General features: G+C 41.8%; 1 protein-coding gene across 1 annotated transcript; it reads left to right on the forward strand.

Moving 5' to 3' along the window:
* Window positions 1-7,821: 7,821 nt before the first annotated feature.
* Window positions 7,822-59,224, forward strand: trabd2a (TraB domain containing 2A). The gene is made up of 7 exons (XM_070850935.1): window positions 7,822-7,926; window positions 9,062-9,622; window positions 32,696-32,842; window positions 33,318-33,492; window positions 52,010-52,100; window positions 54,910-55,182; window positions 59,029-59,224. The coding sequence occupies exons 1-7, from the start codon at window positions 7,822-7,824 to the stop codon at window positions 59,222-59,224; spliced, it is 1,548 nt and encodes a 515-aa protein (XP_070707036.1).
* The last annotated feature ends 12,865 nt before the right edge of the window (window positions 59,225-72,089 follow it).

The following is a 72,089-nucleotide window of genomic DNA, read 5'->3' on the forward strand; positions in this document are numbered from 1 at the left end:
ATATATGATAAATCTTTAATTAATATCCTATAAATCTGCCCCGACTCTTAATGAGTGTCTGCTGCTATAATCCTGAGATGAACTACTCAGACCTTTCACTAGTAGCCCTGTGTCTGGTCATTTTTGGAGGTCTTTTTGTTTTAATAAATCATTGATACAATAAAAGCAAGTCAAGCCTGGAAACACACATTCAGCTTTAGAGGTCGGAGTCAAGATCAATATCAGAGCAGTCGACTCTGACTTCTATTTGGACTTTTTGTTTTTGGAGAGTGGAAAGAAAGCCTCTGGCACTGACAGATAACCGACACATCAGTTTAAGCATGCCTTCATGAAAGCTAATGGCCTGAATACTCAGGCACACATGCACATCAGAGAGAGGCAGCGTCTCCTTGGAAAGGGCTGGAAGTTGGAGCGATGATAGTCGGAAAGATAATATTAATTTTCTTTACCTAACTCTGGCTGGAGGCAATAAACAGCTCAATCAGCATTTGATCTCAGCTGGAGACAATCCTTGGAAAAAGGCAGTGAGACTGATTTCACATTTATTCACGTTTGCTTTTGTTCACAAATGAACAAAACTGAACATATTTCAGGTAATTGTTTAGGGCTGTTTGTGATTCATACCAATAAACCAGGAAATATAACCCTCCCTGGAACATACAGGCAAGCTGCAACAACATTAACATGTCAGTGTTCACTAATCTACAGACTGGGAACCTCAGACATGTCTTCGACGTTCCTTTACTGACTGTTCTTCGTACTTATCGGCCGTCACGTGGGCTGATACTAATGTACCTGTGATAAGCTAATGCTGACTGATTTATTGGGCTATAATCATCATGCATACAGCTCTCCCTCTAAATAAGGCCAATTAATAAACCTCAGGTCTCTTTCTTACCTACGTGGGTCGATTCCTCACGCTCCTACACCTCAGTACAATCACTTAAACTGCCAGGTTTTAAAGTCCTAATCTGCTTGGTTTTCTCACGAGAGCTTTGGAAGAAGATGAGAAATATAATATTATATCATCCTCATTCTATTTGTCTTTTTTTTTCTCGCCTCTCTATTTTTTAACTTTGACAAAATGACTTGAGACCTATTCTTCATCACTGTCACTGTCATTAATGGTGCTTGCGTTCAACAAATATATCACAACAAAGTGCTTTGCAACACGAAATGACGCCTACTGACAGAAAAAGACATCACTCTGTTCAATATATTTATTTAAAACAAAACTTTCCTCACTTAAGGTGCAATACTTTTTACATTGTCCCTATGTTTACACTCCATCTTGTGTAAAGTGAGCATACTTTTATGTGTGTATCTCTGTCCACTAGTTTATTATCTATTATTTTAGTAAAGTAACACTGTGGATTTCCCCGCCGTGGGACTAAAAACGGAATATCTTAATTTTGAATTAAGATTTTTTGTTTCCTACTGAGCAGAAGGGAAAGCGGAGAGCGGTGGTGGGGGGGCCGGTGATTAAGGACATGAGCTGGGAGCAGACCTTTGGATCCAGTGGACGTGGTATGTGTGTCTACCCGCAGCGCCGCCAGGACACCCTGGATTCCAGTAAATGCTTTTTACCATGAACACCATTTGTGCTTTGATGCTGTGACTAACGGCTCACTCACACAACCACTTCCATCACAACTAACCGTGCAGTCATGCCTTTTTCTGGTCTGCGTGTCATCTGCTGTTAACATCATGTTTGTTTTTGAAATGTGAAACTATAGATGTTTACAAGAAGCAGATAATTGAATGTGTTGTGGATATCAAAAACAGCAATCATGTGGTTTGTATCCCCGCTAAAGCTAGAAGGTCAGTGTGTACAACTTTCTGAAGTTATCTGGAGGGTTTGTTTGCTTGTGTTGGGAATTCAGAAATTAGAAGTGATGGGATTACTGTAAACGGCACAGAAACACCATTTAGATCACTGGTGTAGTCCGGTCAGATTATCATTTCACTCGAATAAAGTCAATCTGGTTTACATTTTTTCTGAAATCCAGACGACATCAAAAAGACAAAGGTCTTTCTTTAGATTATTATTTTGTTAATGAAGGGCTCTAGTAGTGATGCTATTAAAACAACCCCACTCAGAGAGAGGAGATTTAATGGAGTCACCGTGTACTGAGATGACATAGATCAAGATTTGTCTGTATAACACATTCCAGACAAGGAAGCTCGTGACAATAAACTGTCTGAGTCGCTGCTCTGGCTGTGAGAGATGATCAAAACTTATGGTTTTGTTTCTGTATTTCTCTGCTTTGTCCTGAGCACCTTTTTGTCAGTGAGCTTTTTGTCTGTCCTCTTGTACAATGCTGGAGTTAACAGACACTGTCATGCAGCCACTGTCTGGAGAGGCGACAGGCACCATCTCAGTACGATGACGTTCAGCCTCCACTGCTCGTCTCATGTGCTACCTGGGAGCGTACAAAGAGCCGGTCGTCCTCCAGCCTGTTTTCTGCTCAGGTGGGTCGATGTATGTGACCTCTGACCTGATGAAAGTCTGGTCAAAGTTAATATTTTGCTTTTAGTTTAAAAGTCTTCTACAGTCATGTTGTGTGATTGAGTCCATGACCAACAGCACAGCTGCAGAGGAAAAGACTGGAAAATGTAGTACATAAACATTTTAAAGGTCTTGATTGCAAGATGTTTTATATGAATTATAGATGAAATGACACTTTCTAAATTAAAGCTGCTGTGTGTAAAGTTCTGGCGCTATGAATTACTGCAGGACTGAAACACCCCGGAAATAAGATTCGCTTTGCAATTAGCATTTCTATTTCCCTTTTCTGGAAGTTGGTGAGTTCTTTCTATGTGGTTTTGGTTAGAAGCCTGAAATAAGGTCTGAGTAACACAAGCTGGAGAGATTTTCATGTTTTGTTCACCACAGAAGTACCGCTCGCTTGAGTTTTGTTTTTCATTGGTGAAGATTATCTTGCTGACCAAAACATGTAACTATTATTAACTTTCTTCAGGGTTGATTTTCTACAATAATCAGAAATCCAGAGGAAAAAGCCCACTGGTTGTTTGTCGAGGGAAGCTGGGTGACATAAATATGACAACCCTGCGTCTTTCTGTATGTCTGAATGCAACATAGTCTGCATCATGTTAAATATGAAGCTACAGCTTAGTTAGCATAAGGAGTGGGAGCAGGAAACAGGAAACAGCTAGCCTGCTATGTCCAGATATACATTTAAACAAAACAGCCTACCAGCACCTCTAAAGTTTACTAATGAACCTGTTTTATATCGTTGGTTTAGTAGAGCCACGCAAAGACTTATACACAAATACTGATGACGTCATAACTGATGTGATAATAATAAAAGAATTGATATAATTAAACACATAAATGTCTGACAGTTTGGTCAATTCACATTTGCAATCGGCCTCATGTGGGGGAGATATCAGTGCTCACCTTGACCTGACCTCCTCCACACACACACACACACACACACACACACACACACACACACACACACACACACACACACACACACACACACACACACATATGTATTAGTGCCAGGGCTTTTCAATCAGAGTTTAATGTGCTGTGAAGGAAGTGGACCATAGTCAGTATGACTGACCATCTGTAAATGGACTGAGTCATGTGAGCTGTTACTGGAAGGTTTACACTGTTCTTCTCTTCTCTTCTCTTCTCTTCTCATGTGTAAAACGAATGGATTCATCTGTCCTGCTTACTGAAAGTCTGTTTCCAGGATTATAAAAACATGAGGAATGTGTAAACTGAGTGTGCATGCGGACCTACAAATACTGTAAACTACAGATAGAAATCTGGAAGCACTCGCAGGTCTGTTTACACACACGGAGGCAATTTTTTGTTTCTTGCTATTCATCTTTTTTCAACTTGACTTTAGGTTCAGTCAATCAGAAATCAGTCCTGTGTAAAAACTGATTTTAAAGTATTACAAATAATCAGAAGATTCTGTTTAACAGGATCATTTCATCACTATTGTCTAATTTCGCTGTTCCAAAAGAGACAGACAGAGTCGCACGGGTCATCTGACGGGATCAAATACATCCACCTCCCGGTCTTTATAAAACGAAACATATGTGGTCATTTCCATATTGTGAAACCCTTTTGAAGATTTCTCTAAAGAGGCAGAATCACATGTTTGCTCGGGAACCCTCAGAAGAGCCCAGTCCTGTTTGATCTCCACAAGCAGAGCCACTTTAAAGTGGAAATGTACAGATGTGCTGCATCGACGGGAGTCACTGAAGTCCAAACCTGGCTTCAAACAGATTCCCTTTCATAGAATAATAATAATAATCATAACAATAATGATAATAACTGCATTGTTGGATGGGTTACAGGTCGCTCTCAATCTCAATTGATGATTTTATATGTTTTGAGTTTCATGTGTACGTGACAGGTCAGTCAAACACAGCATCAGTCAGAACAGACAAATAAGGAAATGAATAATAAAACATGACAAGCGAGGAGCTACTTTTTACAGCAGCAGCCTGTTTTAACCATCTGAAACTGAATGTCCAGCATTTATACAATATGCAGTAAAACCCCGGACTGCCGGTTTAAAGTTTGCCTCCTCTTTAAAACTGAAGAACTATCAGCCAAAATAATCTTTACATAACCTTCACTGTAAGAGGGTTTCCAGTCAGCTGACACACTGAGAAAGTTAGAACGATACCAAACCCACTGTACTAAGATAAGAGCGCTTGTTTTACTCCTCTCCCTCGTCGTGCTGCATGGATTTAACCTGTGAACATGTTACTCACCATAAACGATGGAAAAGGAGCCGCAGTGAACAAGTCTCACATCTGACATGTGCAGCGCTGCACAGAGCTGGAGACGATGATGTATGCTGGATGGGTATTTATATAAAATAGCCTCTATGGGCTAAGTGGGAGATAATGGAAATTAAGAACAGGTGTGTGTGTGTGTGTGTGTGTGTGTGTGTGTGTGTGTGTGTGTGTGTGTGTGTGTGTGTGTGTGTGTGTGTGTGTGTGCCTCTCTACAAATCAAACACTTCTCAACCTTTTAGACATTAAAGAGGAAGCAGCTGCAGGTGTTGGTCTTCTTGCCTTTATACAGATGCACAGCACAAAGACAAACACACACACACACACACACACACACACACACACACACACACACACACACACACACACACACACTAAATGTATTCTAACACAGCTGTCTCATTATTTTTGCCTCTTTCATTGTGATCTGGCAACAACTTGGATAATTTATCTGGAGACAGAAGTAATTTTAAGTTGGCTGATGATGATGATGATGATGATGATGACGATGATGATGACGATGATAGTTTTTTATAGAACTGATAGCTACCTTAACTTCCACTGCTTGCTATGGTACATATTCAGATTTAAAATCTAAACAGTGAGGCAGATCCGTCAGATCCTGAAGTCCTCTGATCTGTGTTTGGTCCATCCTCACTTTAATCTTCCTCTTTCAGTGTTGGGAAGCTTAAAATGGCTCTGAATGGCACCACTGAGCCTGGTGGAGAAGTTGGTTTGTAAGAATAACTTTGTCCACTAGGAGGCGCTTTAACAGAATCAGAATCAGAATCAGAATTCTTTTATTGTCATTGTGCACGAAGAAGCACAACGACATTGAAATAAAAGCAGCAGCTCTCATGGACAGTGCAAAAACAACGAAAAGCTGCAAAAAGACAGAATGTGCAAAGATGAAATATATCTATAAATAGTTATTTATAGAGGAATAAAGAAATATATGTATAAATATAGGTGAAAGTCAAAGTAAACATTCCAGTGTCACAGTTTTGGTTGTGTTTTTTGTGTTGATGTACTGTTCAGGGTTTGGCTGTGTTGTTATTGTTCAGGTCAATGACAGCTCTTGGGTAGAAACTGTTCTTTAGTCTTTATAGACTTTATTGCCCTGAAACGAGGAGTTCAAACAGGGACACGTGGACAGAGACGCTCAGTTAAAGAGAGTATATACATATATATTTCAATGTCTACACTTTAAATGTGCCTTTGTCTAATTCTTCTGTCCCATTTCCTCCTCCATGGTATCTGCTCATCAACAGAAACACCATAAAACTGATTACACATGAACATTATTGGGACATGACAGAAGTCTGTCCTGTCAGCCTGCTCTCTGGCTGCAGGCCCACACATCCACCAGCAGTGACCAGTGGTGTCCGAGCTGGACAAGGTCTGCTTTTATACTCACATGCATCCGAAATGATCTGAATTCTTGTGCCAGATACATAGGTTCATAACACATCATCTAATAATAATAATTATAATAATAATAATACACCGAACATAACATAATTAAATAATACAGCTCCTCACTCTGAGTGTACATGTTGTTATATATTATTATTATTAGTAGTAGTATTATTTGTATCATTACTTTATTCTTATTCTTTTTGGAGCTGTGTGTAACAAAAAGCAATTTCCCCCTGGGGATTATTAAAGGAATTCTGACTCTGATAGGTTCATCACACATCATCTAATAATAATAATAATAATAATAATAATAATAATACACCGAACATAACATATTAGTGTGCATGAAATATAAGAATGTAACCTTTATGGACCCTAAATATGAAGGCTTTTTATTGCCATGGCAGATCATTATGAGGGGATAAAGTGACACCTTCACCAGGTGAAGCCTGCTGGTCCCCGCAGGAAGGTGGAGCTCGGTGGAAGCTCGGATGTGACGCAGAGTAACGCGCTGTTATTGCGGGTTTTCTCATGTTAATGCCTCCAGTTTGTGAGGCTTTAACTAGCAGGTCACGATAATCTATCCACGGGGTCTCCACTGGGACCCCGGACCGCCTGCAGGCCTCCTGTGGGAGGGAGGGAGGGAGGGAGGGGGGCAGCAAGAGAGGCCATCAGCCCGAAAGGGAAAATAACAAAAAAAATGGTTCTGAGAAAAAGAAACTGTGACTTAAAATCAGAGAGTATGAACCAGTAGAAACATCTGGGGACATCCTGGCTTTTATTCTCCCAGTCGGTGCAGATGTTAATGGTCCTAATGGTCCGCAGGCTTCCACACCTTGTTTATTGACATGGATGATGTGAATGGAGACTTTACGTGTCGGGAGGGCGGGGTGATGTTTAACCAGATTACTGTGTGTGTGTGTGTGTGTGTGTGTGTGTGTGAGTGTGTGTGTGTGTGTGTGTGTGAGAGAGAGAGCGAGAGAGAGAGAGCGATGGAGGGAGGGAGGGGTATGCAGGCAACCCAGGGGGTAGGTAGAGTGGAGCTGCCTGAGATGCTCACACACACACACACACACACACACTTACACACACACACACACACACACACACACACATGTCGGAGGGAGAGGGCAGTGCGCAGAGAAGTTTTGCTTTAAAGACTTGAGCTGTGAGAGGCTGCAGCACCCAGACAGCTGGGGAAGCCATCCGGTCTGCTCCTCCGGTCTGGCTCCAGGTGCGCTGACGCGGACCTGTTGGCTCGTTTCGGCCTGAAACCTTCAAACTTTTCGGATAAACTTTGCAGGAGGCCATGCAGAGACGGAGGAGGAGAGGATGATGTGACCCTGCGTAGACTCCGATGACCACCTCTCTCTCTCTCTCTCTCTCTCTCTCTCTCCCAAACACACGTGAAGCGGCCGCAGCGCGTCCACGTCCAGGCTGGAGCCAGCATGACTCTGTCCGGCGCTTTGTCGGATACTTGTCAGCTCATTTCAGGCGAGCGCACGGAGCCGGAGCCGTGGAAGTAGGACTGCATCCAAGCTGTCCGGGGAACTGTTGCTGCAACGCGCTGTGAGGCAAACGCAAACTACCGTGCACGCTGTGGAGAGAGCTACGATGCGGGGCACTTTGGGCGCATTCATCCAGTCCTGCGTGATTCTCCTGGTCCGAGCAGACCAGTGGAGGCTGAAGGACTCCGCCAGCTGCGAGCTCAACAAGAAAGTAAGTCACTATGAGGCAAAGATAGAAGAGAAATACTCTGTTAAAGTGGCGCAGAAGTAGCAATAATACTTCTGTGGTTTCTGATCTTGGCCTCTTAAAACGCTCACATTATCTTTTATTCTGCAGTAAAGTGTCAGCAGAGGAGCCATGAAGTGCAAACTGTCTGACACACAGTTCACCTTCTCTGCATCAGTGTTCACTTGCTCCTCTTTGTGCGTTCACTATTGGTTAATATGCTTTTTCAGCTAATCAATGAACTCATTAGTCAGTTTGAAATGTCCACCACAACTTAAACTTACTTTCTGACCAAAACTGATGATATTAAAAACCGGCACCAGCTGTTTTAAACATATATGATATTTTTTTTCTGTTTTTCTGCACATATGATTTCTCAAAATTCTCAAAATCATTGATTATCTGCTTTGTGTCAGTCCTGATCCATGCAGGTCTTTACACTCTGTCCACACGTGTGTAGGTATTCAGGAAAATGCCACCAAGTCAAGACTTTTTGTCCTTTTCTACTGTATCTTACAGATGCATGCCGCCCTCTCATTGATTTCCTCTCAGTCGCTCTGCTTCTATCTCGTCACTCACTCATCTCAGGTCTGATCCGGCACAGACAGGAAGGAGAAACATTCAGTCTGACAATCTCTGACATGTGTATTGTTTGTTTTGCACTTGGGTCCTAAGTGGCCTGTTAATAAGTCATTATCAGTCTGTTAGGAGTCTGCCTAATAAACAGCCTCTCACTGACAAACTGCTGCCTTCGCTGGGGGGTGTCAGACAGGCCCAGAGCGCAGGAGGGAGACAGGAAGCAGCTTTTCATTGAAAACTAAGTTTGTGAATTCTCCACCCTTCTATCTTTCTTGACTTCTCTTCCCAGTGTATCATTAACTCTAACTTGCTAATATTTATTGCCGAAATGTTTAATCAATTAACAGAAGAGTAAGCAACAGCAACATCACTGGCTCCAGATTCTCACATTGTTTTATATCACTGTGAATAAAATGTTTTGGGATCTGAAACTGTTGGTAACAAAATTGGGCCTGGGAAATTGCATTTTTTACTTTTTTCTGTCAACTGATGAATCAATCGTTAGTTGCAGCCCTACTAATCTTATCATTTTCACCTGCAGCAAACTGACCTAAACTCCTTCCTGTGGACAATCAAACGGGACCCTCCCTCATATTTCTATGGTACAATCCATGTTCCCTACACGCGTGTGTGGGACTTCATCCCTGAGAACTCCAAGCAGGCCTTCCAGGAGAGCAACATCGTCTACTTTGAGCTGGACCTCACGGACCCGTACACCATCTCCGCCCTGACCAGCTGCCAGCTGCTCCCCCAGGGCGAGAACCTGCAGGACGTCCTGCCCAGAGACATCTACCGGAGACTCAAGCGACACCTCGAGTATGTCAAACTCATGATGCCCTCATGGATGACCCCGGATCAGAGGGGGAAGGGACTCTACGCCGACTACCTCTTCAACGCCATCGCCGGGAACTGGGAGAGGAAGCGTCCTGTTTGGGTGATGCTGATGGTGAACTCGTTAACTGAGGCAGATATTAAGACCCGAGGGGTGCCGGTGCTGGACTTGTACCTGGCCCAGGAGGCGGAGAGGATGAGGAAGAGGACGGGGGCTGTGGAGAAGGTGGAGGAACAGTGCCATCCGCTCAATGGGCTCAACTTCTCTCAGGTGAGTTCTTCTTCTTAGCAGGGTTCGTCCCTGTGTTTTATTTGCAGAGGAGTTATCAGATTAGGATTGTTTCTGTCATTTAATTGGCTTTTAACAACGGTGTAAGTGTGCTGTGTATTATGGCTGACTGACAGCCGTGAGGGGAACAACACTGCTGCTCTGAAGGCCACTGATTTCTTCAGTGACACTGATGTTGGAGTGTAGTCGATCCAAGATGAAGATCAGTTCGCACATTTACTGATCACCTCCAGTAAAGCTACTGCCTCCCATACGTACCACTTCCACGTGCTTCACAGTAAATGCATTTAATGTGAGCTCAGTGTCAGGCCTTTACCGTGAAACCAGAAGTTCTAACACTGATGTTAGCGAGTGTTAACTATTTCTCAAACCACATTCAGACATTTTCTGCGCTTTTCACAAAAGGTCATTTTGAAACGTTGCATAGACAAACTACATTTTAATACATGTTTGAACAAAGCTTGAAGAGATGATAAAGGAGACTGGCGCTGAAGCTAAAACGCTGTCAGGACCTACGTTTTTTTAGCAGGATGGTTTTGGTTTGTGAGAAAAAATAAAGTATTTTGGTGAAAAAACCCAGAAGCATTTAATTATGTCCAGGTGAAGTCTATTCTATGCATTTTATGCTGCAGGTGTCAGATGATTTTGTGTCATGCAGCTGGGGAGTTCAGACATTTTGCGTTTGTTTCAATAAACTCTACGTCAAATCTGCTCAGCTGAGGAGGCCTCACATCTCCCACAATACGCCGGCTCAGACTAAGACGTGTAAAACAAGTGACAAAGAACAGATGCAGGGATTCAGATTCATTATTTTTTTTTCATACTAGAGGTCTGTAGTTTCATCTTTTCCTCTTTTCCCTATAGCTCAGTGGAGCGGGGAGAGGCTGGGTGTTAATAATCAGCTGTACAAACATCCAGCCGTGCTCCACCACGCTCTTTGTTATTAAAGAAAAATGGATCTTAATGACTCGAGTCTGAAATCAGCAGAAAAAAAGGAACCTTGTTCCTAAAACCAGCACACTTAAGTCCCCTTGTCTGCCTGTCCGTCTGTCTGTCTGTGCCCCCCCGTGACCCTTTCAGCATTACAAACATCTCTCAAAGGCAGCAGTCATTATGAAATCATGTTGCGTATTATTGAGGAATTTCTGGTAATGCTGGTCAGGAGCTAAAGGGATTACACTCGACCATTTACCCTAACACCCAGAAGCTTAAAGTGTTGTTATTTTAAAGCAGGCCTAGTTGGCCCCTCAGACTCGGAGGCTCTGGCCAAACCACCCAGCAGCACTTTTATTAGCATTCTTTAGAGTCGTAGTGGAGGAATGGAGGATGTCGATTGTCACACGACACATAGAATCACTGAAAGGTAAAATTAATGAGGGGTTTCTACCACTTGTTTACTTGCTTCAACTTCCCACGACAGCGTTTATGTCTTAAACACACGGATAAACACACAGGATATGAGTGAGAGTTAACAAGTTTTCTCTAATGGAGATAAGATGATTACATTTAGGTTGTGTTGTCAGCACCTCTAATGACGAAGCATTTTCACTCAATCAACAGTGAAGTTATTGTTTCTCAGATCCTCACTCAAGCCTCATTTTTGGCAGATCAGACGTAGCCGTTCCTGATGTTATTTCAAATCAATGTAAGTGTTTTGCAGAAAACTGTCGTCGCTGGAAAGGCTTCGACCTTTTTCTGACAGTCATCCTCTTATTTGGTCGTGCAAATAATGACGGCTCTTTCTTAGAGGCAAAGACAGGTGATGTTGTTATACTGCTGATTGGATATAATAAAGTGTCTGACTTTGAGATTTGAGACCAGAGCTGGCATCAAGTTTGCTCCGCTGGTTGGATTCATGCCTGACACAAAGGTTGACAGGAGACCCGATAGCGGTGCCTATGGCAGAAGTTTTAATTTGTAGGTCAGCATCAGATTCCACCCATTGATATATTCCCCACAGTGATGGTGTCACTTCTTTTTGTCATATAGAGTGACGGCAGGCTGCACATGTGCTTAAACAACTTAAGTTACATGCAGCTTCAGTCACTGTGACACAGAGCGGATCGCATTAAGCTGTAGAAAAGTAGAAAGTAGATATCTGAAAAGGAGAAAACTGCTTCTTCCTTCCTCCAGTTCCTCACTATTGTCATCAACAGTCTCCACTAGCACAGATCTTGTGCCTGACCCAGACGGATCCAGCAAAGGAAGCCTGACCGTGACCATCATCTCTTTCAAATCTTAACCGAGGAATTTATTAACCTAAAGGAGGAGGCAGAAGATCGTGAATCATATCTTGTTCTCACTGATTATCAGGGAAAGAAACTGGGTTGCCGAATTTGGGTTTGTCAACAAGGCTGAGAGAGAAAACCTCCCGTCATCACTGACTTCGGTCCACAGAGCCTCCAGAAAGCTCAGCAATAAATTCTAGTGTCCCAGAAACAACCCCTACCCCGACGCTGCACCAACACAGCTCACAGCTTGGCACTCCATAATTTCCACACTCGGTTTGAGTCTAATCAACAGCAGCTTGATGGACGCCTTCGCCCTGCTGGCTTGAGGTGGCCCGCCTAATATTTCAGTAAACGTTTTTTTTCTGCAGTGTAGTTGAAAAGGGCAATTCCATTTAAAGTCTTTCAGCGCAGCTCAAGTGGAAGATATCCAGATAGAGTGTGATGAGTGAGATACACGACGGTGAAACAACAACGCCGCCTCAGCCGCCATTCTTGACTGAAAGCACTGTTTAATCAGGCTGCAGCTCGAGAGCCACATTTACAGGCTTTAATAGTCGCTGAATGTTTTCACTGGCCATTTACGTTTGGCCTGAAACAGACTGGAAAATAAAATATTTCATGAATTGAAAGGGAAGTTTCTTCCCTACTGCCTGTTAAAGGGAAACACAGAATGACATCCTGCCTGTTTGTTTGCTTTGATTAGTTCTCATGTTGATGCGTGGTTGGAATACACACCGATTTTCATCTGATTTTCAGCCAGAATCGGTGCAGACACTCTCTTCGTCGGCTAAACATCAACACAAACCCGCTGATTGGATAAATGCACCTCTCAGCTGGCTGCCACTGGTCTAATTTCCACAGCAGGAAATCACAGTGTCTTCTCTGGAATCATTATGAAATCTAGTCCTGAAGAAGTCTGAGGTGAGACGAGGCCTCGCAGTCATGCTTAGTTTTACCTTTGCAGCTTAAATAGTTGTTGGTGAGGTTTGGAAGTTTGGCTCTGACATTTGTAGCTGCAGTAGTTACGTTCTTCTCTCACACGAGCATCTGTTTGTGACTGTTAGTCTTTTTTTTTTGTTAATAACTGCAAAGCGAGCACTCCTGATCACATCACATCATGAGCACTGGACCCTTTAATGTGTGATGAAGCTCCTGTTTTCCCTGAAGCTTAATATGTCTAATATTATGTTTCATGAATATGTAATAATCTTCTTTTGATGTAAGCAGGGGCTCTCTTTATGTATATATCCCCCAAAATGTTTTTAAGGTTTTCATTATGCACCTTCGCAGCGATCACTGTTATATGTTCGTACATGAGCTCTGGCTTTGTGCAGCTGAGTTAAAGTGCTTAACATCTGTTAGACTTTGGCTGTAGGATAGCTTAATACATTTACAAGATAGGGTGCTTTTTATCTCATCTTACAAGTGATGTGTCCATTTTTAAGTATGCCTGCCATTATGAATTAAGCCCATTGAGCTCATTATTTTCAAAGGACAATGAATTATACTTTCTTTACTCAGATCTCTAATCTGGCTAAGCATGACTGCTCTTATTCTTGCACGGTGCCCCTCGTCTTTTGAAGAGCGGGCTCAGCCTTGCCCATTACACTAAGTGAGCTTGTTGAGGACAACAATGGCCGCATGAAGGCCGGCTTTCTCTGTCACTGTTGTTGGAAACCCGCGGGACATTCCACACCTCAGTGGAGCAGACCTGCTAATGAAAGTGTTGTTTCTTTCCTCCCATCACTGGGAGTAATGGTGCATGGAGAGGTGATGAATGCAGGTCTCAGTGTACGTCTGTGAGAACAGGGAAGGAATGTTTGAAACCCATTTGGTTCATTCATGACGAGGAGGGACTGGAACAAGGAGAGCTGAGATGCAGACTGAGATCAGTAGAGGAGCCATTAAGGGTGGAAGGCGTGACTCCGTCTCCATCAAAGGTATCATGACGTTACCTCTGTTTGACAACCTTGTGACTTCAGTTGTGGTGTTTTCTTTCCATTTGAACTGACGGGCTACAGGGTGCCTGGAACTGCTGGGTTTCACCAGGAAAGCTCTGATGAAATCTAAACACAACCCACTTTTATAAGCTGAGAGAAATGCAGTGTTGTCGGCCTGAAATTACAGTTGTTTTCACATTTAATGGAGCAATTCAGTACTCTTTTACCCATTTAAGTCTCATTTCTTTTCCTTTTCCTTATCTCTTTCTTTGCCTGAGGAGAGATATAAGATACAGGAAAGGTAGATCACCAACCCAAACAAAACATAACCTCTGCCCGATGTGAAACTTGAACCAGGCTCAGCAGCACCGGTCATTTTAATCCTATTATCATATCTGTCTGTGAGACATTTCATCCCCAATTTCACATACAAATGTTCACCTCATATTGAATTTGCCATGCTTCATTTTATGTCTCCTTACGGAAGCAACAGCTTTCCAAATATAGAATTAAAGGGTTTAGTCTGAGTGTTTTTTAACAGATCATCCAGACCCTTTGGTCAAGAAATATTCCCTGCACAGAGGGAGTGAATCATGTTTTTTCAACGACACAACTAAGGCAAAGCTGTCCTTGGCAGTGGATTTAAACTTTAACATTGGATAAATCAAAGTTAGTTCCCAATTCTGTGGGAAAATGTCTAGTAGCATAAATCAGACCTCAGAGGTCACATGTGAACAGACTCACTCTGCACCAAAACCCATTGGACTGGACAGGCGCTGTCACAAAGTGTGAGCGTGCCTAAGCTCCCACACCCTGTGTTGTCCTGACTGTAATGACCACTAAGTGTGTTGGTTATGGAGATTCTATGAAAAGTGAAGCCTGACATCCTGGACAGTACAATGGCTGTCCTTATTCTGCAGCCCGCCATGGGCAGCGTTTTGGGCAAGCTGCCACTGATTTCCAAAGTTTGCCCACAGGGGAAAATCTGTCTCAATCCCCCCAGTAATGGGATTTAATGGCAAAATGAGAATGGTGATGATAATGATGAGTGGAGGTGGGGATCCTATGAAACTTAAGTGGCAGTTAAGCTAACTGGTCATGAAGAAGGTCACTTTCTGACCGAAGCACAGTCTTCTGTCTGCTGAGACCGATGAACAAGATAATTCTAGTGTGTCTAGTGTATTTTCCAGTCAGTCAGCCCTTTTTTTTTATCAGGAAACTCAATCCACTGTATCCCCTCTATGCTATTATCAAAGCCACCAGACTCCATTGACCAAAATAGTACTTTTCCCTCACAGAACACATGAGTTCCCCGGACTACTGCTGCCCTCTGTCAGTGAAGGAACCTGTTAGTGTGGATCTGAAGTAATCAATTAAAACACCAAAGTCACATATTACCACAAAACAACCCATCGAGGCAACAGCAGTCCAGCAGCTCCAGTGATCTGCTAGATTTATTTGGTCAATGGAGTCTGGTGGCTTTGAAGTGAGCATTACACAGGGTGTAAAGTGTAGACTTAAACTGATAAAGCCTTTTTTTAGGTGTTTATTTTTTTTCTGCTGCCCCCGTCCATAATGACAATGAGTCCCTTTGCTGGGACTTTCCTGCTTCTTCAAACTGGGGGTTTGCCAACTGCCATCTAACTGTGAGTTAAACACTAATTATGGATTAGTACCTCAGCCTACCTCACTTCAAAAATCAAAATAACCTCTTTAAAAGTTCAGGTTCAAATGCAACAGTGTGGGAATATCTATCATGTCTCACAGTAAATGTGAAGCTGCTGCTATCAGGTGGGAAGAGCTAACCTGAGCCTCTCTGAAGTGACAAAAGTCTGTGGCTCACTAGTTAACATGTTCTAGCTTGTTTGATTCGTCTGTACGAATGTAAACACAACAGTAGTGTCAGTGACTGTTAGATAACTCATAACCTGCACTAAAACCACATATTGACGTGCTACACTTCAGCTTTAGGTGGATTTTACCAGCTGTTTCCACCGTTTTAGTGACATCAGTCTTCTTATCTCATTTTGGCAAAATTAAGTGCATGTGTGTCAAAATAAGAGCTTTGTGAATGGTGAAATAGTTTTGGTGGCTGCACATACTGGGTGTAGGTAATGTAATGTGTGTGTGTGTGTGTGTGAGGGAGAGAGAGAGAGAGAGAGAGAACACATGCTGGCATGATAACAGTGTTACCAGACAGCAAATCTGATTAAATCTCATTTGTCCTACTGGAAGAAAGCAGTTGCTTCAGTGATCATCAGAGCAACATGGCCTGCAGTGATGAAATGTATATGTGTGCTCACATGAGGAGACGCAGCCAAAAAAATGACAAGAGCAGCAATAAATCTTCACCTATGCTCAGATTTATAAAGATCATTAAGGCATTTCAAGTAAAACTTTAATGCTTTGCCAGATGATTGTTTTGGCTTAAAGAATAATCATTTGTTATTAAGACAAATGATGAATCATGCAGACATTTTCAAATAACTGATGAAACAGTTATTCCAAGTAAATGTCATCTTATGAGATATTAACAGGAAACTTCTAATTTCTTAAAACCGGACAAACTGCAGATGTTTGTGCAGTATGATGGATTAAAGTGAAATATTTTAACACACACTTAAGCCGTCCTCTTTAAGATAAATGCACCTGTTAAGCTGCTCACTTTTTTTGCAGTAAATCTAAAAATGTGTTATTATCATTCATAATGTAGGAACATTATGTCCGTAGCTTTTTTGTCCTCAAATAATTTGCAGTTTTACTGCACTTTGATCGAAGGGAGGAAACTTTCCGTGCTGAGTGTGTTGTGTATTTATCCAGTGTGTGTTTGTCCATATAATTGCTCGTGTTTGTGTCTGTGTGTGCAAGAGTTCACGTCAGTGTATGAATGAACGTTGAATGAGCGCTTGTACGTGTGTGTATGTACAGTATATAAGTGCATGTGTACGTGTGGGTACACTTCTGTGGTCGAATTTCCAACATGTCCTCACGGCTTCCTTTGAGGCCCCGGTTTCATGTGGCACCGTGGTGCTTCATTTCCTCCCCACTGTTGACCAAACAGTTCCATATTAGATGTCTGACATTCCCTCAGACATTATCTGTCCATCTGTCTCGATACGTGACACCGGAGACAAAGATGCGAGGTCGCTCACACTTTCAAAACCCCTGTTTTTCAAAAGCTTCATGGACAGAAGAGTAGAGTCTGTCATCAAGTCGTCATGAAGAAAAGCTCCCACAGGTCATCAGTGCGGTTTCTTTGCTGCATGAGCTATTAATATCCATAATGTGTATGAATACTACAAAGTTTCTTCAAAAGTTTCTGTTTAAAACCAACAAACACTTTTTGTATGATCATTGCCCCCCCCCCCTTTGCTGCTGTCATGTCAAGGTAAAATAATTTCACAAATTAGATTTTCCATCCTGTTTTTCAAGTATATTTGATTTAAAGTGGATCGGATGCAGCTAGATGCTGCCAATTGTGTGCCAAGAAAAACAGCCCAGGTCCTTGAGAGTATATACAGTAATACACTCCAGCGGAGGACAGTCTGACTTCTGGAGACCGCTGCAGGCTTTTCCTGGTTGTGTAACTCAGGCTTCTGCAGCTCAAATAGGGATTTCATAGCTTGTCTCTCTGACTTAACGCCGGGTCATGAAAACCTGCGCAGGCTGCGGAGCCTCGTAGCGCGGCCACTGCTCTGCACCCCTGCTAATGTTTGATACTGAAAGCTTATTGAAAGATTCATCAGTGCTTTTGAAAGAAGATGTAAACCTGCATATTGAGGCCTTTGGCAGGAAATAAAACAGCTCGGTGGCATCTTCACAGCTCAGTAACAACTTAAACTTAACATGATTGTGTTAAACTTTATCATTATTTCTAAAATAGACCCAAAAACATACTTGTGGTCCTACATGATAGCTCTACATATATCTTACTGTAAATCCTCAGCGTGTTTTAACAGACAACATAACTTACACTGATGCTTTATTTTGTCAAATGGATCCAAAGTTGCACTCAAGTCGAACACTCTTCATTACAATTAATTAATCAATGACTTGATCCACTCCAAAGATTAATGTCTAATTCAAATGAAACACGTAAAAATCACCATGAATTACAGTGATTACAGATGAAGCAACAGATATCTCCCCCACTACTGCTTTTTTTTTCCATTTGCTGTTCCAACACGTGATTGTGAAACCCTGCAAACAGCCTATTGAGATCTCGCAGTGTGCCTCCACCTTAATTTAGGTAAGAAAAGCTCAGGATCTCCAGATACACTTAACACTCACTAACAGCGGCCTTCCCATAATTGAAGCTAATGTAAGTTATACGTAAGAGCCATTAGAGTCGATGCGATGCTAATTTGAATTTGTATAGGGCCCATCATTCCCTCTATTGTTGTGCAAGTTAAGATTTTTGCAGGCTGAATGTGGCCAAGAACCCTGGGTCATTGTTAAGACTAAGCTCTGACCAATCAGCGCTGGATTAGCATGTGACTGACAGAAATGAAGGAATGCCATACATGCTCTTTTTGGGGAAAAAGGCTGATTATATTATTGTATCAAGAATCAGTATCAAGATACAGTAGTTGTGAAAAACAAGAACAGTTCAGTTTCAACCCACTGAGGTCTCCACTTACATCAAACCGCTGCAGGCGTCAGTCAAACCTTCATCCAAAACACTTTGTGTGAGGTTTCCATTGTTTTAACATGTCTTAACCCAGAGGGCACAGCTTACGACTGTTTTGGTGTGAAATTCAGACTGCGCTGCGATAAATCCAATCCTATAATTATTCTTTCCCATAAATTATACAGAATCCTTGTATTTTCTGTGGGCTGGAACATTAATGCATTACTTTTCTTGGGGTTTTCCTCATCACTCGTTAATCTAACTTGTTCTAATATTTACCTGTAGCTGTCAGTAGCTGCTCTCACACATGCAACATTTACTACTGTATTACTACAGTTCAACACAGCTCAACGCACCAGCATGACAATGGATTTTCCCGTAATGCTTGTGCTTTGTGATTGGTCACGTTTAATTAAGATCATTTTAAGGTGTGGGAGAAGGAACTTGTGGCTACACGCTAACAGAAAAGATGGTCGCAGATAAGACGGGAACAATGATCGTTACATGCTGATACACATCAGCGGTGAAATGCTTCATGCCTCTGCTCACAGACTGATGTTAAATGAATCAGACGACTGTGATGTTATCACCTCAGCCGGGCCACAGCGACGCTGAAGTCCACTCCAACTTACTCACATGGTGTCAACCTTTAAACCAAAAGTAGGAAATTGCACACCTGAAGATAGCTTCTGATTTTAGCCTCACTTTCAGATCAATCTGAAAAAGAAACCTGTACCTGCTCTGTTTCCATTAAAGACCAGAAATCAAAGACTTTTTAAGAAAAGTTTGCATGAAATATTATAAAGTCCTCCTGGTATCCTTATGCTCTCTCCGCACTGGCCAGGCTTGTGGCTGGTCTGGATTAAATTAAGATTCCCCACCGCAGGTAGAAACGAGCCAAACCTGGATGGACTTCGGCCGAGCAACACGAGGCCAAAGTTGTCCACAAGTTCCAACACACAGGATTAATAGTTCCTGTTTCCTCACAGAGCGTCACCTGGAACCTGTGGAAGGTTTTGGGATTAAACTAATTTCTTATTCATGATTCAGAAAACCTGAAATAATGTTTGTAGTCTTTGCTTTCAAGTCACGTTGCTTAAAAATGTTGGTTTAAGGTTGTTAAGACCGACTAATTGACGAAGAAGTAATAGAGTGACCTCACGTGAATACACACATTCAGAGCTGCACCACAGGCAGAGGGAACACACAGTTTCTGACCTAACCTGACCATAAATCCACTTGTGTCTGTCTGGCTCCAGTCCACATTTTTGGTGGCTTTAGTGGAATTTCACAGGTGAGCAGCACACAGGAGGGTTTAGTGAGACTGTTCTCCACACAGGGTTTGACCAGACTTAGACTCAGACAAGCAAATATCTCAACGCTGTCACATGTGTTTACACATTACTGGGAGTAAGATGAGGAGTTGCCTTAAGCGGCAGCTGGATTTTCGTTCTTCCCGGTGAATTCTTCAAGCAGCATTGCAAAGTTTCTGTAACTTGTAAATGAATGTTCACTGTCTTAATAATTACAGGCTGCTTGAGTCACAGGTGCTTATTAAATGCTTCCCTGGATTGCATTTCCGACAAACTGGCTGAAATGTAATGTGCTGCAGTGGCGTATATAACATTTTGAGGCCTGGACACACCAGGATGTAAAACATTTTGCATCACAATCAGTTAATTCTAATGAAATCATTGCAATTAGGACGTCAGGAATCAGAATTGAGCTCATCTTTGGGGAGGGGGTGGGTCCTTTGTGACTGAGAACAGACGTGACTTACTCAGAGTATACCAGTATGTGCCACCTTGCAAACCAAGCAGATGATTTAATTGGAGACTTTTGTATCACATGGTTTCCCTTCAGCGTGTAAAAAACATGTTTGCAGCTCCGACAGCCTGTAGCTGTAGCTTCTAGATAAGATCTTTTCAGTGGGGCACATTTCATTTAATAGTTGTTGCTTGTTGGATGACTGACAGATATTGGTCCGAACACAACTGGAAATGTGATGGTCCGCTGCTCTGACTGTTTTGCATCCGTAAAGGAAGAGAAAGGGAGAGATGTTGTATAAACCTGCGGTGTGTGGTTGTGTTTTTGTGTGGTGCACTCCGGTCCATCTCTCCGGCTGAACATGTGTGTGTTCGCATGTTTTTTATCCGTGAAATTTCCTGTGAAGCAAGTTGCAAATAAGGTTTCTGACTTTTAACTGAGGCACTTCTGTTCCTCTTTTTTTCTTATTTCCACTCTATACATGCATACAAGTAACTATGATGTGTTGAATTAAATAATATATGAATAAGATTTTTGAAAAGTTGGTAAAAACCAATGCTTGTGCGCTGGACTCGGTACCATCAGAGATGGAGGTGATGATGGTCTGTCATTGCTGCGTTGCGTTCCTGCATCTGTCTCTTGGATTTAAGCTTCACACATGTGCACACACACGCACAGATACATAATCAACAGCACACATAAGTGTATGTAAGCTATTATATGCACACATGCTTTTAAGCATTCGTGCAAGCGTCCACACACGTCAGCCCAACACATACATAAACATGTGGATCAGATTCCTCCCACCACCCAGAGTCAGCTCCACGCTGGGGATGAAGGTTTTCAGGGTTGTTTCTACCCAAAGACTGTTTGTGTTTTGGGGGTTTTGTCTGCCTGCAGTAGCTGAGATCATAAAACCTGTGAGAACTTAACAGAAACGCCTCTGTTTGGCCTCCCCGCTCATTTCACCACCCAGTTTGACTCTCTGTGTGTCTGTCTTCTCCTGGTTTCAGTCCCTTTGCAGAAGTTTTTACAACCTTGGTGTTAAAGCTGAGGACACTATTCTGTATATGAACATTTTTCTAGCTAGCAGCATGACTCTAAAGATCTACCACTTTGGTTCAGGCTACAATATCCTAACTTTTCACTGGATTGCCATAAAACTTTGTACAGACATTCATGTTCTTGCTTAGTTAACGATCCCCTGACTTTTCCTATAGTGACAATATTAAACTGACACTTGAGCTTCAGAGAGAGAAATATCTTGACAACTATCAGGTCAAAGAAAGGAACAGCAGCTGAACAACAGCACCAAAGAACATCTTGTGATGGGATCACAACAGCTACAAAACCAAACCAGTGTGCATGAAGCTATGGGACACATGACATGAGAGGAGTGAGTCTGGAAAAGCAGGTGAACTGTGCCAGATTTATTCCACATGTCTAACCATCTTTGCACGGGTATCTTTAATCCATCCTCTCCTCAAATAACATTTTCTATTTTTGTGGGATGTAAAGATCGTTGGTCACGGATGTGATTCACTGGAACTGGGAGACAGTGATCAGTGATCTGTGATCAGTGATGGAGGGTCAGTGTCCCCCTCCACACTCCATACACCCCTACTTCCAATGCCCTTACTCAGACAGACCACAGCCATCTCTGAACTCACTGTAGCCTCATCTACACACCTGTAAAGGTCTGTGATGCTCCACAGACAGACAGACAGACAGACAGACAGACTGACACCTCAGCAACACTTCTGTCATAGTTCCCACTACAAAAAGTCTTCAGGGCTTCATTTTTTAATTGTGACACACACACACACACACACACACACATGGTAATCATCTGGATGTCTAAACTGGAGCTGCATCACTCAGTAGAACGAGCCCTCTCTTTGTAGACTGTAAGACTTTACACCTTTGGAGTTCTCAAACAATTAACTTCTGATTGAAAAACTTAATCGATTTGTTTCCTTTATCAAAAGTGCAAAGCGTTTTCTCTTTTGAGCTTTTTAAATGTGAGGCTTTGCTGCTTTTGTGTAAATTAAACTGCAGAAGTCACCGTTTTGATCTTTGACAGACTAAAGAATAAGTTATTACTTATGATTTGCTTCTTGGTCAAACATGTTGAATGAAGTGCTGCTGAGCCTAAAGAGACACACTGAAGATATGAAACATGGTTTGATTCTTTAGAGTATTTGGCAGCTGAATCCCCAAACTGTGATCTAAAATCAGATGCAAACCACTCTGTGTCCCTGTGTCTGTCAGTGTGCCTTCCACTCGCCGCTTCTCTTCCCGCAGCGCTTCTTCCTCTGGCCTAAAAGGAGGGGAAGTCTTTTTTTAGTGTATCTCGTCTCATTTGTGTTGACAGCTGTTATTTTGGTCATAACCTCACATGACAGGAGCGTGTTTATGTGTGCACCGTCCTGAGCGAATGCAAAGGGACACTTTTCTGAAAACTGAACTCCCAACACATTTGGGATGTTTGGATGTTTTTCATATTTTGTTGGCTGTTTATGAGTCTGTGGTTGTGAGGCTGTGGGTCCTGGCAGACGTTCTGCACAACAACAACCGTCTCTCTCTTCCCTCGGCCTCTCGCTCTCTCTCTCTCTTTCCATCTTTCCACCTTTGTCTCTTTATCACTTTGTTTTTTTTCCTCCCTACAGGCGCGGCTCTCTTTCCTCCTACTGTCTGTCTTGTTTTCGCCTCACGTTTGTCTCCCTCGATCCCCTTTTGTCTCCTTCATTGATCAGTTTTTCACCACAATAAACAGACACATTTCTCAGATGGTTTGGATAGCAGGTCCTGTTTTCCATGACATAGCCTCACATTGTGTGTGTGTGTGTGTGCGTGTGAGGTTTAGGGTTTGCACTGGCGAATGTGTTTAAAGGTCGAGGTTGAGCATAATGTGCTTGGAGGCAGTGTTTTTGTTTAGAACGAGGGAATCGATGCAAGCTGACGGAAAGAGTTTACATGAATATTAATGTAAACGTGCCTGGCTGTGTGTTGGTGTGTATGCGTGGCCTTCAGTCTGGTTTGCCAGCGGTGCTTTGGTTCTGAGTCTGGGCCAATGGTTTAAGGGAATTGCAGATACTCGTAAATAGTGCGTGTGGGTTTTTGATTCCTGCTGCGTCTCTCTATCTGACTCCTGCAGAGTCAGAAGCTGGAGATTTATTTCTGGCACTGCTGTCTGCTGCTTTTGTAATCCAGTGCTGAGAGACGCTTTCTTCTTAACTAAACTGTTCCCATCATCCCCGGGCAGTAGGAGACTTGACGTCTTTAAGTCAGACAGGCAGTGTTTCGTAAAGGATCTGTGTCGGTTCAAGATGAGCAGGAATCCTGGCTTCTGAACACCTTTTTGTTGCAGTGCTGTGACTCTGAATGTCATTTTAAAATGTCTAATACAAAATAATTTAAGGCCTGAAAGAAATATCACGTAATAAAAAGCCACCAAGGCAACCTATGTTTTAATTCATGACATTTAACTTCAAACTGTCCTGGGAAAACCACGGATTTTCGCAGCCCATAAAACTTCTTCAGTTCATCTGAATAAAATCTAAATCACTGATGTTCAGGATACACGATTTTCTTTGGAAAATCAATTAATGAGATATGCTGCTTTTTATGCGATTTTAATTTAGTAATTAGATCATTTGCATTATTCAGAAAACTTTAAACCAGACTCTTCTCCTTCTTACTTGTCTTAAACTTCCACATTATTTTAGGAACCTAAAGTTACATTTGCCGTATGCAGGCTACTGAAGTAAATAATTTTCTCTGGCTGCATACAAAGAAAGCTAAATAAAGGTAATGTGAACTGTTATATTTAAAAAAACAAAAGATGAGTTTAATGCTCATAATAGTCAAAGGAAACAGGTGAGAGCAGTCTGGCAGCTTCAAATAGATTTAGCCAATAAGCACTTTATTATCATAGATTGTAGGATATTAGAATCACGTTACTCTCATCGCACTGAATAAGTCCAACGCCGCTGATTATCAGTTGGTACATAAATACAAAGTCCACAAAGTTTCTGTCCTTCACTTTGTAATGCATGAAAAAGTGAACTATTAATGGATTTTCCTGCATTTTGGATGTTGAAGCATTTTCAAAACATTTCTAAAAGCTGCCCTCAGTAATGGAGCGGTCAGTGTAGGAAGTCCATTAGAGACCTTTAGGGTCTTGAGGAGTTGGAGAGGTCAAACTGTGTGACCTCACCAGAAGCTGTGTGTGTGTGTGTGTGTGTACTGCTCTGAAATATGACTATACTTGATTCAGTTCTATTGGCTGATATTGACGGCTGAAGGACTGAAATAGACCCTCAAACTGTGTATTTTATGTCTTTGGACGTGTAAGTTATCCACAGACAAACACAGAGTAAGATATCGGAACAGTATTTCTGCTCTAAAGACACATGAAATCAACATAACTAATACAGTGACACTGAAGTATGCAGGTGATGGTGAATCAGCTGCTTTTTTCCTGCGTGCGTGTGGAAAATCTTGATCTGCATGATAACACACACACACACACACACACAGTGTGTATCCACGCTAAGTGCTCGCAGCTGTATTGGTTTGAATCTCGGCATGAAACAGCTCGGCAGTGTTGTTCTTGACTCGTGCTGTCCTGAAGATTAACAGTGTTCCCTCAGTCGACAGACAAGTCGTAGAGATTGATGGCTGTTTTCCTTGTGGCTCGCTGTGTTTGCAAGACCCGCGTGTTGTTTCTTAGTGGACTAATGGACTGAGTGGCTCTGTGGGGTTTTGTGTGTGTGTGTTCATGTGTGTGTGCATAAGGAAGAGACTGAAAGAAAGAATGATGGACAGAAAGACAAAGGCAGGGACAGTGTGTGTGATGACTGGTACCACTGTAGTGTGTGTGTGGAGTGTGTGTGCTGTGCCTGTGTGTTTACAGCTACTTGCATATTTATGTAATAATGGGGGAATAACTTCTTATGAGGAGACCATATCATGACTTCTGATTAATGATCAGTCTGTCAGGTACTTGTATTTGATCAATAGCTTGGTGTATAAAATGTCAGAAAACAGTTCAAAGAGCCCAATGTGGAATTTTCCACTTTGAAAAATGATTTGAAACAGCAAATTCTTACATTCGAGAAGCTAGAACCTCAGAATATTTGGCTTTTTTGCTTATCAGACTTGTTGGCAATTAATTTTTTGTGAGTCGTTTGATTGGCTAATCTCTGATCACATGACTACGACTGACCCCTGTGTTCCCTTTATAGTTTTCATTCATTGGTCATCCAGTGTTTTCTCATCGTGACAGATGTGTAGAGATGTAGTGTTGGCGCGTGTGTGTCTGAGGGCGTGTATCGGTTTGGGACTCATGTACTGCTTGTTCAGGGTGTAGTGAAGCAGGATAGAGTCGGGGGGGGGGGTTGAAAAGTGGACATTTCAATCACCACAATCCCCAATACACACACACACACACACACACACACACACACACACACACGTACACACACACACACAGACCTCCAGCCATTTGGTTTGAGACTGATTCCCTGTGACAGCCTAAATATTTGGCTGCGTCCGGGCACCAAGGTAAATGCACCCCACAAGAATGTTTTTACAGGGCAAGAGAGAGGGAGAGAGAGTGGGGGAGAGAGAGAGAGAGGGGGGAGGAGGAGGAGGAGGAGGGTAATTTGGACAGAGATAAAGGAGAAATTGAGAGAACACACAGAAAGAAAGAAGCTTCATATAAGTTGCGGTTTGTGTGTCACTGTGATCTGCATGGAGCAAATGTTTGTTGTCAGCAGCAAACCTCATCATATATAGTCAGTTAGTGTTTTATCCAGATGACAAAAACATGTGATGAATGACAATATAATAAAATACGTAAAAAGAAAAATGTCAAACATTCAGTGGTTTATTCTGTTTTAACACAACAGCTTGATAATCTTCAGGTGTTGATCAGCTGGAACAACCAATATGAAGATGCCACCGTGGACTCTGTATCTGTAAAATAACTGCCTGTTGCAGCTCTACATGCATGTCAGGATGAACTACTCTTTTAATGCTGAACCTTTAAATATATCCTGTCCCATGAAAACCCCTTTTTTACTGCTATTTTGATGAGAGCGTTTCTTTCTGTGTGCACAGAGGCCTCCGCTGTCTGGCTCTGGGACATTCATTGATTAACTGTTGAAGATCAAAAGGAACAGGATATATCAGTTATACCGGGGGATGGATTTTCCATTTAAAAAGAGGGGGAAAACATTTTTTGGTCATCATTATTGTCAAAGATGTAGGCCTGGGAATTTTTCTCTGTGTGGCTTGGCGGAGAAACTGTCATCCTCCTCACTGTCGCTTCGCTTTCTCTTCTGGGTCGAAAATCTAGGCCCCATATTTCCTTTCTTTTGTCTCATATTGGAAAATTAATAAAGCTATCTTCAAAGGTCTTCTCTGAGCTCTGCAGAGGCTGCGGTAATCCGCGATGATGAAGCATTTAAACACACACACACACACACACACACACACACACACACACACACGCGTCCAGAGAAAAGACCTAATCTCGTACAGGTGTACACACACTTACATGCACGGAAACACACGCGGAGCGACGAGGTCATGAATGACCCGAGGAATGCAGGGGTCAAATCTTTAAAGACCTGGCTGATAGAGGGGATGTATAGGATCAAAGGGGAGAGTGAGGGGGGAGAGAGGGAGGGAGGGAGAGATGGAGGGAATGTACAGGATCAAAGAGAAAAAGAAGGGAGGAGTGAAATGATGGGAGGATGAGTGGAGGAGTGAGAGCGGTGGTGTAGGCCAGGGGGGGAGAAAAGTTGAAGAATATGTGCTGAGGGGGAGTTGGAAAGAGGAACTTGAGGAGGGAAAAGGGGGAGACAGGGGAGGAGGTAGAGGTAGCATAGAAGGACAAAGTGTAGAAACAATATAGATAACTCAAAGTGACAGGTGTGTGTGTGTCTGTGTGTTTAAATGGTGGGCTTCAGCCAGAAAGTGAAAGCTCACTTGTGCAGTGGTGAAAGATTTATGTATGTGCAGTGTGTGTGTGTGTGTGTGTGTGTGTGTGTGTGTGTGTGTGTGTGGGGAGTGTCAGTGAATACCTGCTGAGTGAAGCTGTGGCCATTCATTGCAGCTGCAGTAGCCATTAGCAACTCTGGACAGTAATTTATTTATAAATATAATATAAATCTTTTATATATAAATCTTTTTTCACCATTGTTGGCACCCAGGGTCCAATAGGAAGCATTTCCCACCACTGAGAACAAGATTTTTGATTTCTAGAGAGCACTGATCTTGCATTGGATTTATTGAAAAAAACTAAATCCTGTGCTCTGGTTAGCAGTTGGAGAATACTCTGCTATAAATGTCTTCTGAAGTATTTCAAGTAGTCACCACACTTGTAGGCTTTAAGTGTCACAGCGATGAAAAACTGTCAAGATATCAATAGAAACTCCTCAAACCACTTGTGCAGCAGAATCAGCCTCTCCACGGTTTATCTTTATGTCCAGTGTGCTTCAAGTACTCGGTTTCACTTCTTAGCTAAATACAGTTTCCTGCTGTAAATCTGAGCCGACCACAGCTGCTGTCCTCCGATTTTCAGTGGAATATTCAAGAAAAGCAGAAAACAAGGAAGCAGGCCATCAGCCTGGCCTCAGCAGGTGTAGGATCTGATGTTACTTTATACCTACTAGTGCAGCGTTCAGTTCAGTTTTCAAGTGAACGGCCAAAAAAGCAGCTTATATGTCAGAAGTGTCCGTCGTTCTCAAACGCTCCGACCAGACGGAGGTACTGATACTTTGGTACAGATCAAAATGTGTCTGTAGCGCAGAGTCATTACCGAAAGTATCAAAGCATCAAGTGTCATCCTATACATTGATCTGGAAGCTGCTGATTTCATTCAGAATGTCGATAATTTTCTTTAGACATCACTGATGAGACTTTTGTGAAACCAGAAAACTTTTAACTTTTGTAATTTGTAACTTTAGAATTTATTGGTTTGTCCTCCTGACATGGTGGAGTTACCTTTTCATACAAAAGCAGGAAAAAGTAAAAGACTTTCTGCAGTTTAAAGTGAACCATACAGTCAAATAAGCAGGTGTTGGTGTGTAAATGTAGGAGTGTCCTTCAGATAGTTAGACCTGCTGCATTAACATGCATCTTTTTTTCACCTATTCAAAAGTCTAAATGCAGCTTTAAATACAGGTGTGGATGAGTGTTATAGTCCGACGTGTCCTCGGCTACTCAGCTGACGTCTTCTGCTCAAATGGAAGGTATTCCAATATTTAACTTACTATCAGAACTAAAAGACGTTAACATAACTCCCACAATCTGTGCCCTACTGTGCATTACAGAAATATTTGGTGACCCCCATTAATCAGCGGACAGACGCTGTGATATTGTGGCACCAAGCACAGACACACAGACTTTTAGGAGGGAGCTAGATGGATTTTTTTTAAAATGTTTAAACGTTTTAAGTAAAATGTTCACACTCATTTATAAATGTTTGTACAAATGATGTATGTGTTTATTTGCATATAGATCCAATCACAAGCGGCCGTGTTTTAATGCCAGGTGTAAACAGACGCACTCAGAGCTGTCCGCTGACAGTCAGATCACCCAGGATGCTATTTAATGTAAAGTCTGAACAGCTCCACAGACTCAGAGTCTCCGTTCAGTTAAACCCTTTCAGGCCTGATAGGTCTTGTTTTAAGGCTGACTGCTCCAACTAACATTTCACAGATAACGTTGCTCATAAGTAACTCAGAATCCCGATCTCAGCCTGTTTCTGTCTGCCTTCATCTCTGTCTGTGCTCTCCTCCTCTGAGATTTCACCGATAGCATCAGTACTGAGAGTCCATTCCCCTCATTATCTCTCTTTTTCTTTCTGTCTTATTGGTTCGGCTCTTGTGTTTCTTTCTCTGCTGACTCTCTGGTAGAAATCATAGACTGCTCTGGTCTCTTACCTGTGTGTGTGTGTGTGTGTGTGTGTGTGTGTGTGTGTGTGTTTGTGTGTGAGACAGAGAGAGAGAGAGAGAGAGAGAGAGAGAGTTGTGTTACTCTGATAACATCAGGGAGTCAGGAGGAAACAGAGGAGCTGTTGGAAGTCTTCATTTGTACTTGGGAGATGGCCAAGGCTCATTGAATTGGCTGCAAGTGTGCTGTGTGTGTGTGTGCGTGTGTGTGTGTGCGTGCAAAGAAACAAGAAACAAGCGCTTCAAAGTGGCCTGTCCACACCAATGACAAATCATGTGCTCACACTGCCACACACACACACACACACACACACACACACACACCCAGAGCACGATAGCTGCGTGCAGGCACACACGTGCTCCTCTTTAGTTTCTTATCAAAGTTCAATTGGAAACGAAGTTACTGAAACACTCCAGTGACACGAACAATCAGAACAGCATCAATTAGCCGGAGGCTTTACCATACAAGGAGTTTATCTCTGTGCTTACGGGCTGCTCACATTTCAGCACGTTCGTACAGTGACAGGACCGCACATGTGGTTTATATACACTTTACATTTATATACAGGCAGAATGTGTTGGTGACATATTGTTGCTGAGATTAAATACCTCAGCACGTCTTATCTATACTTATTATGTCTATGGTGAATACGGCGGCAGGGTAAAGAAATATTCTGGAGTTGAAACTGAAAAGTAGTGTTTTAACATTGCAGGCTGCTGCGAGTTTTAAGGCAAACTAGGTGGAATTAATTAGACCGAAAACTTAAAAAACCAAATAGTTCAAATGTCATCACACTTTTTTTCACACCCTAAATCTAAACTATGCTGCCAAATTGATGTTCTGCTCATTTACGGCGCCTGCTCTGCCTCAGGCGGGTGACAAGCTGGAAGGTGACCCCTTGAATGTCTCCTTGTGACGATGGACCAGACTACATGATGTCAGCTCGATAATGGAGCAGGAATTAGTGCTGGGCAAGACAGTTGCTCATTTTGTGGCATGTGTGTGATAGTGAAAGACAACTGATGCAGTGATCCCTGACACTGACAGATGAGACGCAGCACACGACTGTCAAAGTAATCCAAAGAGGAGCGGTTGTTGTCCGTTAAACAGCGACGTCAGCGCTTCCTTCCTGCAAACATTTTGCCATCTTTAGTCTAGCTCCCAAAAGATATCATTTCCCATCCAGATCAATTCCCCACTTTGCTGCTTTTTGACTGATTTCAAACATCACTGCATCACTGCTGCAGTTCCACCGTGTAGTTGCAGGGGTTCAGTGTGTTTTTGTGGGACTCTTCTCACTTGCAAACTGATACTTGGCTCTAGTGTGCAGCCAAAATTGCCGGTGTCTTTTGTTTGTTATCAGAGTTTTCATCATGATTTTTCTGACTTCTGGAAAGAAATCTACCGTTTCATAAATGCAATTAATGTAACCTCTCCTCAAAGATACTCCACTAAGCATGTTGGCCACTTTTCTTGCAAATCCTAAGCTAAGCCAACACACTTCAGAGCAGGAGCACAGAGGGTTTTTTTTCAGCCGAGCTGAACACTCCAATTCTCCACATGTGGGAATCTGACTGTGATGATGTTTGCTCTGGATGCACACACCCACCCCACTCCATCTCAGCAAGAGGGGGCATTACCATGACAAAGGACAATTATTGACTTTCATTGGCTCCGCTTGCTTTGATATCAGCAAGGGGTGTGTCTGTGTGTCTGTGTGTGTGTGTGTGTGTGCTGGGGGGGGGGCTGCAGTGGAGGAGAAGAAGAAATAGGGGGACCTGATGAAAGGAGCCGAGTGGGAAAATGCACCCACTGACCCAGAGTGCACTAACAGAAGAGGAGGATCACAGCGGAAAGAAAGAAATCATTCATTAAGGTTTTCTTTCTTTCACTCCTCTTTCTGCTCCTGTTTTCTGTATCCTTCCTCACTTTCTTGCTTGTCTTTTCTTCCTGTCTATCTCTTTCCTTCCCTAAATCTCCCCCCTTTTTTTTTTTTTTTTAACTCTCTTTCTTTTTATCTGGCTATGACTGATCCCCCCCCTCTCTCCCCTCCCTCCCTCGTCCTCCTCCCTTCACAGCCATAATTTAAGGGGCTGAAAGGCACGGCGAGCGGAGAAAGAGGAGAAGAGGGAGCTGAGAAAAAGGGAGACCCTGCAGATGAGGGCCTTCCTTCACGGACGTGGCACAGATGTGAGGGTGTTTTTGTGAAATGAGTCGGGGAGGGGCGGCGATAGGCTAATTTGCGTGGCATAAAGACGGGGCCCTTTTCATATGCAGAGCGCCACTTTGATGCGCGGCCGATGAAAGCTGGAGGGAGCGCAGAGGAGAGGAGAAGAGAGGGTGACGGAGGGGTTCTTTGTCCCCTGACAAGAAGGCATCTGCTCCACGCTGCCCTCCTCTCCTCCTCTCCTCGGCTACACCAAGGCTCCCACAATGGGCCAGCCGAGAGAGAAAAGTGTCATCAGAGCACCTTAGAAAACAGAACATGAAAAAAAAACAGCCGCTTGGGTTGGCCTGGTTGGCGTACGGGTATGCATATCAATACAGAATTCATTTGCCAAAGATCTTAACACACACACACACACACACACACACACACACACACACCGACGAATACGCACACGGTGGCACCCTGAATGTAAAAACATGCAGACATACTGTAGACACATTAACACAGTTCCACAGCTGACAGAACACATCTTCACTTTGACTGATGTTCCCATTGAGAAACAAATAAACCATACAAACTTTCCTCCTTTATGGGAAACAACATCAATGGTCCTGCAGGGTGGAAGGTGTGCATGTGTGTGTGTGTGGTGGAGAGATCAGAGGGGGACCATATGCTGAGGTGTGTGTGTGTCCGTGTGTGTGTGTGTGTGTGTGTGTGCATGTATGCATATGTGTGTCCCTGTGGTAGTGATCATAGGCGGCAGGCTCACCAGGGCCCTCTCACCAAACACTGCCTGATTTCACGCCCGCACAATAGCTGAATTTCTGCAGCAGAGCAGAGAAGGTTTTTGGCAGGAAAAACTGAAACTGTCTCCTTTGCTGCAATACAGTAGTTAGTCTGGTAAGGTTTAATCTTTTACTCAGTTAACTTACTTATTATTGTTGAGAATTTCTTTCCGTCCATGTGTGTGTCATCCCAGTATTGTGACTGTTTCCCTTGAGCTACATGTGATATTGGTGGACTTTAGCCTTTAGACTCCAGACTTTAGCTGAAGGCATCCTTGTGTTTGAATATTTATGTTTGGCATCTGTGATCAGCTGAAAAAGATGAAGCAAATCCTCCTCTAGTTCTGAAATTGAAGCACTGAATCACTTGAGATTTTAAGAGGTATAGATCTGAACAGGCAACATTATGCATTGACAATCCTGTAGTTTAATTAATTGTAATCAGAGTAGCTCATCATACTGTGTTGTGCTGATGCTGATGTTCTGTTGCATCAATACTTTCAACCATGCCCCTCCGTCAGGGTACAGGTATATGGATCAATAACTCATCATTGTGTCCTTCTAGGTGATCTTTGCCCTGAACCAGACGTTATTACAGCAGGAGTCTCTGAGGGCAGGAAGCCTACAGGTGCCCTACACCACCGAAGACCTCATCAGGCACTACAACTGTGGAGATCTCAACTCCATCATCTTCAATCACGACACCTCGCAGGTCAGCCTTATCTCATCTTATTGTGTCTTATCTCGTCTGATAGAGCGGTGGACTTTAACTACTTTCTCTCTAGTTAATAAGCCAAGAGTCATTTTGACCCCTTGACCCCCCGGAGTGTCCCACTGACATGACCCTTGACCTTTTACCTTCACCCCTGACCCCCTGATTGACCTCTCAACCCCCACATCTGCACCCTCCTCTCTACCATTGCCAATTTAGTTCTGTCCTTTTGCTCTTCCCTCCATCATCCATGTCATGTCTTTCTCTCTATTATTTGCTATTCTTCTGTCTTGCATCTTTGTCTAGTAGCCTTGCATTCACTCTTTTGACTTGTTTTTTTTTTTTTTTAAATCAGTCGATATTGTAATTTGGCAGGAAACAAATTCAGAGAAATGTGTTTTTAGGATTTCTGCTCAGAAAACACATGAAGATCTTTCTTCTTCTTTACATTTTCATGGCTTGACTGAAACTTTAGGTCCCCAACTTCAATAACGTGACGCTGCCACCCAGCGAGCAGGTGACTGCCCAGGAAATAGACAGCTACTTCCGCCAGGAGCTCATCTACAAGAGGAATGAGAGGATGGGGAGGAGGGTCAAGGCGCTGCTGGAGGAACACCCTGACAAGAGCTTCTTCTTCGCCTTTGGAGCAGGTTGGTGTTACCATAAAGCAATGCAACTGGGTAAAGAAACAAAGTGCAGGATCTCTGTGATATTAAAGCAACAACTTCACAGAAGCTCCAGTTTCATACTGAAATGTCAGACACTTAGGTCTTTATTAGTCTCTACTTGTGTGTTCGTACATCAAAGCACTCTATGAGATTATTTTTATCCCTACGACATAATGACTTAAATTCCTCTTTTTGTTTGGAGAGCACTTCTGCCAAGGAGGTAGAGGGCGTCTTAGTCTGAGCAGCTTAACAAACTCATGTAGAGAAAGAGAAAACAAAGGCAACTTCCCAGCTGATCAGAGAGGTAGAACTCACTAATCAGCTTTCTCAATCTTACCGGAGAGGCAGTACAGCTCAGTTCAGATAGAGAAATATAACATATAACACAGGTAGTTGGGTTATTAAAAGAAAATCCACAATCTGATGTTCTGTCATTTAGAATTTCACATTTTTTCCATGAAGTTCGTTATGATAAATTGACATTTTTCTGTTCCCACTCTCATTGTTTGTTGACTCTGTTTGGTAAACGGGTGTACATGAAAGACTGAGCTAAACTAAACTAAACTAAACTAAACTAAGCTGTTGATCTATAGCTTTCACAAAATAAAACAGAGCTGTGTCTGAAGCAGAGGCTCATTAAAACATCCTTTTATCAGCTCAGGACTGACCAGAAACAGACATCTGGTTTGATTCCTTTCACATAGTTTCAGACATGTCAGTTCAATACTTAAAATTCCTGTATAACTACACAGCGACCTCATAAGTAACACCCGTCTGATAAGAGACTTGACTTAAAACAGGGAGGATAAAAAGACCAGATAACAGCAAAGAAGATTCCACAAAGTTGCCTGCTTAACCAGGGATGCCTCTATGTGTGTGTGTGTGTGTGTGTGTGTGTGTGTGTGTTCATGCTTCTTGGTTGGTCGATGTGTATCTAAGGCAGACAGTCTTTGTCCTGTGGGAGTCTTATTGGCCTGTTTGGTCTCTGGTTGTTGAGTCAAAGCATTGTTCACACCTGATAAAGAAGACGAAGCAATTTTTTTAATCATTTACTTTGGTGTGTTTTCAGTCTAGATAAAGTTAGTTAACAGTTGTATGTCATGCAAACATTTAACCTTTACCACACAAAACAGTGCCATACATCAGAAATATGCCACATAAGAAAAATATCAACCATAACACTTTAGTGTCCAAGTCCAAGAATAAAAATGTTTAAAAGATGCATGTAAGTGTCAGTGACATCTATGAAAATAATGAACATTATGATTTAATTTAAGGTATATGTACACTGTTGCCCATAAAGTTGGAATAATTGTTGAATAATTTAGTTAAAGCCTGAATACACCGTTTGCAAAGGTTCATTGTGGTTTACGTTTCACTGTGATATGTTTGGAAGAGTTTGATCAATAAAGTTGAGAAGAATAAGTCACATTGTCACAATCATTTCATGAGAAGAGGTGAAAAACATTTTATTCCAACTTTATGGGCAGCAGTGTGTAAATGTTTAGTTCATCATGCCCTGAAATGGCGCGGTATGGACCTTTACTTAAAGTGGATTTATCATCACTGGAACCATATATGCCTTAACAAAGTTTATGATAGCTAAACAGTGGAGGGCACATACACTTTGGAAAGAATCTGTTCACCCGAAATTTGATTTAGTTCATTACGTGTGAATATGTGTGGAGGAGAGATTTTAGTGCCACCAATTTCACCGTCACATTTTCCTTGTGATGGCATCGCCAGAAACATCCCGAATCCAAAGTTTCTTCGGTTATTTGGAAGCAGAAACGCAGCGAACTTTGAGCAGGGAGAGAGGCCTTCACAGTCTGTTGGTCTCTGAGCTGGCAGGAAACAGCTGAGGAAAAGCAGACACACACACACACACACACGCCTGAGCACTAACAAGGAGTACATTTCACGGCATGTCCCAAAGGAGGTGCCTTTACAAGGGCTTGGTCTAAAAAGGTGTGTGCCTCAGTGTGTATTTGTGTGTGTGTGTGTGTGTGTGTGTGTGTGAGAGCTGGTGAGTGAAAGTGATATGGGCAATCAGCCCAGAAGCACTAGTCTTAGACATACGGAGGGCAGGTTGGGTCGGCATGTACAAGGAAGGGGATGGGGCACATTAAGGTGCATGCATGAACACACACACACACACACACACACACATATACACATATACACATGCACAGTCCCCAGCCCCCAAGCCATAACCAAGTCAGAGCTGGGTGAAATGTGTCCTTAATTATCCCTGGAGGGGTCAGAGAACACACACACACACACACACACACATGCATGCACACACACACTACAATGGTGCCCATTATGTTGGCGTACTCAACTTCCTTGTTACAATCAGGTGTGAGACCAGTTTCTGGGTCTGTAGAAAAGGACGTCCCGACAGATTCAGGATGTGATTATTGTCTCCTCTGTGTTTCTGGAGCTAAGAATGTATTTGATAAACGTCACGTGATGCGCCGCCGTGACCAGAGACTTGGAAAGAACTGAGCAAGCTTTGGATAAATCATGACGACTTGAAATTCATCCAGACTTGACTTCAAATTGGATTCAGAGGAATTAGCGTCGTACTTTTTGAAAGAGTAACAACATATTCAGCATATTTCTCTTCCCGAGTAATGATCCCATTAGCCTGTCGGGGTCGGTCTGCAGATTCCTGACTGACCTATGTGGAAAATTGCTGAGGCTTTTTATTTTTCCCTGTAATAAGCTTTACTGTCACAACAAGTTAACACAAGAGTTTGTACGTGATAATTTATTATCGTGTACCTGTCAAACTGCCTGGTTGGATGCAGATTGTGCCTTGCCAAAGGAAAGTGAAGATATCCCAAGAGTAATGCAGAGAAACGTTTGTGTGATTTAGTGTTTGTGGACGCCTTGTTCGTGTTTGTTTGTCAGGATGATGACAGGAAGCAATGAAGAAGTATATTGGAACAACCTTTAATCCCAAAAGGCAAATACTGTAAACACCATCGAAAGACCTTCATATAAACATGGTAATGATCCTGCATTAGTTTTTTAATGAAATATATTAACATCTTTTTAAATGCTGATGCGGTAAAGCATCATCAGATCATCAGTTGAATAACTTTTTAATGCCACATGAAGCAGAAATGTTACAAAATCATAACTCAAAGAAGCTGAACTCCACAATTAGGCAGCAAAAAAAAGACAGCGTCGTCTTAAAAGTGAAACAGCGGGGGAGAAAATTGGTAAATTAGCTTTTTTTCATCGTTATCTGTGTCTGGGGAGAAGAAATATTTAGTGATATTTTGTGGGTTTGGAAATTGTTTATGGAGAAAGCACTAATGGTTGACAGTCACATTCTGCCAAACCAGAGCTAACGTTTTCTAACCCTAAATGATTTCTCATGTGCTCACAGCGCACGCACACACACACACACACACACACACACACACACACACACACACACACACACACACACACACACACACACACTGTCTGTCTTGGCCCGGCTTGGGGAGAACACCAAGAAGTTTCATTTGTCAAGAGTCAATTACAGGAAATTGTTTTAGAGGATTTTCAGTTAAATCAAGTATTCAATTAGTCAATTAAGTCTTGTAACTACAAGACAAGTAAGTAAGTAGAAAAATAAAAATACAGATACAGATATAGATTCTTCGGTCGTGTCCAAAGTCATTAGAATGAGACCTGTGACCATCCGGCCCTCGCTGTTGGACAAACGTTGGTCACGGTGGTGGTCAGGGAGTCAACAAGTCAACAAACAGAAGTGGTCACTGGTCGACTCTGTGTCCGTCTAAGATGTCGGTCTTCATCTCACCAAGTGTTCTTGTCCAGACTGCATTTTTCTGAGTAACCAGGCATGAGCAAAAAGAAAGAGAGAGACTGGATGATGCTACCCACACACCCACAACGACCACTCAACAGTTTGTTTGATAAGAAGGGGGCGTTGTGGGATGATTCATGAAAAAGAAAAAACCTTAACATGTAACACAAAGTTCCCCATCGTGTCGTTTGTGTCACTTTTTCTGACTCACTTGCAGTAAATGCAGTAAATGATCCAAAACAGAGGTCAGAAGGGTGATAGAACCATTGCCTGAACCTTTACTGACATCCATATCCAGAGTGTAGTGAATAAACAGGCTCTGACAATAGTTTGGGAATTTGGCAGGCTTTCAGTGATATGCTTATTTTTGTTAGGCAACATTACTCCAAAACTAGCTTACTGGCTGGAGTAGTGTTTTTGACAGATAAGATTTGCCAGTTCTTACACTCGGTCAGGACGCGCTTGAATGTCAGCAGGCCTGCAGTATTTTCAGATGAGTAACTTAGATAGGAGTCAACATAGAGCGCTCCAGTTGTATCCCCGAGGGTAGAAATATTGAGGTTTTTTCGATGTATAGCTAAGCTGCTGCCCCGTCTCACCCTGCTTTGAGTTCAGGGTATTGTCATGCCTCGCTTTACTTTACTGTACTGTAAGTAAATACCGCCTAGAAATTTGTCTTTTCCCCCCATGTGTTTGTCTGAAATACCACGGCCATCACTCAGCCTAAATGATGATGTTGAAAAAGCGCCACATGTTCGGACAGACATATGGAAGTGGTTATTGCTCCGCTCCATAGGTACAGTAACCCAATCCATGTATACAATCTGAACCCCTGTTCCCTTTATAATCTCTGCCATACCCTGGCACTCTCGACTTTAATAAAATGATGTGTTTACATATCGCTGAAGGCTGAGGGCTCCGTTTCTGTCGGCTCTCACTAATTCTTGTCTTTTTTTCCAGGCTGAACTTGAATGCATCCGTGTTTCAGTCTCTGTCCCAAGCTGCTTAGCACATCATGATTCCCCCCAAACTCTGCTCCCAAACCACAAATTTAAATATTTGTGGCGGTGTAATTGCCAGTGTGGTTGACAGGCTCTAACGGTTACTGTACTTTGAAATGTTTGACTCTTTTCACAGACAATTAAGGTTTGCCGTCGGATCTTTTGCTATTTAGGTTGGTAGGGCCGCGCTGAAGTGAATACCCCTCGGTTAGTGTGCTGTTTAGTGCGCGGGTAGGCTGTAATAAATGGATGGCTTGGCCCGTGAGCTGCGGCTCATGACAGAGGTTGACATGAACTAATAACTCACACAGAGCACCTTGACTTGTCAGTATGTGGGTAGCCCTCACTTAATACACTCTACTTACACTGAAGTTAAAGAGTCAGCACTGTGTGTGGACGGAGCCAAATCTGTAATAATAAAGAAGGAATATGAATCAATGACTGTTAAAAGGTGGTCATTTCATCTTGAGCATTTTATTCTCTATGTCATCTGCAAATAAGGACATATAAATGAGACAAAAGAGCAATCAAAGGCTGAAACAGGAGTCTTTTAAGTTTTCACTTCCTGCATCTTACTGTGATTTAGATTTCAGTGACTGTGGCAAAAACATAAAACATGTGCAAAACTCTCCAACCAAAGTGAAGCTTGTTGCCACAAAATACTGTGTATCGTCATTACAAACTCATGTTTTGCAGCCAGACTTTGCTAAAACTCACAGAGCCTTGTTTTGAATGATAGTGGGGATCTCTCATGTGTCTAAAATGATGCACAAGACATCTAGAACATTTCTATTATACAGATTGAGTGGTGGAGTCATAAAATCCTTTAATGTAAACATCATACAGCTTCAACGAAGAGTCAGAACAAACTAATGCAGAATATAAAGTTCATGATACGGTCAAACACTATGGAATACAGTGATAAAGTGCTTTAACTACCCTTGTGTGTGTCATAATTTAGACTCAGAGTTGCAGCTGATTCACTGGACATTCCTCTTCACACTCTGTACTGACTCCTCAGGCCAAACGTTACATATACCTGGCTCAATTCCTCCAGAGTGTTTTCACACTGAGTTCCCCACCACTGCGGCTGCTGCCCTCTTTTCACTTGTTTTTCCTTCCCCACATGGTGTGAAAGTCAAAAACGTGGTGCTTTTTTCGCAGCACCTCACCCTCATAAACAGCCAGTTTACAACTGTTTGGGGCAGTCGCTGACATGAATACACACATGTCATACAGCACTATTAAAATCCAGACCAGACCCACCACACACTGGGTTGGGAAGCGGGCAGGCGGGGGCGAAGTGTCTGCCAAGCCTGGATTAAGTCCTGGATTTAAGTTTGAATGACACCTTTATGCTACAACTTTTATTTAAAAGGTTCTCAGTTTTTAAAGTTACGTCTCACAGGATTCATTTCTGCTGGAATAGAAAGTGTTTTGCTCAGTTTGTGGGTGTGTTTTTTTGCTGTTTTGTGATCAGCAAGACAGAATTGTCTGCTTTAGATGCGTGCGTCATTTCTTGTGAATCTCTTGTGCATGCGAGGGCCGTTTGAATCCAGCAACAGAGTTTTTGTTTTGCATGTTGCGTCACAGTTGAACACAGTTTTTTGTTTTTTACACTTGTTTTTAAATATATTATTATTATATTATTATATCTGTGTGTGTGTGTGTGTGTGTGTGTGTGTGTGTGTGTGGACCTTTGTCTTGATCTTCTTCCTCCTCAGAAGTGTAATAGTACCTTCAAAGTTTATAGTCCAGAAAACAGCCCAGATAAATATGAAAAACATTTACCCAGATGGATGTTAACACGTCAGGAGCATCTGTAATGCATCATGTGGTACATCTCAGGCTCTTCTTTAATGGGAGGATAAACCTGTCAGCCCTGCTGAGTAACTAACTCGCTGTTAAGCTGCTGAGTGAAGAGCGCCTAAATATATACATTTTGTTGCACTCATCAGGTCAAAGTCCTCACTCTCTGTACTTGAAAGACATATTTCATATAGCCCACACTTCTCTCCCAGTCACAGCAGCCAACGCTTGTCACAACAGCCTGTTGTGATTTATTGAAAGAGTTGAACTCCTCACCCCTGACCCCATTCAAACCCAGCAGTATTTCCTCATGCACCTGGAACGGGCTCTTAACATGCCTGCCCAGGGGCTAAACCTTCATTTGGACAAGAAATACCTCACTCCTATATGAAAGGGAAAGGGAGAGGAAAATTATATATGTAGCTAGCGAGCAGCAGTGCATCTATTGATGATTCCGAGAGGGAATCGTTGTGAAGGAGCTGTCCCTTTTCATTTTGGGGCTAAAAGATGAAGGAGAGCAACACGCTGCCCAGAGGGGATGGAGATACGAAGAGACAAGAGGAAAACATGACTTGCGGCTTCCTCTCTCACCGTGGAGTTATTGAATACTTTTTTGTTTCACTCGAGTGGAGAGTTTTCTGCTTCACTGTATGAATGAGCCTGTGTTGTTGGCCTCCACAGCGTATGTGCTTTGTCACACGAGCTGTGTGAGTCCATGCTGGATCCATTCGTAGTTATACGTCCAAACCTCAAATTCTTGAGTCATCTTGGTGAGAGCGACAGTCCGAGAACAATTTCTTATGATTTAGGCTTCCTGGGCCAGTGTCTTAATAGATATGGAGATTGTTGTAACTGAGTTTCCTTTTTCAGTTTAGATAAAATTCGAATGCACACTTGATCATTTTCTCAAACCTCTTCTTAGTGTTGTGTGAAAAGGTCTTGGGCATGAAAAACATTATTTTTATGAGTTTATGAGGACGAAACACAAAGAAAAATGCTCTTTGTGATGATGTTCTTGTTTATAGTTATTGATGTGACTATTTTATATCTTTTATTATGTATTTTATTCCGTTTTTATCTGTCTGTTTATCTGTGTGTGCTATTTTTTAAAGAATCCCATTGGTCCTAAACCCTAAAAGAAATCTGGCAAATGAAAGAAAAATGAAGCTTTGTGAAAATTGTATGATGCCATTTTCCCACCAGTGATGCAATAATAACAAAATACGCCTGCGGATTTAACACAGACAGATTCAGTTTTAATTAACTCATGTTGAAATTACCGTAGTAGGTTCAGTAACTTCTGTTTTACGTCATGAAAGATCTGGAGCAAATGAGAGATTGTAATCATAAAAACACAAATTTCTGTTTTTGTTGAGGCTGTTTCAGATGCTTTAGTAGGTGCAGATGTAAAAGTTGGCCATGTTTCGTTGTGACGCCCAAGTGTTTGCAGAAGCCTTTCAGGAAAACTGAGCCCACGGTTCTGTCCACAACTGGGATGAACAGATGTTTGGTAATTAACCGAGAGACTGACTAGGTGTCATAGTAACACATTCTGGCAGAAAAAAGGCTTTGACGGTGACGTAGGCAGCGATGGAGTGAGATAAGGCAGCCGAAAACAGAGCCTGTGTGAATTTCCAAGCCTCAGTCCTGTGGATCTGCTCTTGGTTAGAACCTAGACCCAAAGCACAGATGATACACAGACCCCATTTGACATCTACAAGATCTCTTGCAGATTATTCAAACTAAATAGGCACAAAATTGCACTCCAAGCCACATGTTTTAGATGGAAGCTCTGTGAGAATACATCTGGGAAAAACTCTGAAGTGGAATTCCTTTTTAAAAAAAAGTGAGCGGGCATCCCACTCCCCTCTGTGCTCTTCTCCTGGACGGAGACGGAGACGGAGACAGAACACCTGCTGGTTGAATGAGCTGGATGATTACAACTGAATCAACAGCTGATCTTTCAGCTCTGTGTTCATCACAACCTTTTTCATGTGTGACCCCTTCAAACGAAGCTTTGTCTTCTCGCTGCCCCTCATCAACAGATGGCGTTACAGTATGTTTATATATTATGTTTATTTTGGGCCTAAAGATGTAATATTGTCCAATATGAAAGCAGAAAAAAAATATGAAGAAAAAATAAAGAGAATTGTGTTCAGAATTGATCAGATACACAAATATGCTCTCCCGTCCTATTAATCATCTCATAACCCGTCACACATTAATCTATCTTGAATTCCATTTTGCAAACCAGTGGTTAAATAGACTCACTTGTACTGTATTTAAAGTTAGAAAAACACTCAAACAAGTAGATTGGTGAGAAAGGATAATGACATCATCTCGCATAATACTGCTGGAATAAGAAATAATAGTAGATTTCTAAGTGGTAATAGGAAATTACAGAAGAAAATAATTACAATTATTACAATCCCTTATCATACAATTATAATAAGTACAAATTGAGGATTTCTTTAGAATTCCACTGCAATATTGTACTTTTTACTCCACTACATTTATTTGACTTATTATTTGGCCTTACACACATATGATCCTTTTATACGGTACTTTTATGGTCTACATGAAAAACTATTTTCATTCATCCTGACTTCAGGTGGGCAGGCACCCCCCGCCCCCCTCTCCCTTATAAAATGCTTATAAAATCAATATACGCATGCTTTTACAGTAAGAATATTCTGTGAGACAGTATTTATAAGTAAATCGAGACATTCAGTAGAAGGGACATTCATAGTTGGCAGTGCTCAGGTTTACTTTGTCAAAACTGCTCACTTGTACAGAATTTCCTTACTTTGATCACTCTTTCATACGACCACAGTGAATGAGCTGGTGTGTGTTCAAGCGCCATAATTACTTGGCAGAAAAAGCAGAGCTGAGGACTGCACAGAGAGGGAGTGTAGACACTGTTGCAGCCTGACAGATGTAATCCCTAACACGGCTCCAAAGTGCTGTGTGCCACCACAAAGTTTGAGTGAGGGTTTATTTAAAAAACAACCTCGCACCACAGGCCTCTTATGTGCTCTGTTTCTCATTTATTCTCAGCATAAATTCAAAGCTGAAGTTGCTCAGCACGATTTCCAGAAAACTTGACAATTTAGCCGTTTTTACTCGACACGATGCGACATAATTCATACGAAAGAAAAATACCAAGAGCAAGACAACGAAACCCAAATGTGGGCACGCTTAATGATCCGTCTTTTTAATTTTCCTAAGGGGACACGGAGCTGCAGCAAATCGTCCATTTTGCATTTTTACTCATGAATCTTTCTTTGTAAGCTAAACAAACCGCCTCTCCCATCATCCCTGTCACATTCCCCCAAATATTATCCGTAATAGATTTCGCTCAGATGCCTTTTAACAGGTCATCAGTCTTAAGCATTTGTCTGGAGCAGTGACATTAGTCCTAGAAGCCTTTAGATGTGTGCGCTGCGAGTTAATAAATTAGCTCAGATAAACAACAGGTGATATGTGAAAGTTACGGATGAGGTGAAAGTGAAGAAAGCCACGACTCACGTTTCCTGTGCTACAGTAAAAACTACTGTATGTTTAAAGTTTTCTGATGTAGGATTTTCAGAGATGAGGAGTTCACGTCTCGCTCACCTCAGTTTGTTCACTTTAGAGATTAACATTTTCTACGCCCACTTTTTAGCTTCAGATAAAGAGAGTCAGCCGTAGAATGACTTGGACGCCTACATGCCAAACTAAGGCACCACTTCAAGCAGCGCCGGCTCCACTCCTGTTTTGTATAGCAGACTTTACATGGGCACCATGTCAAGATACAGTCTACATCGTCTCAATAGAGAAGTGTTTAAACCCTAAACTGAAGGCCTCGCGGGATGCTCTTATCCTCAGCTATCACAGTCTGCCATCTGACGACTCAACATTCCTGTGTCGTTTTGCATGCCTTTTCCTTTTGTCTCTATTCCCGCTTTTCTTTCCATGTTAAATTCAGCAATTGACATCAGTGCTCATTCTGCTCCTTCGTCTCTGAATTGTCTTTTTTCTGTTGTCTGTTGTTTTTGCATCTGCTCGTCTCTCCGATTCTCTCCTCTGCCCTCCGTGTCTCCTTCGACAGGCTGTGGCTGTTTCTGAATGGTGATCCGTATCAGTTTTTGAATAAAAGGAACGGCCGTACGTCTCACTGAGGGAGACTGAAAGAGATGTTTTGGTGGCGGTTGGGGTGTTAGCATCTTTGGCTTGACTTAAGAAAGGTTTATTTCATGGAACAGATGCGTGTATGTGCCTTCGGCTTGTTGTTTTGTGTCTTTCAAACTCACACAGCCATATCACAGCTGTCTTCTGTCACAGCCTTCACCCTTCAGAACCAGATCCTGGAGGAAAACCATTAAGAACCTGTGCGTTAAGAATACGGCGACTTTCAAGACGTGGCAATAACTAAAATGCCGATTTTAAAATGGTCATAACAGATTTTATTACGCCTGATTGTTTGTCACATTTCAAAACAATAGTACAACAATTGTCTCGATATATTTCTTTCTGCAATTTATTAAAAATGAGGCAGCATTTGATGCATTTTCCGTTGTTCCAGGCTTCAGTATAAGACAGAAAGAAATCACATCTGCTGACAGTTGTTCACAGTTGTTGAACAGAGCGTCAGTAGAACTCAAATAAAGACAGATACGCCTCAACACATGATGCACAAAAATGTGATTCAAGTTTCAGGAATCACCAGCCTTTCATCAAGCTTGTTTTTTTTTATGGTAACATAACTTTTTTTTATCCACCATGCAGAGATAAGCTGAGAAAACTCACTCAGCAGTACTGATGTGGGGCTGTGATTTAAAAATACATTTTCAAAAATGAATTTCATGTAAACAGACTCGTTTTATTTCTCACATTTTCTGTTGTGTTTGTGTTTTAACTTTTTATAGCTGCCGTCATTTGTCTTCTTTCTGGTGGCTTTATACTTTATTAAATTGACAAAGGGACATGTCAGACTTACAGCTACGTGTGTGCTGAAGAACAGATAGCAGGACAGTTTAAAGGGTCTGTCTAAATCTAGAGCTTATTTATGTAACCTGTTATTTATCGTAATGTCTCTCAGTTGGTTTCAGTTCACCACTTTGGTCCATAACAAAATAGCTCAGTGGAATACCATGAAGTCCTGTGCAGGCGTTCATGGTGGCCAGATTGCAGACACTACAAATAGTTTTAATCTAAGATCTGTTGTCGATGTAGATGTGAAATATTCATTGAGTTTGACATACGTTTGAAGGAAATTATGACATCATCTTCAGAAACAAGGCCTGTATGGTAGATCATTAAAGACGGAGCAGCAGAAGCACTAAAACAACATGTGCATGTTTAATTTGGCTCAGTCAGAGCTTCCCCCAAACTGGAGTCCTCTGGTTCAGTGTCGATCTGTGTTTTTTTTAATATAAGTGGGTTTAATCATATGCAGTGTATGATTTATTTCTATGAGGTTGAGTGCAGACGAAGGAGAACTGAGAGATGCAACAGATTAGAGCTTAAATTTAATACGCTGCAGGTTTCGGGCTGGTTTGAACCAATGGCAGCGCAAGATGTTAGTGCTTTTTTGCCACTCTAGCTGAATTTGTGGGCTTGTATGCAGGCACATTTAACCAAACGTGTCTTGGTTTTGGTTACTGACTGTCTCTCCTATGCTATTATATTAAGAGTATCCTTATCCTGCAGGGAATTTGGATCAAAATGACAACATATAGTTTCAAAGTAACTTCATAGTAAATTGATTCCAGGCAAAAACATTCATTTTATAAACTATTTTCCAGGGCCTATCCAGTGGTAAAGAATCTTGGTGCCTGCTAGGATGAATATTATATTTACATTAAGAAACTCTTGGGTCTCAACACCACAAGTTGGCTTCGGTACTTGAATTATAAAAGTTTCACTTAAAAAAACAGCATTAAATACTGCTGTCCAGTAATTGAATTGTGGTTCAGATCTCTTTGCATAAAACACTCAGCGCCTCTCTGATGCATTCCTGTCTTGTCGCCTTCTGACATTTGAAGCCACGATAGCAATGCGGCGCTGGGGAGGCCAGTGTGGGTTTTCCCCGTAGCTTCGCCCCTTTGGCCCAGACTGAAAATATCTTAACAACTATGTGATGGATTGCCGTGAAATTTGGACAGACGGTCATGATCCAGAGAAGATGAACCCTACTGTCATTGGTGATTTCCTAGTTTTTCCTCTTGTGCTGCCATGAGGTTGACGTTTCGGTTTGTAAGTCAAATGTCTCTGCAGCAATTAGATGGATTTAAACTAAATTTGCCTCAGATAAAGATGGATGAATCCCAGTGACTTTGTTATCTGGTGCCGCCAGCAGGTCAAAGCTTTCCCTTATCCAGTGAAATATCTCGACATTCACGAGATGGACTGCCATGCAGATATTCATGGTTCCCAGACAAAGTTTCCGAATAACTTTGTTGATCCACTGAACCATCGTCAGGTCAAAAACACTTTGGTTTATAAGCAAATATCTGCAGAACTAACGGCATTCTCACCACAGGTACTGGAATATACTGTTTATCTGTAATTCAGTTTTGCAAATGTTAGCATGCAAACACTAAATTAAGATAATGATCGATGAATGAATGATAAATAAAATACAGTGCGGTCAACTGAATGGGTTTTTTATTTTTGACCACAACAAAGACAGTTCAGTACAGATTGATAAACTCTATTAGAGTGCTGCCACATGTAATTATTCTCAAAGAGCATGAGAGTATTTAATCATTTTGTGTTTGTTGTGAGACTCTTGCCAACTGTGTCTTGTTCTTTTCAAACAAATTGCACTTGACTGATAATAGATGAGGTTTAAATGTAATACAGGGATGAATTGACTGTCCATCACAGACATGAAACAGCATGATTTAACCAGGGATAAGAAGAAGTGCAATGTAAGCAGACCCTGCATCTCCAGACACTTGATATATGTGTTAATATAGAACTGGCATTGTTTGCAAAACACCAGGATGACTGTGTGATCTTTATGCCAGCGGATAACCAATAATTTTCCTGTTATTTTTCTTTGACATGACTGTCACTCGCATCTCCTTGACTGTTAAAGGCACTGAGGTTTTCCTCGACTATAAAGCAGCCAAAACTGTGATTTTCCACTAAAATCTTTGGCTGCTTAGTACTTCCACTGCCCTAGAAATGTCAAATCCTAAAATTCAGTCCATTATTTAGTTTTGACAATAGTACGAATAGCTTACACTCACTTTTTGATAGCTTTCTTTCTGCCTGTGTGTAATTTCTGCACAATTCATGTTCCTGAAACCTTTGTAGTGTCAAATATGTACACAAGAACAGAAAGCCTGTGGAACCGGCCAATTAAAAGGTAATTTCAAGACAGGAGTATATGGTTTTATGTCATTGTCTATAAAAGTTACTCCCAGGAAGTAACAAACTAAAACATGCATACTACAGACTAAAGAACGTACCAGGCAACTCACTGTGATCTTCGGCAGTAAAAGGCTTAATTCAGCTCTTGGTATTAGTGATTACGGGCTGCCGGGGCCAGCCGACTAGCAGGGAACATGTGCACATAAACAGCTAGCAGAGGCTATATGGGCCAGAATGGCCTCCGTGCTGCCTGTAGCGTTTGTTTATCCAACATGCTGTAATGTTATGAGAAGTGCTGCTTGGGCCCTGGACACAAGTTGTAATGTAAATATTGATGTGTATGGAAAAGGAACGCTATTTAAGGCTTACCATATGTTCTAATAATTTGAGCCGCTGATTGTAGAGCCTGGATGTCTTTTTAAGGACGGAGCACAGGTGTGCAGGGAGGTTTCAGTCCAGTGAAATACAAAGATATTTTTCGGAAAGATAGATGCATTTTTCTGTGTTTTTCCCAGCTCACAAGTCCATTTCCTATAAACAGTCTTTCAAATTCAGTATTATTTAGTGGAGACAATAATACAATAATCAGTGTGGTTACAGGCAGGACAGCAGGAATGAGTGGCAGGTGTCTCACTATAATAGAAGATCGACATGAAAACATACAGTAAACGTAAGCAATTACATGGTGGGATACAGAAGTAGCATCTTTTGGCTTCAAAAATCTCCAAAAATGACATTTTTACTCAACTACTGTGCTTTAGCAAATAGTGCTAGATTATATTTCTAACAGCATAACAAGGAAATACTTGTGTCAAATGTTCAGTATCTGCAAAATGTTTGTGGTCAGCACAGTTCCTTTGTAAGGAAACGATGGTTATGTCATGTCAACTTAAAGGACTTTTTTAATATTAACAAAAGCTGCAATCTTTCCTTGACCAAATGTTTTTGGAGCCACAAGCAACCAACCAACAACATGTGGGATGTGGAGCCCAGTCTTCCTTCTGAGCACTTCTTCTGTGCTGTAATTTATCTATTTGATAAAAATGAGTAGTGTACAAACCTGTTAAACACAAACCCTGTCATTGGAGCCACGAAGAGACTCTGAGTGATGTTTAAACCAGTGTTTTTTAGTGCTGTGTTGCATCATATCCAATATATAAATAATCATCTCCTCAAAATTCATACTCGTTCAGCATTGATAACAAACTATGTCGCCTGACATTTTTATATGTTGTTAAAGAAGCTGTCACATCATAGAAACGTTCCATAAACATACAAAAACTCTGTACATTTCTAAAACCATGACATGAGCTAATGTGTGAGCCTCTAACTCAGTGTTTCTCCGTATGAGTGTCACTGCATATAGAGAGTCAGCTGTGAATGAGAGCTTTCAGGTCTGTCCCTGGTCTTTATCTCTACCATCTCAGCTCTCTCAGCGCTGCTGGAAAGACATACAGTCTACGTATTGTGCATTGATGTACATATTTTTGGCCCATTTCGTAGATTTAAAATGCATGAAATTGGCCTGAATAAATAATCTGGAAAATAAATGTCAGATGTCACAGATGTCACTCCAGAAGTGTGCTTCTTAAACTGTGGGTTGGGCCCTAACATGGGCTGCAGGCCTGTTTCCAGGAGGATCTTAAACGAATATTCCTACACTGTTTCTTATGTTAGGAACCTAAAGCAACACTGACACAGTTTTCCGCCTAAAAGATAATAATCTCCTGATCAGAACAATTGGAATAAACTCACTGCAGTGACATAGTGGAGAATAATTATATTTACGAATTATAGAAATGATAAAAGAACAAAAATTAAAACTGTACAGAGAACGAGACGACCAATAACCAGAAAAACTGATTGTGTTTCTGTGAGTCAACATGTTAAACCGAGCTGTGCAACAGAAACATCTGTGAAACCAGCATGGAGGAACCAGTCTTAATACAGCGCAGAAGATCACTATGATGTTTTTGTATCAGCGCCACAGCATCAGCATTTTTACAGTGCTCATGTGTGTTTTGTTTTGAAGCAAATATGAAAGTATTAAAGTAAAAAAAGAAATGTGGTCGTAGTTTCGCTGCGTGCAGTGAATCACTGCGTGGGTCCCGAAGCTCTGACAGTGTCCTCACTGACCCTGCTGCCGATGCTCTCCGTGCCATAGTAGAGATGTAGGACGGACACATATAGACTCAGATGTCTCATTAAGCAGTTTTTAGTGTTTGGATTTAGAGAAAATTAATTAAACTCAATAGGCAGAGGAGGAACGTTCATCCTGGTTTGTATGTCGGTCAATACAAACAAGGAGAAAAAGCAGAAAAATGTAATAAAATACTTCTGTTCCTTCCTTCCTTCCTCCCTTCTTTCTTTTGTTCTGACGGAAACAAAGAATAATTTATCGCTTGGTACAAATTATTAGCAATATGAGGGAGAAACAGAGAGGCAATTGTCACAAATCACCTGGCATATTTGGGCCTCGGAGTTCGTGTCAGTTGCCAAAGGCTACATCATATGTGAGGCCTAATTTTAGGAAAATGCATTTAAACATAATTTTCTGTTCTGACATTAATCATTTTTAATCAAAGATGTCTGCATTTTGTTTTTGTTTGTAATTCCATGACATGCTGCAGGTTTGCTAAGTATGAAGCATGTTCTTGTTGAGGTGGACCGCTGCTGTGCGACATGCTTGCAGCATGGACTTCATCTTTTCTTAAGCATAAAGAAAAAAAGCTTCCACGAATAGACCCTCTCAATAAACAGCATGTGAAACTGTACCGTTGATCCGCATTGTGAGACGGTTTCATCTTTGGTTTTATGTGATATCGCTTCAGGACACTCACGCTGCTCCAAACTGTGAAACACATTTAGAAAAAAAATCCACTATAAAGACGGATTTGTTGTTTAAATAATTGCTTGATTTCACAGAAAAAGGTTCAAGTGACATTTCTGTGCTTCTGAGGTTTTTTTTTTTTGTTTTGTCCCACAGAGTTTTGTCTCAAACATATAATAGCACTTTTCCCCCCAATTCTTCAAACACACACCCGGTGTCCAAAAACGCAGCGAAGCCTTTGGGGACATGTCAGAATTGATGGTTTACCTCCTATTAGAATTTGCGTGTGTATACACATTTGTGTGTGTGTGTGTCCCTTTGAAGTTTAGGGGTCCGCCCACCCTTCTGTGGACAGACATTGTGCTGAACAGCTCCATTTGTCCCACCTTAATCCTCTGACGTAAACTCACATAAATCACACTGAGTTGTTTCTAAACGCAGGCAGGCTGGAAAACGTGGTGTCCGTCTCTCTGTCTCGCGTTTCTTTCCAACTCTCCGGAGAGTTTAAGAGCTGCTGGGTATTCATTTATCTGACCACCTGTATTGCTAATGACTTCAGCTCAAAGTAAAAGTAAATGCGTGTCTTTCTTGCGTGGGAACTGTTGGTTATATACAGAGGAGCCCAAATCACAATACAAGTTACAGTTTGTCTATTTAAACACACCAGAACTGAAGGTAAAAGCACATACAAAGCTTGTCAGGGTTTTTTTTTAAAGCAGATAAGCAGATGAAACCAGATAAAATGTTATTCCCCTTCAGTCCATGGCTTCGACATACAGGGACATAGATTCAGCCGATACTTATTAGTTGTAGAGATGAGGCAGCATCACGGCACCCACAGTGCACCGAGGCCAACCTCCCTCTATCGATGGCTCTGGGCCAGATTAAAGTGCCGGGGCTCATTGTTTACACAGCTCTTTGGTGCCACGGCTGAGCAGGCCCAAACAATGGGCCCCTGCTCCCCCTTGTCGGAGCGAGGGGAAGAATGGAGACCTCTTGACATGGCAACCTGAAGCCTCAATGCCCCCACTTCACGTAGCGGAGAGGGTCAGAGTGAACAAGAGAGGAAGCGGGAGGAGAGGGGAAATTAGTGATAAGGAAGAACCAGAATGGAGGAATGAAAATGGAAAGGGGGAAGAAAGGAGGCAGATATGAAGGGAGGATGAAGAACGGTGAATGATGAGAGGATGAGAGAGAGAAAGTGAACAAAGACCAGCCCACGAAAAGAGAGCAGAGAACGGGAAAGAGATGCAGAGACACAACGATGAACAGAAAGCATAAACTGTTGGTGTTAAAGCAGGAAAAGTGGAGCTCTAAGGCCTTTAGGAAGCGTTGAAGAATGTGAGGAGAAGAGCGTTTGGTGGCAGCAGTGAGAGCAAACACTACCTTAAACTCACAGTGGTCCCTCACTGGTCTTCACTGGTGATCAGACGCCTTGAACAACACTTGCCAAGTCTTACACAAAGAAGCCTGATACCACTCTCTCAGTGTGTGTGTGTGTGTGTGTCATTGTTAGAGCACATCTCCTCCTCTTCGCTGTGTCACAATCATTCATCAGACTCGATGACACATTTCCTCCGATCTTCACTTCGGTTACAAGTGTTGTAAATGTAGCAGTGACTCATTATTGGCACTGAGATGTGACGATCATTTCTTTATTTTTTATTGCAGGTCACTTTCTCGGAAACAACACAGTCATTGATGTGCTTCGTCGCGAGGGATACGAGGTGGAGCACACCCCCGCTGGGCAGCCCATAAACAGGTAGGTTGGCAGCTAAAACGCCCTTAAACACACACATACATCATCCGGTGACACATTTAACAGACTGCATTTTGTAATGTATCATGAAAACACACCATGCAAATGTCACCAATCCCCTAATATCATACGAGCGTCTGATTTTACAAAATTACTGCAATTTATTCTAATGAAGTCAAAATAATGTTTTTCATTTAATTTTACTGTTATGCAACTCTGAACTGCCAAAAATTCTTCAAATACTCGGTTAATCTGCCACAAAAAGGAAAAAGCTTTAGTTACACTAATGACAGGAAATGGTGAATTACTGGTGCGGCTGATTTTACACACAAGCATTCAAAATCTGAAAACTTTAAAATGATTCATAATGAAAAAGGTGTGTTATATACGGATAGGTACAGTTATTCAAGGAGATACACATAAAGGAGTAATTTATTCAGGAACTTCTCTGTTCCATCAAGATTTGTGAGCTCATGTGTCCAGTGCAGGAGACTGGTTTAATTTTCTTTTGGTAATACTTTTCCATAAAAAGCAAAAAAAGTAATGTCTGAAAGACAAGAAGAAACAGAAGAAAGTAAGACAGAAAATAGCAGAGAAAATGAGAAATACAGAGATGATGGATAGAGAGCTGTGGAGAAAATATAATAATTGGCCATAGTTGTTGCACATTATGATTTCTTCCGAAAACACAAGTCTGTAAAACTGGAAGGCCCATATTTTATCACTTAAATGGGTGTAAGGTTTCGTGTCCCGGCCACATCATACGGGGCGACTGCTGCCTCATGGCCCTGACAGCAATATATATTTCTCTCTACTTTTTCACTGACTGGATTTCAAATAGGTAATCATTTTCCAAGTAAGCACAACTCCATAGCTGCTCTGTGTTCACTCGCAGACCCAAAACAGATGTTCAAGTCCTGCTTCAGCCCTTGTGAGAAATGTGTTGTCTGCAAATAATCCAGAAACTGCCCTCAGTAGTTATCCGTTGACATTTCCAGTTTATTTGTTGTTGATTTGTCTGCATTATTAACACTGGAGAGTTAACTTCTTTGTTAACTTTGTGACCACTAATCTGCTGATCACATGAGATGCTCATTTTGGTGTGGAGGTTGTTGGTCACAGAAGAGAAAATAAATAACCAGACTCGGAGCGCTGTTGTTATTATAGGGGATAAAGAGACTTTCATTGGCTTTAAACTTTAATACTTAACTGTCATACCCAATCATTATTTACTTAGCTGTAAACTTTGAATAGGTTTTTAACATTTGTCGGCCTTTGGGGGCAGCAGGGTGGTGCCGTGGTTTAGCACTGTTGCTTCATTGCAAGAAGTTTCTGGGTTTGTGGTTTGAGCCTTGTGGTACTCCGGCTTCCTCCCACAGTCCAAAGACATGCAGGTTAACTGGTGACTCTGAACTGCCCGTAGGTGTGAGTGTGAATGGATGTCTGTGTCTATGTGACGGCCCTGTGATGAGCCTTAAGGATAAGATTTATAGACAACGGATGAATGGATGTTATCGCTGGTTTGAACTATTATACTGAAGCTATTAACTTTAATTAGGAATGCGTTTTAAGTCTATAATCCCTTAAATTACTAGTTGGTTATTTAGTGGTGGGGTCTGTTATTCCTGTACTCGAAATAAACGATGCATGCATGGAATCCAGAATTGCTGTTTATAGTTTTATCTCTCTGACCTAATGCCAAATTAACAAATGGATTGGCTTTTATTGTGAAGCAGCCACAGAAAACACAAACTAGCAGTCACAGCGATTAGTGTGGGCTGTGTTCATTCAGCCAAACTCTGCCTGACAAGACGCACACGGCAAACTTCTCAGCAAGGTAACCGACCGGTTACGCTGAGTCTCTATGGGTAATTCGATGCAATAGCTGCAGGGACCTCATATTTGGATTTTTCAGAAAATCCACAAATGAGAAGATAAGAAAGAAATGTGAAAAACCGTGCTCGTTGATGTCTCCTATTCAATGGAGCCTTCTATTTTTTTTTAAGCTGGTTTCACTATGTAGATCACACAGCAGATAAATCTGACAAACTCTCCAGCGGCCACCAGTGAAGTGTTGAAAAGGCCAACTTAAGCAGAGCTCATACCTCCTGCTGTGAGGCATGTAGTGCAGTCTACCATGGCGCATGGTGCGGGTGGCTATCTCACTGCAAATCTGTGCTCTTGTATGTGTGACTGAGTGAATGAGTGAAATCTACTTTCACACAAGCTCTGTGTTTGATGCAGGATTACGTGGTTGAGATGAACCTGCATTTGACCCAACCCAAACGTGTGTGTGTGTGTGTGTGTGTGTGTGTGTGATTGTTAAAGACAGTTACCACCATCATTAGAGAAGGCCTGCAGCTCATCAAAAGCACGAGTGTTTTTAATCAAAAAGATGAGTTTTGGTTTTGCTCCCATACTTCCCATTCCGGTACTTTAATTTGATTTTCCAAAAAATCTTGGATATGTTGTCTATTAGACTGCCTTGGAAGGTCCACAGCGTCCTGTTCTCAAATAGCAGCACTTCCTCCCCTCTCCTCTCCTCTCCTCTCCTCTCCTCTCCTCTCCTCTCCTCTCCTCTCCTCTCCTCTCCTCCAGTCCTAAATCTGTGTCTGAGGTGGCTTCTCTCTCCAAATCAGTCTCAGTTATGTTATGGCCCATGTCCAAATTTCTCAAACTTTCACTAAAAACGTAATAAAGAATCGCTCTAATACCATTTTACTCCAGATGTATTTATAATATTGTGTAGAAAAGCCAAGTCACATCACACAAAGGCTGATGTATAATGTCAGATTTAATGTCTGCCTTCCAGGAGATCGTCAACCAGACCTGCCTCTCCAGATTCAGGCGACCACCCTGATGAGTCCCCACTCTTGGAGCCTTTTCTCCATGAGCTCCCCCACAAGGAGGAGGACCAGGGGCGTCCCCTGGAGGATGATCTTTTACCCCACATGCTTCTGCCACCAGATAGCCTGGAGCTCCTGGAGAAAGCAGAGAGGAAGATGCTGAAGAAAAAGAGGAGGAACAAGCAGAAGAAGCAGCGGCACCGGCATTTTAACGACCTCTGGGTTCGCATCGAGGAGAGGTGAGAGAACAGATGAGGGTGCGGTGGGCCTCGTTCCTCAAATACCTATCATCACAGATTTATCTGTCTCTAGCTGTGAAAAAGGAAGTAGGAGAAATGCTGACGGGGTGAGACAGAAAGGTCACAGGTGGAGACAAAAGACGAGAAGAGAGTATAATGGTAAAAGATTAGAGGAGAACGGTGAAGAAAGGATGTCAGAGGAGAGAGGGGAAATTGTAAATGTGTAATGCAGTCTTTCCATTTGTCTGTAGAATAAAACTGACACTTCCTGATTCGGTGCCGCAGGCTCCAACAGCCACTATATCACATCACCATACTCTTCATGCAGTCTGCACACACACACACACACACACACACACACACACACACCCTGCAGTGTGGTATGAGTCCAGACTAGTTCCTAGCCAGTATAAGTGTCTTGGATGAGAAAATAGCAGCCTGGGAATTCCTCCCAAGTATCCAGTTTTGGTGTCACAGTAGCTCCAGGCAGGGACTAAACGGACAACAACACGAGCTCACCTTTCAGACAAAAAGGAGACCTCTGCACAAGGTGTGGTCTGCTGTGTTGAAACTTCTCTCAGACTGAAGTAACGGCAACATTTTATGTTTTCACGGATATGAGCAAAAGGGTTTAATTTGACCCTACATCAATCCATCCACCCATTTTCTACACCCACTTATCCTGCTCAGAGTTGGAGGCTATCTCAGCATGCAGAGGCTCAGACAGCCACATTCATTCACCCCTGCAGGTAATTTAGAGTTTCCAGTTCACCTTACTTGCACATCTCTGGACTGTGGGAGGAAACTGGAGCACCTGAAGGAAACCCATGCAGACAATGAGAACATCCAAAAAGCCCCAGGACCTTCTTGCTTTGAAGAGACAGAGCAAACCAGCGAGTCACTATTCCACCCCCCCCCCACTGACTACAGCAATGTGTTAAGACAACGCAGTTACATTTATAACTTATTGAGGGAAATTAGATTAACTGCACAATCAGCCTAAAAGTATCTTGTTCTTCTTGTCTCCTGAATGCGCCTGTGTTTGCATGCTGCAGTCATCAGTCACAGCCTCCGAATTTGTCGGCAGCACAGAGCTTGTTTGGCCACTACCACCATTATACACCTGGAGACTTGGACTGTTTGCACAGGAACATAAACGGGTCCTGTTTGTAGTCACAGGTTACTGTTACACATGTCTTTCAACACTTGAAATTTGTGGTTCACATTTCCAAGATGTCTGCACATGGCCTTCAATAACCAGCTGTGCGTTTTATTTCATCTGGGGATACATGGAGCTTTAGATTCTCTTCATGTTGCAGTAGGGTTTCCTTTGGGTGCTACAGCTTATTCTAACGGTCCACAGACATGCAGGTCAGGTGAGTGAGAATATCTAGATGATCCATCGGTGTTTATATGCTTCTCGACATGTTTCTGTGTGATAGACGCTCCGCAGTTCTGCTGTAGGTAATGATAATGAACAGATCTGAGTGGCTTTCAGTACATTTACTATATTAGCAGATGACAAATTACTGTGCAGTGTACTGTGTCAACCATCTCCAGCATCTTAAGGCTGTTGAAACAAGATCACTTTAGAGCCATTTTGTATAAATGATATGCAGTTTCTAATGCTGTAAGATCCTTAAGCAGAGTTCTGCAGTGGATTTGGGTGAGCTACACCTTAAAGAAGTCTTTTTATTTTCCATTTTTCAATTATGATTTCTACATCGTGATAACCGGCGGCTAATGGTTTACAGAATTACACCCGTGCACGACTCTGCTCTTAAGCATGTAGCGATTCTTACTCTTGTATGAACATCTGTTTTTCCATGTACAGTACACACTATTCCAAACTACCGACGGAAAAAGAAAAATCCAACCATGTAGCATCTGTTCTTCACGGGAACAGAGAGGGTTTGTGAGCGTTTGTGTACATTATGTCTGCAGAGATGTTTTCTCTCTTTCAGAGACTCTGTGTTTTGAACGGAAAGGAAACGGACTGTTTGTGTACACATGCTACAAAGTGTACACGGTGCACGTCTTTGTATATTTTAGTGTCTGAAAAGGTGACCAGGTGAGAAAGGGAGCACAAGTCCAAAATACAGAAGCAACTACAGCCCCACAGTTTTCTGCTGTGTTCGATGCATGGCCATTAAGAAAATGTGCTTATAGTTCTCCTGGACCCTCAAACCCAAATAAACCTGCTTCATAACTTCATATAAAATAAATAAATAAATGAAGATGCTATTTTAACATGCTAAAATGGCACCAGTTAAATTATCTGCTACTTGTTTGGTCTGAAATAACCGTCCATTTTAAGATATATTTAATAACTAAAGCCAAGAGCTACAGGCATTACAGCCTCTTCCCATGACCAACCAAAGCAAGTATTGAGTCCAAGTATCTGGGACTAATGGAAACACTATCAGTTGAGGTTATTTGAGAAATTGGAGGTAAATGTTTGAATACTTGTGCGGAAACTGACTATTGCCAAGAAGAGATGAATCTGTTAGCAAGTATCTGTGTGATTCTGGAGAGGACTGCTACTCTTTTGGCTCTTCTGTCAGGAAAATACTTGGTAGAGCTTGTCACTGGGATCTGTGTACTCACTGACTCTATCAGATTTTCTGTGTCCCCTCTTCGGCCAAGGAGATTGCAGTCGTCCATCCAAACTGAAAGTCGTATGTCCACAACGATCTCACTAAGCAAACACAGGATGAGGAGAGAAATGTAGGGCTGAGATTATGACGTGGTTTCATTTTACTTTATTTTGATGCTTGTCAAAATATCCAGGAGTTGGTATTTATTATCATACAAGCTATTGCAGCCCACTGGTGTTTGCTAACTAAACTAAACCAAATTAAACTAAACTTTGCCTGGTTTTCCAAGTCAAACCCAGGCTGCAGGCTCTGCATCACACAGGAGAACAGAAACAATGCAAGTGCCAGACTAGTTTAGAAAAGGACGGATAAAGAGAGAAGTAGACGCAGCCGAAGAGCGGCAGACAGAATGTATGATATTAGGGAGGGGAAGACAAAGAGAACAAGAGAGCGGAAGCGGGGAGGCACATTTGAATTTGGTTTATAGCCATGAGCTGATCACCAAGTTGCACAGCCAGGAGTTTTGTATTTGTAAAATCCCTGCTGATTGGTCAGTGCTGTGGCGGTGGATGCCTTTGTGTAGAAATGTTCCCTTACAGCTTTCACCATTATTAATATTTCCATTGTTTTTTTTCCCCTGCAGTCTGCAGATTTTCTCAGTATGGGGATGCAGAGAGAGTCCTGTTCTTCTTTACAGTACACCATGATTGTCCTTTCAATCCCAAAGAGTACAGCGGCTCAGCAGTGTGATGTTAGGACAGAAAATAAATATAGAAATTAGGTTTTGATAGGAAATATTAAAGTCATTCCCAAACTGCTGTAGCTCCAGGATGTGGGAAGGTTTTTGAGTTGAGTTTAATTATTACACACAGCATGTTTGGACCCATTTTATAAATATATCAGTGCAAACTGGACACCCTCATTTGCATTAAAAAACACAATCAGTGTATTGTAATGCTCACAACCTACGACTAATGTCCCTGAAAAGTTGGTTCTGAAGTGTTATTCTTTAATATTAAGTAGTTGTGTATCATTTATTAAGAGTTTATCAGTCAAAAACCAAGGGAATCATCTTCATACGGACTGTGTGGGTGTGATTCGCTCACATTTCATTGACAGACGCCCGGTAACACGAGCCAACAACCTCACAGTTGTTGAAAGTTGCTGAATCCTGATTGTAAATATGTGACATTGTGTTTTTTCTCCAACCAAGATAGAGGTTTCATTCTCTCTTGTCTTCTTTCCACAGCACTATGGTCCAGTCTCCACCTCCCCCACTGGTTCGCATCATCAATGGTTACATCACGGTTCAGCCGCACAGAGTCCACAACCACCACAACCACCATCACATGTCTTCGGCGTCAACCACCTCCTCGTCCTCACAATCGTTACTGGTCGTGATCTGCACATTGCTTCTAGTGCGGACGTGGACTTTGTTCCTCTAGTAGAGTAAAACAGTCAGCCTTAAACTCTCACACGTGGCGGCTTTATGTGCATCAGCTCACGTGAAGTGAGGTCTGATCGTGCATTTTAATACCTGGTACGTGACTGTGGTGACTCTCAGAGACTGTTCTGAAAAAACACAGAGAAAGGATCTGAACTCAGCTCGAGCTGTCAGGTAACGGGACACTCCACGGATGTTAGGCCAGATAAAGTTTGTGTTGTTGGGACTGAATGTCAACAGAGCATGTCTCTTACAAATTGATAACCGTGTAAGTTCATATAAGGTCAGGTTTCTTGGAGCATAAAGGTTTCATAAGGATTCAATTATTTTACACAGAGAGCACAGCAGGAAAGGAAGCAGGAAGTGTTACGGGGCATCTCACTGACATTACTCAACATTTTAGCTCCCTTATGGATTACAGTGTTACAGCAGACACTCATCATTCAACAGTGGGAACCTCTGAGAGCATGACGTCTCGCCAGAGGGACTGTTGGGTGAACGAGCAGGTGAACACCTCCAGAACTATTCAGATGTCCTCAGTATGTACGAACGGAGCCACACGTCCTTTGTGTGTTTATATGTGTGCTTGAGTGTGAGAGAGAGAAAGTGAGTGAGAGAGTGAGAGAGTGAGACAAACAAAGTCTACCAGCTCTTAAAGCCCCCCCGGCCTTACAAACAGAGGTGTTCCTCTTAATTTATTCTTCCATTTTAGAAGAATTTGCTTAGTGTTGCTTAAAACCCTACGGTGGAGGGGGGGGGGAATTGTACATAATTGTTTCTAAATATTATAGATGTATTTTAGAATTATAAAAAAATGAAAATTATCAAAAGTTTTTGTGTTGTTGTTTATATAAATATATAAATAGATATGCAGTATATTTTTGAAAAGAAAATCAGGAACTAACCACCATAGCCCGAGTCATGTGTCTCACTGAAATGGGACATATGATTGTATTGTACTTTATGTATCAGTGTTATCTGTTGCTTTGCTGAAAGGATTCATGTTATGTGTGTGTGTGTGTGTGTGTGTGTGAGTGAGTGTTTTTCACATAGAGATCATTTGTTTAATTTATTTAACTACTATAGTTTTGTTGTAGATCATATGAAACATTCCCCATGTTTGTTTTTATATTTTTGCAGTCATAATAATGTCCAAATGTGTTATTTCAAATGTTTTCAAGTATGATTTCAAATGCGTTTGATGGTAATAATAATAATAATTCAGTCTGAAATACACAAAGGTGTCGACACAGATCCCACATTCAGCGTAGTGCTTTAGTTCTGTCACATTTCACTTATGGCATGAGATGATTGTAATAGTATTACCATGACAGCAATAAAATATTTATCTAGATTAAGTCTGATTTTACCTCTCGTGTTTGGCTGCAAAGCAATCAGTTTAGTTTGTCTTCAGAAAACTGTCTGCTGGTGTGCATCACTGTTTACTGTGACGTTGTATTTGATAGCAGCCGACAAACCTGAACAGAGACGCTGCTGCAATCTGTATTTTCATATTAACGAGTCAAATAAATGGGGCCCATTTCACTTCACACACAGCCACAGATGTTTAGCACCTGAAGTTCCCCTCAGCTCTACAGAACATTTTAATATGTTTTTACTTTTTGGTTTTATGTCTCACTGTTCTGGTCCGGGGCAGCACGGTGGTGCGGGGGTCAGCTCTGTTGTGGGTTCCCTCAGGTACTCCGGCTCCCTCCCACAGTGCAAAGACATGCAGGTTAATTGGTGACTCTAAATTAGCCGTAGGTGTGAGCGTGACTGTCTGTGTGTCCGCCCTGTGATTGACAGGCGACCAGTCCCTGGTATACCCCACCTCTCGCCCACTGTCAGCTGGGATCAGCTCCAACTGAAGGATGGATGGATGTTTTGGTCTGCTCTCACTGACCTCATCTTTATCATTTTCAGACATAAGAGGCGGCTGCTCTCAGCAGAAGAGAAGCGTTAAGTCCACTGAACACCACCTGCCCAGCACCGAACAAGAAACACACCGACAAAGTCTGTGTGTGGATGCATAGATCAGCAAACGTGTTCACCATATGAGCTTTATCCAGTGATCACATGTCAGCGATGTGTTTACTGCTTGTTTTGCTTCAAAGTGGCCAGAAAAATTTATTAATGCAAGAAATGCAAGTATTTCCAAATAACACGAAGAACATGGTCCTCATCCTCAGTCATGTTGTACGGACTGAAAGAAAAAAGTGCACATGGTAGCGTGATGACAGGAGATAAACACATGAAGAGAAGCCATATCAGTGATGTTAGAGCTTCGTTTATTGTACGAAGAAATTGTGCATCGAGTGTTTGGAACTTTGCATGATTTAATCTTTGGAGATGAAAGACATGCATTTCAAGACGGATAATTGTTGATCCAAGTCAGAAGTGTTGTTTCACAGCAGCGTTACATAGATCCCCGTGTGTCCTGAACACACACACACACACACACACACACACACACACACACACACACACACACACAGACGTGCTGCCCTCCTGGCCTGACCCAGGGTTCATGGCATGTTTATGTGAGGTTAATGTGCTGTGATAAGGCCGCTATTAGACGCTGTTTGATGTGTGCATGTGGTCTGCCACAAACAAGGCGGCTGCGTATGCGGATCCTGCAGGAAACAAACAGGAAGTCGGAGCTAACGGACTCGTTAGATGTGCAGGAAATGAGAGTTAATTGATTTGTTGTATCAACAGGAAAGAAAAGCTAATTGACTTGTTAGTTTGTGCTCTGATTTAGGAGTGACTGCGTGCTAGCAGAGGTCATAGAGGTCGGTGTATAACTGATGTGCACAGGAAGCACAAGCTCTACTGGGATAAATGATGTGTGAGCTATGAGAGGTAAGTGACTCGATCAACACTCATCCTGGATACACTTTTTCTCCACATTTCTTCCTCTGCTTTTCTCCTCCGCTAAGACAGGAGCAGTTGCACTGACCAGTGTCCAGGCTATTCCTTTAGTGTGAGGAATTCTGGGAAATCACAATCACTAGTTACGTTTGACGGTGAGGTAAAGTTACTTCACTTGATCGCTAAATACCAGCTGGATTGCAAAAGTCATCACAGACTGATCAACACAACACAAGCATCTGGATTTTCCCTCTATGAATCATTTGTAAACTGTCTCTGTGACAAATTATACCCCTGACTTTTTTCCCGTTGATGTGTAAATGCACAGCCGAACATGTGGCTCATCTGTAACTTTCAGCGTGCAGAGAAAAAGCAGACTTATCACTAAAATCATATCTGCAGCCAACGCAAACTGCAGAAAACATTAAACCCACATCCCGTTAAAAACAGCACGTGAGCCTGAACGAGATCTTTCCTCTGCTCCGTGTAACACAAACCTTTAAAACAACAGAGCATGTAAGTCACTCAGTCATTCCAAAAAAGAATAAACAAACAAAAGGTGCAGGTCACTCGTTTAATTGCCTCCTGTTGAGTGCTTTTACTGACAGATGTTCCAGCTCATTTACTATCAGAAACATTGCATAAAGAATGGTGTGAATTCTATAAGTCAAACTGAGCGCCATAAGAGCTAAACTGCAGACAAGAGGCACGAAACCACGATCAGGGTCCAGGACCAGCAGACTCCTGGTTCGACTTCAGTTTAACAGAGTTATTTTTTTTATTTTTCCTGGTGCTCTTTTACCTCCCCGCTCCTAACTGGGTTCCACATGTAATTCAAGCTTGTTGGGCCTGTATGTTGATAACAGGTGAGTCTAATTCCAGGGTCAAACCCAGAATTTAAGCGAACATGATAGACATGAATTAGCCGGAGGATTGTATTTCAGCCTAAATCACTTGGATCAACATCAGCTTTGCTTCACATGCACATGAAAACACTAGATTGTAATTAAAGTATTATCCATATAAACAGATGAATCTTCAACAGACTTGACATCCAAATCAGTTCCATCACTCGGCATAAAGCTTTTTTTAAGGATCTGTATGACATTTCGCTCCCATCATCCCCTCAGTCATCGCAATATGAAATAAATACGTTCTGGACACACATCTACTCCTTAAAACACAAAGAAATAAGAAAATGGGTCTTATAAAAACACGCCACACTGGACTGGAGGTGGGGTTGGAAGATTGGACAAAGTAAACTTGTAGGAATTGAAAGCAGATGTCCATGCAGACGTCTGTTTCCTGTGGAGCGCAAAAATGAAGACATGGCATTGAAAATCTTAAGTAGTTTATGTCCTCTTAATAATTCTGGAAAAAACTGGACTCGTCCATTATTCGTTGGCGCCTGCTGGTATAGCCAAAACCCTCATTAGAAATATCGGGTCGGAAAAAAAGAAAATCACATTTCGTGATGCAGTTTAGTGAAAGACAGAACTGTTGGACTTTCTCGTTTATTAAAAAAAGACACTAGCATAAAAAATATTTACCTAAATGCACACATTTAAGTATTTCTAAGAGTAGAAATACTTTCTATGAATCTGTCCACGCCACAGCTTCGACTTCTTCCAACCACCGATACGATCCAGATTAATCAGCAGTTCCCTTTTTTATCGTGAGGACATGGATGCTAATTTCAACAATTCCTATTATAACACTGAAACATTCATCGACCTGGTTAAGTTTTCATCCAGCCACATGTGCAGCCAGTCGTCCTGCGCATTTTGAGCCACAAGGTCAAATCACTTTCCCGATGTTAAAACAAGCCCAGCATGTTATTGTTTAACTGATGTAGCGCCGGTCAATCCCTCACAGTCTTGCATAAATAAGCTTGTGTGTATGTGAACAGGTCTCACTGTGGCTATTATTACTGCATCAGTCCAGGAGTCATGGCAGCATGTTAACTGAAACCCATGGTAATAAGTGCTCTGTTGACTGACTCCTCCGTATATTTATACAATAAAACTCCTTGGGCTTATATATAATATGTTATCAGTGTTAGAGCTTTGACCAGCGGGAGTTCACAGTATAAACAACAGGATCTTTTCATATTAGAGGACAATCTTACAGTCTATCAACATTTTAACACAGGGGAGAACAAAAAGAAAAATTAGAGGAGTTTTGTCAAGCAAATGCATTTTCGATTGTTTAAATTAGGAAAAAAAAACACAGGAAAGTCCCTGATAGATTCCTACAGACGTGGTCGAGCTACACTGTTCTTGTCCAACCAAACAAAAAATTGGGTTTGCATTAATAAAGTAATAATAAAAAAAAAAACAGGTCCACAGCTGTGAGGATTCGCTGCTTTTATGATACTAGAAGATTTTTGCTCGATGAATAAATGTAACAGTTTATTGATAAAAAAAAAAGAAAAGTTTTTAATGATTTTCTAAATCAACAAATGTTTTTGATTGCACTTCAGGTTCATTTGCTTACTACCTTCTTACTTCCCTTCAGCTCAGAACAACAAAGAGTCCTGGAAGTGATTTTTCTTCTGTTCGCTCACTTTGCATTTTGTAAATCGATAAAAAAAAAAACATTACATTTTATATTTTTGAAAGCATTCTTGCTTTACAGTGTTTATTCACACATGCCTACAACAGTACAGTAGGTGGAGATCTTTAATACCTACATAAAACTGAAGTGATTTATTAGGTAGATAGGAGGCAGTTTTACGGAGATATTTAAAAGTACATATTTTCTCCCCAACTGGATATCATTAGCCATTATACTGTGGTGTTGCTGTGTGTGTGTGTGTGTGTGGGGGGGTGTCATTCATTACCTAGACACCATTCATTACCTTTCGACGTGAATGTTATATCACACCTTATGTGCTGAAGGCTAAAGCTCCAACATTCCCTCATGTGTATCCCCGAAGGCTCGGTGGAAGTTTTCATGATGCCTGCCTCCTCGTGTGAAACGGCCCACAGAAATACTCTAAACTTAAGGAACCCATTAGTCTCTCAGTGAGTTCAAAGCAGTTGTAAGGACAATGGAGGATGCATATATTGGAAATATTCAGGGCTTTGATTATGTTGATTGCAGAAGTCTGTGCATCTGTTTTTCCTCCGTTTTCTTCCTCTATTCAACTGAATCTTTTGTACTGAATGATTATTGGTCATTACCATAGTACTTATAAACTACCTATTATACCTATAGGGAAAAGGAAGAGGATTTTAGAATAGTTGGAGCTTACTCTAGAGACTCCATAGATATCCTCTATATATACACATTTAGTTTAATGGAAAAATAGAGAGCCTATAGTCCCCATCAAAATATCATGACTGCTAAAAACAACCTGAGATAGAAATGAAACACGAAGGTATGCCATGCCAAAGACAATGAAAAAAATGAAATGAACATATGAAAAGCCATTCTGTTTCTGTACTTGGGTCGTCTTGTGTACAGTAAACAACTGTGTTCTCTCACTGAAGTAACTAATTAGACATGTTCACAGTTGGAAAAGCACAGATGTTGGTAAGAAAATGACTGAAACTGAAGCTGCTAAATGGAATTCAGGGTCCTGGTTTTGTTCATGGTGACTCACTGTCAGACAGTATTGGCTTATTGGGACACCATCCTTTTATTTTTCTTCCTTTCTTAGAATGAGGAACTCATGTACCCTGTCTTTGCTTGCTTCAAAGCCACCAGACTCTATTGGCAGATGGGAGTTGCTGAGCTTCCACTGCCTCCATCAGTACGTTTGCTTGAGCCAGTTTGTCACTTCGGTGTGTTAAATGGTTGGTTTAGATCTGAACTAGCGTGCTAGTTTGTTGATTAAGGCAGCAAAAGCCGTGCTCTGCTAAAGAAAATGTATTGTTTTCCTCAATGGAGTCTGGTGCATTTGGAGTGAGCGATGAAATAGAGAGAGCGGCTTCAGTTTCCCTTCGAAGATTCCAGTCTGATGGCAATGCAAGGCAATGAAAACGCTCCACACACACTGTGCAATTAAACTGACGCTGATTTTTTCAGGTGGGGTTTTTCTAGGTTGCTAAAATCTGTTTTCCTGCTGCCCCCGTCCTTAGCAGTACATTGCTTAACATCTGTGCCGGGACTCCTGCCGGCTTCTCCAGACTGGCTGCAGTTTACTGTAGTTAATACACTGACTATGGATTACCACTTCAAATAATCTGAACTCTCTCTTTCATGTTAGTAACACCTGTGCTTTTCCCATTACGACAAGTGAAAACGTCAGGCCAATAAAGAAGTGTGGTCAGCTTGTGTTTTGTCTCCGTCCGCAGTCGAAGAGGTGGAATGAGGTGAAACGAAGGCAGGAATTTGTTCTTTAAAGAGAAACCAAATCCTGACCTCAAACTGTGCGAGGCCATTATGTTTCAGCGTTTGCTCTCCTCTTTAACTTTTTAATATATTATAATCACGACTAATCACAATATTTATGTAGCTACTTTAACAAATACTTTTTTGAAATACATTTTCTCAGAGGAACTAAGCAGCTGTTACATCCTTGTTCTCTTAAAACCTTTTTTTTTCTGTTCAGTAGGAGTTTCAGAGCAGACCATTGTGTGAGTCTCTCAGCGGCTCTCAGGGTCGGCCTGCCTGTGATTGTCAGCTTGTAAACAAATGAACCGTTTTGTGCTGGCGCTACACCACAGGGTGTCACTCACTTACAGCCTGGGTCAATGGATCCCATTCACAGGAGCTATTTTTTTGGGTTGTGCTATTGATAGAAGGAAGGCCACACTGGGAGCTCGAGCCTGGAGTCATAACACACACACACACACACACACACACACACACACACACACAGGCCAACTGGACCCATACAGGTTCTCAGTGGGTTTGGTTCATTTCCATTTTCACCTTCAATATACTCCGACTGTCAAACTAAAAACTACCCCCCTCAGAGGGTCTCAGATTCAGCTTCAGGAATTTGTGCCCAGGGTCAGCAGCACCTTCACCGGGAGGGAGAGACGGAGCTAAAGCCAAAAGGTCACGATGATATAAAAGGAGAGGAGTTAGACACTTTCCTCTCACCGGGTGTCCATCAGAGTGCTATGGCACTCATATGTTGAGATTTTACTGCTTTTTAAGGTATTACATCTTTCTTTGGTCTACCTTTTTGTATATTGCTCCAAAATGTGACAGCAGCAGGTGCAGACAGTTTGAACATATGTGTGATATTCATATATGCACATTCCAATACAGGCACAATCGAAATATACTGAAAGTGACACACAGACCACCTTTAAGATAAAGGCTTTTCTGCTTGGCACAAGTAAAAGAATACTTTATGTAAAAAAAAAGCCTCACTGATGAAGAAATGCAAGACATTTCTGGGTTTTAAACAATACAGTACCATCTATGAAGATGCATATTTTAATGAACTTTATTATAGATATGATAAAATAATCAGAAAGGGACTGATGACAGTTTATACCTCACAGCCTTGTATGTTGATCACTACATGATAAAACTGTGTACAATGCTGCTCTCTGGCTGTGAGCTGAAGTACTGTGTTCTGGTTGGTGTCGATCAGCCTCTCGCTGCCTCCACATCCCGAGCAAGGAAACAGTGGATGGTCTTCCAGCAGGTCTCTCGTCGGAGCACGTGTTTTTCTGTACATGTTTTGACAGCAGTGGAGCTTCTGGGCAACAGATTTCCACCGTTCAGAGCTTCACAGCCAGAGGATTAAATCGAGATGGAGGAAGAGAGAAAATTTCATGGCCCATTATGTTGTTAATTTTGTGGTGTATTTCATCTTTATTGCTCCCATGAGTGGCAATAATTTTTATAGCAAATACTACATTAAAATGCAAGATAAGGTGGATGATGCCTTGAAATAATACTCCTACCGCCACCACCACCACTGCTACCACTACTTCTGCTTAAAAATACACACATGTATTACACGTGTAAGTGATAAATAAGAATAAGAAAATAATATAGAAATAATAATATTAAATCTTTAACAATAAAATCAGATGAAGGCGATGATCTGGCAAAAACAATCACAAGATACAATCAACCCAGCAGTCAGAACCCTTTGGAGGCCGAAGAGCTTGAAAAACAACCAGAGGAACTCATTTGAGATGCTGTGTTGAGGGGTTGGACAGATTGTGTCAGCAAGACTCGATCTGGCTCTTTACCCAGCATGCCTGCTGTTCAAACACATCGACCACTCTCCATGAAAAATCTTAATATTTTTCTCTAATTAATGGTTTGCACCACCAGCTGTACGACTCCTTATCATGTGACAGTACACTGTGCTCACCTACTCGCACACATATTTGTAACTATATTTGTGACTGCCTGCCATTTTTGTCACTTGGACTTTTATGTATGTCAGCGTTTGAGCTCGGGAACGCCAGCAGTCAATGCACTGATCAGTCGTTGTTTTACCATGTAAAACTCGAAAGGCTGCATCTTTCCTACAGTCTTTAGAAATGCTCTATTATTTCCATGCTCTATATTCATGCCCCATTTTTCTTATTTCCACAGAAAAAACTCTGATGATAGAGAGGAGCTATTTATATCCACATTTTGCAGATTTACATTTTTCAGGCCACAAAAATCCTGGTCCTTCATGTCAGAGGGAACAAACATGGCTTAGAAGGTTTGCTTAAAGTTAATAGGCACTCACGTGGGACACTATTATCATCTATTAAACTAGTGGATGGATTTATTGCTGGTGGCAAAGGGGAAATCAGCGCTTATTACCAAGATGAATGACTGGATACACCAATGTTCCATCCAACACATAATGGAGCCTTGAGAGGTCTCTAAAGCTGGAAACACATGACCCCAGTGCATCTGTGGATGAATATATTAATGTGCATTATACATTTTATATATTATGCATGATGTTTTACGGCCCCACGGTGTGCAAAGGATGCAATAAAAGTATCCTAAAGCCGAAGACCCACTTGAATCTTGAATAAAGCTGTCACGCTGAAAATTCTCCTGACAGTATGGAGAAGAAGCTATTCTACACTCCTTCTTGTTATGATGTATTATAACATTATTATTAAAAGTATGATAGAACATGGCCCTGTTTCTGATGAGTCCTGGGAGGGCAAACAGCACATTTTGTAATCTAATTTGTAAGCCTTGTTGGATCGCAGTGCTGCTGTATTCTCACTAAATTGGATTACCTTGGCAGCAAAGTCATTAATACAGCCTGAATGCTGTGGCAAAGTAAATACAGATATGATTTACATTCATTTGGCTCTTCTTAAAAATACATGTATTCGTCTTATTTATCTATATTTCTATGATCCATTTGCAGATGTAATCTTCCGTCACTGCTGCGTGTTCCACGTGCAGCATTAAATTTTTATCTTTACTTTTAAGAGGACATTGAAGACATTTTATATTAGGTAACATAAATTCTGGTCGTCAGTGTAATTCTCAGCGCAGCCTTTTTAGAGGGGGAAAATTAGGTACAATTTTAAAGGAAATGACTGTAACCTTGGGGAAGTAAAATTACTTTAATAAATAGAGGCCTTCAGCAGATAGGCCTAATTTTGCTCATATAGAGGAATCATTAGAACTCATAAAAGCAAAGACATACTGTTTTCATCAAGACCGACCACACTGCCTGGTTTAAAGCACCTACATGCCGTTCTTTATATTCTGCACAGTGCCCTCTTTTGGGGCCTGTAGCACCCAATATTGTAATAATACCTGAAAATGTAATGCAATTTGCATTAAACTTGATTGAAAATGTAAGAAAACCCAATAATGTAATAACTTGGCCAGTATTAGGAATTTATTACACTTTCAGCTCGGCCATTGTCATGGCAGCATTTTCAGAAAAGTGACAGGATATGCTGATAACCTGGTAGGAGTGAAGCTATATTTTAATTCATGTGCTACATGCTACATAGAGGTTGATGCTAATGCTTGTTGATGCCAGCTTCTTATCACATCAGCCAAGGCGAAGCTGCTTTTTTAACTAGCTCAAGATTTCTAAAGGATATCAGAAAAGAGTTCGATAGGATGCACGGATGAAGTGGTCGACTTTAGATAACCCTAACACACCAACAGGGATTTAAGTTTAATTCATCTTTGCCTGATAATGTACCACCAGCCATCTGTTGTAAATTTCAAATTCTACATTTTACAAAACCCTGAGTTAATTTTCCAGCCTCCACCCTCCCGTGCTTGTGCTCTCAGTTAAATTCATTATCTTCAGGAGGGGTTTTGTAAACACGTTGGCTGAGAAACAGCCATCAGCAATTAAAAATGTTCATGTTTCATTGTTATCCCGGGGACAGACAAGAGGTGGAAGCACTTTTGGAAATTCATCATGTGGAAGGAAAAGATTGGGGGAATTGAAACTCCACGAGAACAGTAGGGAGATCGCCATCCAGTAGCCGGCAGGCCTGCGGCTCCTGCCCGCTACCTGGAGCTCTGTGGCCGGCTTTCCATCTGCTGTGTTACAGCACAGCAGTTGTGTCCGCTATTGTGTACCTGGCCTCTTCAGTTGCCTCGGTTAGCTTGTTCATGCATGGCAGCTCGCTCTGCAGGGAGGGGCTTTGGAGGCAGAACTAAAGTGTGCTGGAGAGGGAGGGGGGAGGGACCTGAAGTTGTACTCTTTCAGATTCTCTCTTCTGAGCATTTCCAGCTGCTGCTGCTTTAAATGGTTAATCACTCAAAACTGCAGCTTTCTAAAGTTTCCCTTACTGTAATTCTCTTTTCATATTCGTCCAGCTAACCTGTGTTTATTCGCCTGGTGTGTGACTGGAAAATAAACCATGTGAATGTGAAAACAGAAAAAAATTCTCTTGCAGCCTTTAGGATGAAAACAGCCACCACATACTAAGTTTTACCTCTTTGGAAACCTGCAAAATGTCTGTTAGCACCGAGCTGAGAACTGGGATTTGTGCCTCAGATGTAAGATGATTGGTTTCATCAACATCCTGATCAACCCCTCACTCTGTGTGATTCTCCGTCCTTCCCACCATCAGCTGCCCTTTGGTGGCACACAAACACACACAGAAACACCCATGCGAACACACGGCCCCCCCTGACTATTCAATCCCCGGCGTTTTTAAATGAGTATCTATTAAAATGCCATTCTAAAAAATGGGGAGTGATGTTGTCCATGGCAAGAGTTTATTGCAGAGTAAATGTAAGCTCCCACACATGGAACACCTCATTAACCCAGTGGATATTTACAGCCCTCCAGCACAGAGGCATGGGCAGGGATTTAGGCCTTCCTCATCTCAATAGTGTCTCATTAGACTAACTCTTCTTCTATCCACACCTGCACCTTTAATCAGACTCTCTCTCCTACTAATGATCCTTATTGATCCCTGCAGGGTGGCTGCATTTTGCTCAAAACCCACAGAAACTGATTAAAACTGCATAGAAGAGCGCTGCTCGAGCTGCTTGGGATTCACTGGCTTGCACTTCAAGGTGTTCTGTGTTAGGTCTCCTCAAGATTGTTAAAGCTAGTTCATGTGTTTAATGTATTTCCTGTTTTATTGTGGCGTTCAACCTTTCCCCTCTTGTTTCAGGCCCATTGACTTCCTGTCCTTGTGTGTTTCCCATCCTCCTGATTTCTTCCACCTGTGCCCCCCTCCCTGGTGTATGTATTGACTGTTTGCCACCTTCCTGTGCCAGATCGTCTTGTCGAGCGTTCCAGCAATATAAGTCCGTGTTAGTGTCTTGTTGAGTTTTAGATAGTATTTGTAGAAAGTATTTTTGACTGTGTCCATCAGTTGGCACCTTGTCTTGGTTGTTGTACAACAGTGAAGTGCATATTTTTACCATCTGTTTTCCGAGTGTCGAGCATCTGAGTCCGTCTTCTCGGTGAGCTTCTGGTCGTAACATTCTGGGCACTGCTTGAAACTAAGCCGCAGGTTCATCTGGAATGGGCTGTGGTCATCAGCGTCAGTGTTTGATTCAAAAGGAGAATGAAGAACAAAGGGTTTTAATAACACACAAGACAAGTGCCTGGTCCTTACATC

Source organism: Pempheris klunzingeri, chromosome 19 (assembly GCF_042242105.1).
Source record: "Pempheris klunzingeri isolate RE-2024b chromosome 19, fPemKlu1.hap1, whole genome shotgun sequence".
In the NCBI taxonomy this organism is placed as follows: domain Eukaryota; kingdom Metazoa; phylum Chordata; class Actinopteri; order Acropomatiformes; family Pempheridae; genus Pempheris; species Pempheris klunzingeri.

Bases quoted from the DNA above. Each gene is read 5' to 3' on its own strand.
- trabd2a (XM_070850935.1), top strand. From the start codon at position 7,822: ATGCGGGGCACTTTGGGCGCATTCATCCAGTCCTGCGTGATTCTCCTG. The intron at 7,927-9,061 runs GTAAGTCACTAT...TTTCACCTGCAG, and splicing joins GCTGCGAGCTCAACAAGAAA to CAAACTGACCTAAACTCCTT. The intron at 55,183-59,028 runs GTGAGAGAACAG...TTCTTTCCACAG, and splicing joins TGGGTTCGCATCGAGGAGAG to CACTATGGTCCAGTCTCCAC.